General features: G+C 36.7%; 3 protein-coding genes and 1 long non-coding RNA gene across 8 annotated transcripts; all 4 read right to left on the bottom strand.

Moving 5' to 3' along the window:
• Positions 1-31083: 31083 nt before the first annotated feature.
• LOC133861035 (cyanidin 3-O-galactoside 2''-O-xylosyltransferase FGGT1-like) lies at positions 31084-32751 on the bottom strand. Its single transcript, XM_062296732.1, has one exon. It carries the CDS (start codon positions 32669-32671, stop codon positions 31292-31294), a length of 1380 nt encoding a protein of 459 aa, XP_062152716.1. The 5' UTR covers positions 32672-32751; the 3' UTR covers positions 31084-31291.
• A 1241-nt stretch (positions 32752-33992) lies between these two features.
• On the bottom strand, positions 33993-39380 carry LOC133861034 (transcription factor VOZ1-like). Of its 2 annotated transcripts, none has more exons than XM_062296730.1 (5): positions 39245-39380; positions 38338-38582; positions 38078-38236; positions 35533-36115; positions 33993-35244 (listed from the first exon to the last, which is right to left on the bottom strand). In XM_062296730.1, the coding sequence occupies exons 2-5, from the start codon at positions 38560-38562 to the stop codon at positions 34712-34714; spliced, it is 1500 nt and encodes a 499-aa protein (XP_062152714.1). In that variant the 5' UTR covers positions 38563-38582; positions 39245-39380; the 3' UTR covers positions 33993-34711. The 2 variants fall into 2 exon arrangements, with proteins under 2 accessions (XP_062152714.1, XP_062152715.1); XM_062296731.1 differs by having other exon boundaries at positions 35533-35977.
• Positions 39381-42857: 3477 nt separating this feature from the next.
• LOC133861359 (OPA3-like protein) lies at positions 42858-51885 on the bottom strand. Of its 4 annotated transcripts, XR_009899000.1 has the most exons (6): positions 51527-51885; positions 49612-49746; positions 46009-46095; positions 44518-44699; positions 43104-43198; positions 42858-42994 (listed from the first exon to the last, which is right to left on the bottom strand). XR_009899000.1 is itself a non-coding variant. In XM_062297134.1 (5 exons), the coding sequence occupies exons 1-4, from the start codon at positions 51653-51655 to the stop codon at positions 44541-44543; spliced, it is 510 nt and encodes a 169-aa protein (XP_062153118.1). In that variant the 5' UTR covers positions 51656-51885; the 3' UTR covers positions 43081-43198; positions 44518-44540. The 4 variants fall into 4 exon arrangements, 3 of the variants coding, with proteins under 3 accessions (XP_062153118.1, XP_062153117.1, XP_062153115.1); XM_062297134.1 differs by lacking the exon at positions 42858-42994 and having other exon boundaries at positions 43081-43198; XM_062297133.1 differs by lacking the exons at positions 42858-42994; positions 43104-43198 and adding an exon at positions 44047-44172.
• Positions 51886-60746: 8861 nt separating this feature from the next.
• Positions 60747-64045, bottom strand: LOC133859831 (uncharacterized). Its single transcript, XR_009898808.1, has 4 exons — positions 63837-64045; positions 63695-63758; positions 61888-61959; positions 60747-61003 (listed from the first exon to the last, which is right to left on the bottom strand). It is a non-coding gene; the product is annotated as an uncharacterized LOC133859831 (long non-coding RNA).
• Between the last annotated feature and the right edge of the window lie 8044 nt (positions 64046-72089).

Here is a 72089-nt window from a genome sequence, read left to right as displayed (position 1 = left end):
GCCTAATAGACAAATGGTAGATGCATCTTGTGGGGGAACATTTATGATGAAAAGTGAGGACGAAGCATGGACATTGTTTGAAAACTTGAGTAATAATTCCACTCAGCATGCATCCACTAGACGTAGAGCACCTGCACCTAAAGCACCAAAGACCGAAGGTCTTTTTGAAATAGGACATTCTTCAGATGTAGCTACCCAAGTAGTTGATGCTATCACTAGGAAATTAGATCAAATGATGGTTGCTGGTTTTGCTCCTAATTCTACTCACATGCACACACAGCACACACCATGCTCATTTTGTTCTAATCCTATGCATCATACAAATGATTGTCCTACTGCTGGAAAGTTTTATGATGATTCAACCGAGCAGGTCAATGCAGCTTTTTCACATCTGGGTAATGATCCATACTCCAATACTTATAACCCAGGGTGGAGAAATCATCCCAATTTCTCATGGAAGGCTCAAGCTTCAAGTAACTCAGTCCCAGGGGTGCATAATCAAGCTCAATCTAACAGGCAGCCCTACCAATCTTCTTCCACATACCGCCCTTCACAACAGCAATCTCAGGCCACACCATCTTCTCAGTCAGATTCTGGCATTCAGGCTCAGATGTTGAAACTTCTAGGCGAGATCAATCAGAAGGTGGACTCTCAGAATCAGATAGTGAACTCTCACTCTCAATCCATCGCCAAGTTAGAGGCTCAAATGGGACAGATGGCTAATACCCTCAACAAGAGAGAAGAGGGGACACTTCCAAGTCAGCCGGTGGCCAACCCGAAAGGACATTACATGGTAGAAGGCAATACTTCACATCACCAACAAGTTCAAGCCATCACCACATTGCGTAGTGGAAGAAGGGTCGACAATTATGTGCAAGAAAAGGTGGATGAGCAAACTGAGATCCCACAGAATCTGCAGAAGGACAAGGGTAAGCAAGTAAACATTGAGGCCTCTTCTTCATCAGCTCCCACTCTTGAGATACCATATGAGCCTCAAGTTCCATTCCCGGAACGTCTCAAGGCACCTTCTCACTTTGGGAAACAAGGAGAGAAAATACAAGATATGATGGAGGTATTCAAACAGGTAAAAATCAACCTTCCACTCCTTGATGCCATCAAGCAAGTACCTGCCTATGCAAAATTCCTCAAGGACTTGTGTACTCAGAAAAGGAAAAGTAGAAATCATATTCCCAAGAAAGTACTTCTTACTGAGCATGTGAGTTCCCTAATTCAACACAACACTCCTCCGAAGTTCAAGGATCCTGGATCCCCTACAATTTCATGTATCATCGGACAGAGTGAGGTTGATAAAGCACTCCTAGATCTAGGAGCTGGTGTGAATTTACTTCCCTATTCAGTGTATCAGCAACTTGGCCTAGGGGAACTGAAGCCCACCACAGTAATTCTACAGTTGGCTGATCGGTCTATTAAGAAACCAAGAGGGGTAATAGAAGATGTCATCATCAAAGTAGATAAGTTTTTCTTCCCAGTGGACTTCATCGTACTTGACACTGAGCCCGTTCCCAATCCTGAGAAGCTGATCCCGGTCATCCTTGGGCGCCCTTTCTTAGCCACGGCCAATGCATGCATCAACTGTCGTACAGGAGTCATGGAGATCTCCTTTGGTAATATGAAGGTCAGGTTAAATATCTTCACTGCATTCCAGCATGCACCTGATCAGAATGAGTGTTTCTTTGTGGACAACATTGAAGAATATGTAGAAGATTCACTCCCCATTATTTTGGCAAAGGATCCTTTGGAAGACTGCCTAACTCACTTTGGCTCTGAAGACTTCAACACCAATCAATACATTGATGAGGTAAATGCCTTGCTAGAGACAGCTGCCAGTGCAGATTTTTATCCATGGAGACTACCCAAGGAGCCCCTACCTCCAACTTCAAGCACTCCTCCCGTTCCTTCCCTTGAGTCTCCACCGAAGCTTGAATTGAAGCCACTGCCAGACAAGCTCAAGTATGCCTTCCTCGGCTCTAATGATACCTTGCCGGTCATCATTGCTTCAGATCTACAAAAGGACCAAGAAGACAGTTTATTAGCAGTATTGAAGAAGCATAAAGAGGCTATTGGATGGACTGTAGCTGATTTGAAGGGCATAGACCCCTCCATCTGTATGCACCGGATTCATTTAGAGGAAGATGCTCGACCGTCTCGTGAGGCACAGCGCCGGCTGAATCCCAATATGAAGGAAGTAGTGATGAAGGAGGTGGTCAAATTACTTGATGCAGGTATCATCTACCCTATCTCCGATAGCAAGTGGGTGAGCCCCACCCAAGTGGTTCCAAAAAAGTCTGGCATCACAGTGGTAGAGAACTCAGTTGGTGAATTGATTCCCCAGCGCACAACCACGGGATGGCGCGTCTGTATTGACTACCGCAAGCTCAACTCCCATACTCGGAAGGATCACTTTCCACTCCCATTCATTGATCAGATCCTGGAACGTCTTGCTGGCCAAAGCTACTACTGTTTCCTAGATGGGTACTCCGGGTATAATCAAGTGGCAGTTGATCCCCAAGACCAAGAGAAGACGACCTTTACCTGCCCTTTTGGTACTTTCGCTTATAGGCGCATGCCCTTTGGATTATGCAATGCACCTGCCACTTTTCAGCGATGCATGATGTCGATCTTCTCAGACATGGTAGAAAAATTTTTAGAGGTATTTATGGATGATTTCTCTGTTTTTGGTTCCTCCTTTGATACATGTCTCCACAATCTATCACTTGTGCTTCAACGTTGCAAAGAAACAGATCTAATCTTAAGCTGGGAGAAGAGCCACTTCATGGTGCAAGAGGGAATAGTTTTGGGCCATATAGTATCTAAAAGAGGAATTGAGGTGGACCGTGCCAAAGTTGAACTGATTGAAAATCTACCGCCACCTACTTCAGTGAAGCAGATTCGTTCCTTCCTCGGCCATGCCGGCTTCTATCGCCGCTTCATCAAGGATTTCAGTAAGATTTCAAGACCCTTGTGTAATTTACTTGCCAAGGATACTACTTTCCACTTTGATGATGCATGTCTAGAGGCATTCCATAAGCTCCGTTCTATGCTATCTTCTGCTCCCATCATGAAGCCCCCCGACTGGTCTTTGCCGTTTGAAATCATGTGTGATGCATCTGATTATGCTGTGGGTGCGGTCCTGGGACAACATGAAGGTAAGCTTCCTCATGTCATCTATTATGCTAGCAAGACTCTGATGGATGCTCAAGTCAATTACACAACAACAGAAAAAGAGTTGCTAGCCGTTGTCTTTGCCTTGGATAAATTCCGTTCATATCTTCTGGGATCCAAGGTAATCATCTACTCAGATCATGCGGCTCTGCGCCATTTGCTATCCAAGAAAGAAACTAAGCCCCGGTTGATTCGATGGATACTTCTTCTGCAAGAATTTGACATCGAAATACGGGACAAGAAGGGAACTGAGAATGTTGTCGCTGACCACCTGTCACGGATTATGTTTGAGAAACCTCAGCCTATTCCAGTTAATGATTCCTTCCTAGATGAGCAACTATTTGAGATTACTTCGAGGGAGCTGCCTTGGTATGCTGATACTGTTAACTATTTAGCCACAGGTCGGATCCCTTCTCATTGGTCCAAACAAGACAAGGACCGCTTCTTCAAGCAAGTTCGATCTTATTTTTGGGAAGATCCGGAGTTATTCAAGTATTGTGCTGATCAGATAATCCGCCGTTGTGTTCCCGAGAGTGAATTCCACAGTATTCTTACCTTCTGCCATTCATTAGCATGTGGAGGACACTTCAGTGCCAAGAAAACTGCAGCCAAGGTACTACAGAGCGGATTCACATGGCCTACCTTGTTCAAAGATGCCTATGGGTTTTGTCGAGCTTGTGAGAGGTGCCAACGCCTTGGAGCTATGTCTCGGAGGGACATGATGCCACTAAACCCTATCCTAATTGTTGAAATCTTTGACGTTTGGGGTATCGACTTCATGGGACCCTTCCCGCCATCTTTTGGGTTTGAGTATATTCTTGTAGGAGTGGATTATGTCTCTAAATGGGTTGAGGCTGTGGCCACCAAGACTAATGATCACAAGGTTGTGGTCAAATTCATCCAGACTAACATTTTCAGCCGATTCGGTACCCCACGGGCCATCATTAGTGACGGAGGTAAGCACTTTTGCAACCGGTTTCTCAAGACCTTGCTCCTTAAATATTCCGTCACACACAAAGTAGCCACTCCCTACCATCCTCAAACTAGTGGCCAAGAGGAAGTTTCCAACAGGGAGATGAAGCACATTCTAGAGAAGACAGTTAGGCCAGATCGTAAGGATTGGTCCTTGCGCCTCCATGATGCACTATGGGCCTATCGCACAGCTTACAAGACACCAATCGGTATGTCTCCATATCGGATTGTTTATGGTAAGGCATGCCACCTTCCTGTGGAGCTAGAGCACAAAGCTCTGTGGGCAATCAAGCAGTTCAATTTTGACATGAAAGAAGCTGGCTCTCACCGGAAACTTCAGTTGACAGAATTGGAGGAGCTGCGCAATGATGCATATGATAGTGCCCGCATTTACAAGGAAAAGACAAAGGCATTTCATGACCGACATATTCTGCCCTAATCCTTTGTGCCAGAACAAAAGGTATGGCTTTTCAATTCCAAACTCCGGCTCTTTCCTGGGAAGCTTCGCTCTAGATGGGATGGCCCTTTCATAGTCACGTCAGTGTCTCCACATGGCGCCATCGAATTACAGGACCCAAAAGATGGCACTTTGTTCAAAGTCAACGGCCAAAGATTGAAGCCCTACATAGAGGGCGTTGCACAGAATGAAAATGCTGCTTCCATCCACTTGACGGATCCCATCTACTTGGATTAGAGGAGTTTTTCTTACCCTTCCTCATTTTTATTTTTGATTTGTTTGTGGATCTAGTTTGTCTAGCTGAAGACGTTAAACTTAGCGCTAATGGGAGGCAACCCACTTTACTAACACTTCTCTTGTTGATTTTCTTGATTCTTATTATAAAGCTGGAGTAGTGCTTTGTTTTTTTTTTTAGGACAGGCATTCTTGCGTTGAAGATTGGGGGAGTACAACCAGTCCCATTTATTTTTTTCCTTCCACCCGGTATTGTATCTCTATCTATACATTGGGGACAATGTATCGTTTAAGTTTGGGGGTGAGAAAAACATTTTGTTGTCCTCTTGTAGATATTGTGACTGCCTGATCATGCTATTTCTAAGAATTTGGTTAAATTTTGAATTTTGATTCGTATTTCATTGGTGAGCTTAACATGATGAACACATGATCACTTGACTAGGGAATTAAGAAGTTTTGTTAATTTCTTTGGCAGCATGAGATATTACTTGTTTCAATTTGATTCTCACAAGCACACTAGCATGTAGTCTGTGGGGTATGAAATTTGAAATCAGTTATGTCTGTTATCAATATCTTAGATGCAGCTGGGTAACTTATTGGAGGAATAACCTTGGCATAAAAAAAATAAATAAATAAAAAAGAAAGAAAGAAAGAAAGAAATAAAAGAATAATAATATTGATTACTTTGAGCTTTTCACTGAGTAACCGGATCTCTTGCCTCATTAAGCATTGAGTATTCGCGTCAAAAGGTGGAAGTTTACCTTGATTGATAAATGGCTAAGTTTAGCTTCGTAGCCTTTTTGACTCGAGTTAGTAAGTCTTTAGGGTGTTTTACACCTAGTGCCCTAAAACCATCTGGTTTGGGAGTCATTGACCTAACACTCGTTACATGGGTCAATTAGAAAGCTTAAGGGAGCTAAGCATTGCACAACCTGCATATATAAAAATAATAAAATATATATATGCCTTGGTTGTTTTATCTAATGGGGAGTCCAACGAATTTTGAGTGTTGAACCATTCATGATTGAAATTAGTTTTGAAACCTCATGACTATGTGTTAAGTTCACTTTACACTAGTTGAATCTTGTGATATCTCATAATGCCATGTTAGTAGCTTAATTTTTTGTTCCCTGAAATTGTGAAGATGGAGTTTATTTTGTTAAGCTTGCTAATGAATGAGAACCATTATTTTTATGATGCTGCATTCTTGGGGATAACATGGTAGGAACAATGTTTGTGGGTATCATTTCTGGCAAACCCTCACGAGACTTCACTCGTCCACTAGGGAGTCCTAGAGGTTTAAAAGGCTTGTTGCATACGCTAAATGCAATCGTACATCCCACGAAAGAAGGATTTATTCCGTTGTTTTTCAGTTTTATTTCTTGTTTTGTATTGCTAAGGGACTAGCAATATGTAAGTTTGGGGGTGTGATAAGCGTTGAATGTTACACATTCAAGCCCCTTAACTTATATATGTTAATTCCTTAGCATTGTTATTTGTTTAATTTTGTGTTGTTTTAATGTTTTCAGGTTTTAAATAAAGATGCAATTAATTCCATGCTTTTTGGGCTTAAAGTACACTTTGAGAAGACCTAGAAGATATGTTTAAGCTTAACCAATCATAATAGAATACCTATATGATGTGGTTAAGTTTAATCAAATCAAGTGAAGGATTAAATCGGAATTTCTCTAATAAGAGTCAAAATCGGATTGGGTTCAAATTTGGATTCTGCACATGTCTCAGTGTTTTAATCATAACTTTTGCATCAGATATTGGATTGCAATGAAATTAGTGGCGTTGGAAAGCTAATAAAAATTCCAACAAATATGTCAGAAATAGATTTTCATAAATTCGGACGTTTACTATATCAAAATCGCCTCGCAATAAAGGACCACAATTCTGGCCGAATTTGGAATCCTTTTCCTACTTGGATTGAAGTTTCAATCTCCTACTTGGACAAGAAGACTCAAGAGATGATTTTTCTGGAATGGCAAGAGCTTCTAGGCCTTAAAAACATTGAGAAAAGACACTGCTACCGAGAGAAAAAATTCAGAGAAAAACTTCTTGAAGGCTTGAAGAGTTGAAGAGAAGTAATCATGGCAAGAGGCCATTGCAGCAACTTCATGAGCGGCTAAAAACCTTTGTAGGGTATTGATGTAGCCCTATCCAAGCACAATGGTTTGATTGTATTTTAATTTAGAGAATTTTAGTTTATGCATGTTGGTTGTATAATTATGAGAATTGCTACAATTTGATATTGTTCTTCATCTTTTAATGCAATTGTTCTTCAATTCATAATCAATATTGGTAGAATTCTTCTCTTGTCTTAGAAAGCTTTTTACCTTTATTGAACACAAATCATTCTTATTTTCTGTGATTATGAGAATGATGATTATACAACGGGTTTAATTGACATATGATCAAGAGAATTAGATAGGCCATGCCTAGGGAAGATGAATCGTACTACACCCTAGTTTAGTGTAATTTAGGTAGACGATTCGTGCCAACCGAAGATGGGTTATACTTTTTCATTGATTGTATGTATCCTATTAAAGACGTAGCTAATCCATGCCTAGGGAAGACGGGTCGTACCGCATCTTAGTGGTTAGGTGGACGGTCCGTGCCAACCGAAGATGGATTATACTTATGCTTTAATATGGTAATTTCTTGTTTATTTATAGCATGCATAGAATGAATTTCTCTAATTAAATATGATTAACCATTGATGTGCGGATAGCGGTGAAGTCAATACTCTACTCTTTTTCTCTCTCTTATATTTCAATTCTCTTTTACGTTTATTTTTATGCACTTTAGTTAATTACAAATTCAACAATCTTTTCATTAGTTATTTTTAATCTTCATAAACTTGATAGCAATACCCCTGTAGTCCTTGAGGTTCGACACCCTCTCTATAGCCTTATCCTACAAGGATTCGTCCTATTGCGAGTGGTTATTTATTATTGATTTCTCTTGTAGCGCCTTGATTTGTTATTCTTTGGTTTGCCACTCTAATTGGCAGGAACAAACTTATGTTGTCACTGCTGATGCCGTGGAACCTGATGTGCCATCGAAGGTAAAGTGTCTGATGTAGCTCTTATTGGTAACTCTCTCTAAACCTTTGACCTCTAAGCCTGAAGCTGTGGACATTTGAGTCGAATGTGACCAGTGATACCATAGTGATGATAGGTGGAGCCTGGAGCTGTGGACATTTGAGTCGAATGTGACCAGTGATGCCATAGTGATGATAGGTGGGCAGTCTTCTTTTGTTTGAATGCTTTTTGATAGTCTCTACAAGTTTTAGGTTAGCATTCTTACAAATAACATTGTCCTTACCTTTTATATGTCTCCTATGTGGAGGGACATATTTGGATGAGGAAGGTTTTTCAACTTTACCTTTTCTCGGAGCATCCTGCTTAATTCAAGATCTGTGGGTTTTTGACAGAAAACAATTTGGTCTAATATGACCAATCTTCCCCCAATTATGACAATTAAGGACGAACTTACCATGAGCTTGTATACCTGCATCTTTCGATTTAGGCTTCACACAATTATTTAAGCAAGAATTTTCAGAATTATCCAAACAAGCAATATCTACTATCATAAGCTTAATAACAATAGAATCTAATTCAGAATCAGAAGCCTGTGAAGTAGAAGCACTCAAATCATCAACAATTAAGTGAGGCTTGTTAGAAATATCTGAATAAATACAAAGCATGCTCTTTAAACTATCACTAGATAATTTTTTCAAGAGATCTTCAGATTCTTTTAATTTAATCTCAAGTGAATCAATAGTGTTAAACAGCATGGTATTCTTAGATTTCAAAGTGTCAATCAAAGCATGTGATTCAGACAATTGAATGATTAAAAACTCTTTTTCTTGCTTAACCTTTTTGAGCTCTTTATTGAAATTTTTTGAAATATTACTCAATTTAAGAAAATTTTCAACTTGATTAGTATAAGAATTTTCTTCAGATAACATAGAAGAATTCATGATAAAAGAAGTCAACAAAAAATATGGATCACACTTAAGAATTTAATCTAACAGAGTGTATCAAGCTCTGATACCAATTGAAAAATAAAGTGACTTCTAAATTACAGTGTGTGTGTGTGTGTGTGTGTGTGTGTGTGTGTGTGTGTGTGCAATGTTTAACAAAATATCAAAAGTGCAGTATTTAAATGAAACAGATATTTTGTTAACGAAGTGAAAACTAAATTAAGAGATAAACCACTCTGGGGCAGCCAAACCCAGGAATTCCACAATTCAAAAGACAAAGATAGTAACAAAACAGTAATACTCACATACTCTCATATGCAGCGATCGTATCTTGCACTCTGACACGTAACCCAACGTGAACGCCTCCCAACCAAGTCACATAATTTAAGGGGTCTTCAATGGATTCCTTTACCTTAGGACTCCTTCCTAAGATAGACTTCAACACAAGAAAAGTAACAGGACACTGGCAACCCTTAGCGAGCTAGCAGATCTTTACAGTTTTTACCTAAACACCCTCTCTAAGTACAAAAGAATTCAATACTAAATTCATGATTATTACATGCCTAGAAACCTCTATTTATAGGCTTTACAAGACCTTTTACAATTCTGATTTGGAGTTCTCTGGGCCGCATTCGGACGACTGTTAGCTATTTCCGTGTCTGAATAGGAATTCCAAAATTTCTTGAACTCTAGCGAGTGTTTGGACGCACTCACTTTCCGTCCATACGGTGGGCCGTCTGGATGTTTCTCTTGGCCTTCTGGACATTCAAGTTGTAGCATTTTTTGTTAGCTTTCCAACAACACCAATTTCATCTCAATCCGATACTTGAGTAGAAAGTTATGATAAAACCACTGAGACGTGTGCAGAATCTTCCTGGAAACCGGAAATTGCCTTCTTGATGCTTGTAACATTGAAACATGGCATTTAGGGAATCGGTCTGATTCTATCTCGTGTCATATTAAGGCCCTTTCCATATTGGAGAAATAATCTCTGAATATTATGAAGACTCTAAAGAATACGGCAACCCTGTAGAAAGCAGCAACCTTACATAACAATGATTTTGTTAACAAAATGCAACCAATAAAACTAACAATTGTGTTTGTTCATTCCTTCAAGATATTAAAGGGATGATAAGATTATCATTTAAAAAAGATTGAATAAACACTTTTCAATAGGTTTAATAATCTAGATGTTATAGCACTTGAAAATATTCTTTCGATTAATAATTCGGATAGGAAATATCCATGTAATTGTTGTTAGGTCCGAATAAATTGTGTTATCTTTATTTGGTTAACAAAATATCATGACTCCAAAAGATGCTACGTTATCACCGTCATAAGAACCAAGACGAACATCACCATGAAGATGGTAATGAAAGGATTCCACCTCCACCTCCACCTCCACCTCCACAATTCTATGAAGCCTTGATCCAATTCATGGCTGACACCTCTAGGCAATTCGCCAAAGTGATAGCACGTGTGCCGCAACCCAACAACCAAGTCGAACCTCTAGGTTGTTCACTCCGTGACTTTTCTAGTCACAACTTTTGATCATTCAAAAGTGTAGAAGGACCAAGCGCAATTGAAGCATGGCTCACTAACATCGAGGTACTGTTCGATATCCTCGGCTGCACCAACAAACAGAGGGTCCGATACATCGGACTAAAGCTGACAGGCTAAGCTGAAAGATGGTGGACCTCCAAGAAGGTATTGCTAATAGAACCCCCAAACAAAACGGTAATCACTTGGGATCTATTTAAAGTTGAATTCTTCCCCAGAGCTCAAAGGCAACTGAGAGCTATCGAATTCCAAAATCTAGTCCAGGGTGACATGACAGTGGAACAATACTCCGCCAAATTGATAGAACTCGTTAGGTTCGCCGCTAACCTAATCCCCGAAGAAGAATCAAAAGTAGAGCGCTTCGAAAACAGCCTCAACCCTCGAATCAAGGAAAGGGTGATATGACTCGAGATCAAGGACTACGCCAAGCTAGTTGAAGTAGCATCTCTTGCAGAGAGGGGAATTCACGAAACAGTAGCAGCCTACAATCTGAAAAGGCAACAGAAGCAACAGACGTCGCATTCGGAGAAGAGGCCAATGTTAGAGTACGATTCTAAACCAATTGTTGGCTAAAGTTTCCCGCCTATACCTGGAAAACAGATACCTACGTGTAACACGTGTGGGAAGCTGCATACACGAGAATGTAGGATGGCAGGGTCAAGCTGTTTCAAGTGTGTTAAGTTCAGTCATTACCAAAGAACATGCCCTTTGAATCTAGCTGGAGGATCAAGAGCACGTGAAGGCGAATTCTCACAACAAGCACGAACGTACGCTCTTATCCTTACTGATGAGGATAGAGAACGATTTGCGAATATGGAAATAGATACATAAAGGTTAGTACTCACCATAAGTCGGTAGATTGACTCATGTAATAGATAATGGTACTATATAAAAATCATGGTACTTTATAAAAATAAAAAAAATAAAAAAAAAAAAATAAAAAAAAAAAAATTCCTTGAAAGACATTATTTTCTTACACCCTTTTGATGAATAGGAACAACCCGTGTTAAAGTTGAAACGTCAGCCCATTGATAAGTTCTTTCCCTAGGATTGGGAGATGGAATTTTGATAACAAAGAATAAAATAGAATTTCAACATTATACTTAAGATGTATAAACATATATTGATTTGATCAGGTATTACAAAACAAACAAATCCAAGTAGGCGGAAGTTTATAATTAGAACAGACCTCTACATTGAAGCAGAAAAATGGAAATGATGTGTAGAGTGAAACACTAGATCACATGTGAATAAAAATTATATGTTTAGACAATGAGGAGATATATTTTTCCATCCTTAGTACATTTTTTAGTAACATTTAAAGTGACCAATGTCTAGTGATTAGATGTTAAACTTAAAATCTGTGTCACTAAACTTAAGGTTTAGTAATCTAAATCCTCCCTTAATGTAAACTTCATACAATATAACGTTTACGAATTTCGGGGATGAAATTCTGTTAAGGGGAAAGGGATGTAATACTCCGTCTTTTAAGATATTAAATAAAATATCTTAACATATGATTTAAAGCTTAATAATATGAACAATATATATATATATATATGAATATTTATGGAATAAATATTCATCTATTTAGGTATAAATATTTAAAAGATTATAAGTGTATGGGAGTTAAAGCGGATTAGAAATTAAACTAAGTCTAAATCGATCGATCGAGTGATTTAATTATATAGGTGCTGAATTGGATGGAATTTTGACCAAGTATAATTGATCGATCGATTATAAAATAGATTGAGCGAAATGCTATCGATCGATTATTCTACAGTGTAAAAATATCCTCGAATGCGATCGATCGATTTTCTGCAAAAAACATATTCATGCACCGAACACCTGTCCTCCAATTTTTATCAAATCATCATCACATGTGATGATTCATTGCACAACTCATGGAGTTCATCATTACAATAACACCTCACTTCCATGACTCATCAACTTGTTGCCCAAGAATTTCTTCCAACCGTTAGATCAAACTTAAGATAAAAGATATTTTTTTGAGAATGATGATTGTTTTTTTATGACTCATCAAACTTGCACTCTAAGGTGATTTCTCAAAATAGATTGATTTGGACTGTTTATTTCTGTATAAAAGGATGGTCACCCAACGTTTAATTCTCACACAATTCTCTCAAACTCTCTCTCTCTCTCTCTCTCTCTCTCTCTCTCTCTCTAGGATGCTATCTTTCCTTTGTTTTATTGTAGTAAGAATCCTCTTGTTGTTTCTCTTTGTTTAGTTGTGATTCCCGGAAGAAAAAACTCTACAGAAAAGCTCTCGAACACTCTTTTAGTCTTTGGTTTGTGTTTGGACAGTAAAGCCATTTCTTCCTTTTTTTTATCAAGAAAAACAGAGCATGAAGCTCACTGTTTTTCCCTCCTTGTCAGCAACGTTTTTCATGAGTTTCGTCACTGAAAATAGAAAGCTCTTAGTCCCTGGTTTGAGGTTACATCAGGAGCTTTCATTCTCTTCATTTGGTAAGTTAAATATCATCTTATCTCCCTCTCTACTTCACGATACAGCAGAAGGAAGAACTCTCTTCCTCTTCTTTTTCATATGTGTGTGTGTGTGTGTGTGTGTGTGTGTGTGTGTGTGTGTGTGTGTGTGTGTGTGTGTATGCATATATCTCTCATTAACTCTCTATCTCTCCTTTTGATCTCTGCCTTTTGGGCTGCATCAAAAGGGAAGGAAAATTCAGGATCCTCTCTATTCGGCCAGTATAAGGAAAAAGAAAGAATTTTCTCTCTCTTCCAAGCTCTCTCTTTCTCTCCCTTAACATCTCTCTGACTCCCTCTCCTTTTCTAATTTGGGTGTAGTAGAGAAACAGGAGTTTTCTCTCTCACGATAAGCTCTTTTTCCTTTGCTCTCTCCTTCTCAAATTCTCACTCTCTCGGCTAGTGTAAGAAAAGAAAAGATATAAAAAGAGAAAGGGGAAAAGAATAAAGAAAAGTCTCATCCCTTTTCAAATAAGTTCTCTTACAAAATATATCAACTTTGTAATATATTTTGGGTAAGTTTATAAACCTTTAAAGTTATAGTTTAATGTTCTTAAATGAGACTGTGTTGAAAGAAAAGGGATATTGTTTTAGTGTGTTATACAAAATATCTCAAAAAGATATTTTGAGATCTTTTACAAAATATCCTAAAAAGATATTTTAAGATCTTTAAAAAATATCCTAAAAATATTCTGGAAAGATTTCTATTAGTTTTAAATCTTATATTGTTATAAGGTTATTAGTATTCTAATGTTTTATAAAGGTTGTTTTAAGACAAGGCTTTTCATATGACGTAAAAGGTTTATAAATCATGCCATTGTAATGCCCGAATGAAAATGAAATATTTTATTAATAAGCAGTTATGCTGCTCGAATGATTTTAAAATTTTATATATATATATATATATATATATATATATATATGTAACAATTAGTTATACTAATTGTTATATCTACTATGATGTATTATGTTTTAAAAGTAAAAAGAAGCATTTTTATGGAAAAAGAATATTTTGGTAATTTAATAAACGCAGTTATAATGCCCACATGAAATATGTGGCATTATAATTAAAGGATTTTATACGTCGTTACTATGTTGAAATGATAAATAGGAAATTCAGTTAAGATCAAGATATCAGAAATAAGTATAGGGTTAAATTGTATGTTTAATGAATTATACTAATTCACTATTCGCTTGTATTATATCTGTATATATTGCATTAATTATATTTGTGAACGTTTTTCTAAATCCAGAAGAATTACTGTGAGTATTTCTTACTCATTGAGGATGATACATGTAGTTTAGTCTTTAGCAATGTAGTGATTGTTGTTTTATTTAATTGTATGCGTGAAGTTTGGCATTTAATATGTTTAACATATTTTAGTTGAAATTATGTATATGATGTTGTTTGCATGAATATATTGCGATATGATATGAGTCTGTTAATAAAAAGACTAGAGGTTTAGGTACCAAGGCATCAAAAGATTGAGTAGACCAACGGATGAACTGAGATTTATGTATCAAGACATCAAAAGGTTGGCTAGACCAATGGATAAACCAAAAGTTTAGGTACCAAGGCATCAATACACTGATAAGACCGACGGATAAACCAAATGTTGAAGGAGTAATAGTGAGATAAGGTAAGTAAGCAAGGGCGGAACCTGGATTTTTGGTAAGGGGGGACGAACTTTCATAAATACATAATTACGTACATAAGTATATAGACACATGTTGTTTTTTACTATGTGTGTGTTTGTACTTGTTTATGTAAAATAAAAAATAAAAAATCCTTAAATTTAATTCCATATTAAATTGTAAGTCATGCAAAAAAGTTATCTATCTATTTCAAAATCATCTTATAAAACATCAAGAGAACTTTCCTTTGGAATACACAAGTTTCTTATTTTTCTATAGACATGTACAAAAAAAAGATCCCAAAAAAGAACATAGCTTCTCCTTCAAATTATGCTCGACGACGATCGCTGATAGAATAAAATTCATCCATTATAGTCTCTAAAGTGAAATTCTTAGCAATTTCTTTCTCAATATAAACTACCATATGGTCTGCAAAAAATTCATCTTCCATTCTACTATGCAATCTAGTTTTTATAAGTTTCATCGTAGAAAAAACTCGTTCTGTAGTCGCAGTAGAAACAGGGAGAGTCAACACTAGATGAATCAACCTGCCAATCAAATGATAGATCTTTGACTTTCCCGAATTTGCCAATCCTATGCATAACTCAGATAATGTAGACATATTTTGAAAATCTAAATGCTTTTGGCACATCAAGCTTATAATGCTCCAATTGAAACTTCAAACATAATATTTCTTACATGTTGAAATCTTTTGGATAAACTTCTCAGCTAATTTGCATATATCATCAATCTCAAATGATTTGTATACATCTTTAGGGCTTAAAGCAACACTAAGAGTGAGGAGTTCTACAGCTTGCTCACCAAATCTACTTTTCAATTCTTGTAATTGAAAGTCTATTGCAGCAGTAAATATATCAACTCTAAAATGATGCTCAACTGTTGTTGGAGACCCTTCATCTTGACGACGAGATGTACCTCGAGTTCTATTGTAATGAGCATTCATATCAGGAATAACTGTTGGAGAAATAATTAGCTCCAAAGGCATGTGGGCCTAAGGTAGTATCGGGGGTCGAGCCCATCGGGTCAGCCCGGCCAGATCAGACCTAAGTACAAGACCATTCGTTATCTTCAAAAAGACGGATATTCCGAGTATATCAAGATAAGACTTTTATCCCATCAAATACGGGATAAGGTACCTAATAGTATGGCGTCAGACAAAGAGGTAATGTCCTACCCAGCTTGGACTCTACTCCCAATTCGAATTCTATGAAGATAAGATTAAAGACTATGTGATCTAGGACTCAGACTCCTAATCAGATTATGCTCCAAGTATTCTAGTAGTTCTATAACTGTGAACTGTGAGCCTATAAATAATACCACTACGCCAGGTATTTTGGGCAGGCAGATTCTCTAAGCTCTGAGATTATTGATACTCTCCAGAAAATAAATAGTTTGAACCGACTTAGGCATCGGAGTGGGGGTATGGTCGGCACCCCCATGAGCCGACGAGCCGTTTATTATTTTGCAGATTATGAGGAGAGTGAATATCAAGGAAGGCAACGAATCACAAGGCAACATGTCACCGTACCGGAAACTATACCAACAGTTTGGCACTGTCTGTGAGAACGACATTGTTCCCTAAAAAAAAATCTGCAACGGTTACTACGCGATCAAATCAAGTTTGAAATCTTAGATCGGAATCTGGTAACACCAAATCGGTGCTGAAAATATACAGATGTGTTACACGAGTGTACAGTCTCAAATTCATGTTCGCACAAATTCCGCAATTGGTGAGGTAATGAATTTACACGGGTGTACAGTCTCAAATTCGTGTTCGCACAAACTCATAATTTTTTCGGTGATGATGGGTCGATTCATTTCTGAAAAGTAAATCAAAGAGAAAGAAAAGACCAAGAGATGAAAGCATATGTTTCCCCCAAGTCAGATCTCCCACTTCCAGAAAAAGACAAAGGAAAAAAGATGGGTCAAGAGGCAGGGAGTCAGCCCAAAAAGAAAAAAAAAACATGGGTATGCCTAAATCCTAACCCGATCTAGTTCTCGGTTTTTTCTTCGAAGAACCCATAGGCTGTTCCTCTTCTGATGCCAGAGAAAGTTGCGATCTGGCCTCACTGTTGGTGATGCCAAGTCAGGCGATGAAGGATCTGGCCTACCTGCATGACGGCTCTCCTCGGGCAGGTCAATTGTAGACATGCGGCATGACCTAACTCAGATAGAGATGCAGGCCAGAATCCCCAGGGCCAGTAGAGACGACCATCCCCTGAGGCAACCCATGCTCGGAGATACCCACTAGTCGGGGGCCACGACGTTCCAGTTCATCGGGGACTATCGGCACATGGGGGCACGAGACTATCGGCATATGTTCTACGGATCCTAGATCCGCTTCTCTTGAATCCACCAATTGTGCCGGGTTGAGAACATGCACACCAAGCCCAGAGGATGAAGGATCCGCCACCGCGAGGGTCCAGCCCCAGTGACACGGTCCATAGAACGACAAAGGCAAACCTCCGATATTTTGGGTTTTGCCCAGTAGGAATTCGGAGCCCCCAAGGAGAGGCTATCTCTTTCAAGACCTGGACCACCGAGGTGCCACTGAAACTCCATTCCACCCAAAACCCACCGAGAATCTGTAAACAAGAAAAACAAACCGATAGGAATGTCCAACCCGGTCCAGTTATGATTTCTTCCCTGAAGAACGTATGGAAGAACCCTCGGCTAGTCGGCTCCAGAAGTGCTACCCGATCTAGATTCAACATGATGCACTGCGGATAAGAGGGCTTTGTAGAGGTCTTCATAGTGCGCATTGGGCAGTTTGATCCTCACTAAAATATGCAGACCCATTATCGTCTCGTGACCCGCCAAAGATCTGGAACCCGTGGCGGCTCTAGATCACAGTCCAGGCGTCCCTTATCTACCGAGTCATGGTTCTGGACTTCCAAGGTAGTGGCGACACAGTGTAATCTAAGACTCCACTCAGAATCCACCGAGTCGTGGTTTCCATGGGTGAATATCAGAGAAATTTATAGTGGACACAATCAAAGTCGCCCAAAGCTCACACCACCGAAGATCACGCCGCTGCCGGCCGGCGCCTGTAACCCACCCATCAGGCACGTGATGCTCCTCTGGATCGACCCAATTGCTTCCAGAGAGACACGGCCGCTCCTTGATATCAACACCATCTTACACGAGGTCCCGTTGCCGGATCGGATCATCCACCCACCCACCGCCAGATCGCGCTGGAGTCCGAGGACATCTCGGCAATGGACCAGATTGTCCAGGCCTCTAAACCATTGTTGTTATGACCACTAATATTTGGTAGCCATACCACGTGGTTAACAGCCACGTGCCATTCAAGTTAAGGAGAGATTGCTGGGTTTGGTATGGTGGCATTGGTGGGCCTTATGGTTAGTATGGCTTTGCTGAAGTGCTATGTTTAGGCAAATTTCTTGTGATGGGCCTGATGCTTCATGCAAATGCAAAACAATTAATCAAAAGGGAGAATTCCAGAGAGGCTTCATAGCTACAGCAAGAAAAGGAAGAAAGTAAACTCCGAGGTGTTTAATCCTGAGGTGGCCACTCTCCGAAAAGAATACTCCGAGGCATAATAACCCCCCAACAGAAGTTAGATCCGAGGGTGTTCTACCGAGGAGAAAAGATAGATCCGAGGGTGTTTTACCGAGGACAAAAGATAGATCCGAGGGTGATCTACCAAGAAGAAAGTATACTCCGAGAAGTTAGATCCGAGGGTGTTCTACCGAGGAGAAAAGCTAGACCTGAGGGTGTTCTACCAAGGCAAAAAGATAAATCCGAGGGTGTTCTGCTAAGGACAAAAGCTAGACCCGAGGGTGTTCTACCGAGGCAAAAAGTATGTACCGAGATGACACATACCGAGAGTATTATTCTTAGGATACTATCCCGAGCTTCTAGTTCCAAATGGCACACTCCGAGGACCCCTCCAGATTTGCCATCCTCCGAAGTATACAGTCACATGCCGAGTGACCAATCCGAACCAAGAGTCCAGCTTGAGGAATTCTCCCAAAGTGCCCCATATCGAGTGGCATGCAAGATAAGGAACTCCAGGTAAGACGGTTCATCTTCATCGAATTCACCAGATAAGTTCATACTCTTCTTTTACAAACATGATTTATGTTAAAGTAAGGATAAATGTTGATTCTTGTTTTATCAACCAGAAAAATATATGTACGCATGCACTTGAACGCTTTGCCGAAAATATATATATTTTGATAAAATAGAACTCTTGTGCTATTGCAATAATTCATGTTTGATGATTTCTGATGGAAAGCTCATAAAGTTTTTATTGGGAGTTAACCCATAGAAATTGCCTCTTTATCACGAATCTTTTGTCGAAAATTTGGATTGTTGTATTAAGCAAAATAGACTGTGTCGAGACCTCACTCCTGTTGTGAGTGCAAGGATCATAAAATCATCCCGACAGATGACAAAAGAATATAATGCCACTGTACATTCTGCTATTTGATTTTAGTATATGCAGTACTTTGTTAACCCTTTTCGCAGAAAAGATATGGGGAGACAACCCCTACAACAAATCATACAAGGAAAGTCTCTCGATTAGTCCAACACCAAGAGCTAGGGAGACAACCCTGCATAGAAAACAAGGAAAGTCTCCCAATTAGTCCAACACCGAGAGCAAGGAAGAAATGACAGTCCCCAGGTATTGATTGATCTCTGCTAAGAATAAAGCAGCAGTTCGTAACAGAGTAAAAGTACTTCTTCATCAAACTTCTCCAAAGATGATCAAGCTACATCAACATCCACCCGACTCCCCCCCTCGAACGACTTGAAAGAGTTATGGTGGGGATGCTCAGGGAAGAATCCGCCTGAATCCTTTCCTCGGACAACCCGAAAGGGTCATGGAAAGGATGCAAAGGGAAGAAACCCCTCCGTTGGGGGTTTCCGAAGGGATGAGGATTAGAATCCGTACGATTCCTTTCCTCGGACAACCCGAAAGGGTCATGGAAAGGATACAAAGGGAAGAAACCTCCCGGTTGGGGTTTCCGAAGGGAAAAGGTTAAGGATATCCCGATAAGAATCCGTCCGAATCCTTTCCTCGAACAACCCGAAGGGGTCATGGAAAGGATTCAATGGGAAGAAACCCCTCGGTTGGGGGTTTCCGAAGGGATAAGGTTAAGAATTGGCCCGAGTCCTTTCCTCGGACAACCCGAAAGGGTTATGGAAAAGGATACCAAGGCGAGATTGGAGGTTTCCGAAGGATAAGGATAAGGATAAGGATAATCTAAGGATTCATCACCACAAGATATGGCTCCTCAAAGACCGAGATAAAGGCAAAATTCACCAAAGCTGATTCAAGCTCACGGGCAAAAATCTCGCAAGAAGAGGCTCAAACTTAAAAGGGATACCCAGGTACCTGACTATCTGCCTGAAACGACTTAGCCCGCGGTCACAGACTAAAGTTATGGGGAGTAGCTCAGGGAAGATAAAGCTGCTGCAAAGGAAGGTAAAGCTCAGCGACCTGACTATCCACCTCGAACAACTTAGCCTGCGGTCACAGACTAAAGTTATGGGGGGTAGCTCAGGAAAGTAAAGCTTCAGGAAGAAAAAGCTTCAGTATGACAGAGTTTCAGAGAAGATTCAGGAAGATAAAGCTTCAGGATGACAAAGACTCAGGAAGATAAAGCTTCAAGATGACAAAGACTCAGGAAGATAAAGCTTCCAGAAGATAAAGCTTCAGAAAGATAAAGCTTCAGAAATGTAAAGCTTCAGAATGATAAAGCTTGAGGAAAGATCCAGGAAGATAAAGATTTAGGAAGATAAAGCTTCAGGATGACAAAGACTCAGGAAGGCAAAGATTCAGGAAGATAAAGCTTCAGGAAGATAAAGCTTCAGGAAGGTAAAGCTTCAGAAAGATAAAGCTTTAGAAAGGTAAAGCTTCAGAATGATAAAGCTTCAAAAAAGATCCAGGAAGATAAAGATTCAGAAAGATAAAGCTTCAGGAAGATAAAGCTTCAGAAAGGTAAAGCTTCAGAATGATAGAGCTTCAGGAAAGATCGAAGAAGATAAAGATCCTGGAAGATAAAGCTTCAGGATGACAAAGACTCAATAAGGCAAAGATTCAGGAAGGTAAAGCTTCAGGAAAGATTCAGGAAGATAAAGCTTCAGGAAGATAAAGCTTTAGGAACGTAAAGCTTCAGAAAGATAAAACCTTTAGAAAGGTAAAGCTTCAGAATGATAAAGCTTCAGGATGATAAAGATTCATGAAGGGAAAGATTCAGGAAAATAAAGCTTTAGGATGGTAAAGCTTCAGGAAGATAAAGCTTCAAAAAGGTAAAGCTTCAGAAAGATAAAGTTTCAGGAAAATAAAGTTTCCAAGAAGACAAAGCTTCAAGAAGATATAAGCTTCAGGATGACAAAGCTTCAAAGCTTCAGGAAGCATCGTCCAGGACACCAAGATGACCTGACTATCTGCCTCGAACGACTTGGCCCGCGGTCGCGAACTAAAGTTATGGGGAGTGGCTCAACAAAGTTAAAGCTTCTACAAAAGGGAAAAATCACTGAAGCTGCACCAAGCTCTCGAATTAAGATCTCTCAGGAGCAGCTCGGACAAAGATAATGGGAGACAACCCCTACAACAAACCTTACGGGAAGACAACCCCTATAACAAACCATACGGGGATACCACCCCTACAAAAAAAAAATAATCAAGTAAGTTCATCGATTATAAAAAGATTTTTTTCCTCCTAGTCCTGGAGGTCGAAACAAAAAGATTTTTGAAACAAAAGATTTTTCCTATCCTCCTCGGAGTTAACTTACGCAAACCGATTGTTTGTTCAAGTTATTAAAGGAAAAGTCAGAATTTATTTGTTATGGAAAGTTTTTCCATAACAAAGAATTCAAACATTACAAAGTTCAAAAATAAAGATATTCACAGGTGAGACCAAGCTACATGGTGTTCAAATTAGAAGATTCGGTACGCTAAGCACAAAACCTCGGGCCACTAGAAGCCCCTAGCCGTTGTAAGTCTCGGACAACCAAAGCCTCAGCGCCAGTCTGAGCCTCAAAAGCAACCAACAGAGATTTTTGTGGAAGCAGTCTGCGAAGCATTACCGGAGAAGAAGCTTTGAAGTGACATTTCACCATAATCTTGGAGAAATCGACTACATCGGTTCGATCCATCTCCTTCCGAGGGTAGGAGATCATCTTCACAATTTTGGCCCGACCGACAATATTATGTAGAGGCACTTATGAAGAAGATATTTATGGGGAGTTGCTATCAGTACTGTAACAAATCACAAGTGCCCAAGAATTTAATTGGCATCCATTAGGTCAGATGCCACTCCAATCCAGAGATTCGAGGCTCTATTCGTCATAATTACTTCAAAAGAGGCGACAATTTTCAGATACAGATTATGGAAGATCCAGATTCAGGAATTGAGGTACTTAATTCTCTTACATTCTAAATTCAAATAAGAGAATTGGGTGGTAACTGTTGGAGAAATAATTAGCTCCAAAGGCATGTGGGCCTAAGGTAGTATCGGGAGCCAAGCTCATCGAGTCGGCCCGGCCAGATCAGACCTAAGTACAAGACCATTCGTTATCTTCAAAAAGACGGATATTCTGAGTATATCAAGATAAGACTTTTATCCCATCAAATACGGGATAAGGTACCTAATAGTATGACGTCAGACAAAAAGGTAATGTCCTACCCAGCTTGGACTCTACTACTCAATTCGAATTCTATAAAGATAAGATTAAAGACTATGTGATCTAGGACTCGGACTCCTAATTAGATTATGCTCCAAGTATTATAGTAGTTTTATAACTGTGAACTGTGAGCCTATAAATAAGACCACTACGCCAGGTATTTTGGGCAGGCAGATTCTCTAAGCTCTGAGATTATTGATACTCTCCAGAAAATAAATAGTTTGAACCGACTTAGGCATCGGAGTGGGGGTATGGTCAGCACCCCCATGAGCCAACGAGCCATTTATTATTTTGCAGATTACGAGGAGAGCGAATATCAAGGAAGGCAACGAATCACAAGGCAACATGTCACCGTACCATAAACTATACCAACAAATATCAATATCATTTTCTTCACAAAATGATTTAACAGTAGCAAGCAAAGGCTCCCACCCATCTTTTCTCCTCCCTTAAATGAGTGATTGTGTAGTTGAAACTTGAGTCATGGCATTTAAATGTCTATATATTTTTGTTGCAAAGTTTGACACAACATATTAGTGAGTCTCATAAGATCTTTCATCAAATGCAATATCAAAATAAATTCAAATGATGTTAATACCATGTAAGCCGCTTCAGCATCACCACGTTGAGAATAATTAGCTCCCTCCTTGGGGATATTGTTGAGAGCTGAACAAGTTGAACCAAACATTTTTATTAAGCCGCAAATAGATTGATAATGAGATGACCATCGAGTTTCTCCAAGTCGTTGCAAAGAACCAGTTTGGTTTGCCCCCTTTCCAGTCTCAATTTTATTAGAAACAATCAAACTTTCAATTTGAGGAGCTTGTAATTCATCATGGCGTTTTGAAGAACCACCAATAATATTGGTAATAGAAGCCAACTGAATAAAGAACCGATGAATATGCTTGGCTTCTCTAGATGCTGTAACTAAAGCTAATTGTAGTTTATGAGCCATGCAATGCACATAATATGCATAGGGACCATCCCTCAGAAATAAAGCTTGTAATCCATTCCATTCACCACGCATATTACTACCTCCATCATATTCCTGACCTCGAATATTCTCAATTTGAAGGTTGTAACGAGAAAGAACAACACATATATTCTTTTTCAAAGTTGCTGGAATAGTATCATTGACATGCACAACATGAAAGAAACGCTCTCTTTTAAAACCATTTGCTCCCTTTTTGACTCATCCCGAGCTTCATCAACAAGAATGCAAAATTTGGCATCCCCAATTTCTTTTCGAATAATATCCCGCACTTTATTTGCAATGATATGTATAATTTCCTTTTCAATTTTGGGTTATGTATATTTCGCATTCTTTGGAGCATTTTCCAAGACAAGTCTAGAAACATCATCATTATAAGTTGCTAGGAGCTTTATCAATTCAATGAAGTTACCTTGATTTTTTGAGTCAGGCCTTTCATCATGACTTCTAAAGGCACATGCTTGGAATGCTAGCCATTGAACACTATCTACTGAAGCTTTGAGCCGCAACCAATTATTCTCTGTTTCTTGTGATGTTTGTTTTTCAACTAACTTGTCAATATACCGTGACTGATTCATCAGATCCTCACAACATTTCACAGCATTTTTATGTGGTGAATTTGGATTTTCCCCACGTGTCCCATTAAAGAACTATTCATTTTGTCACTTGCCTTTTTCCAATTGTTAAAGCCTTTCACAACAAATGCATCTGATCTTGGACGACCTGTTGATTTCTTAGCAAAAACATAGCATTTAAGACAAAATATGGCATTCTTTGATTCCGAGTATTCCAACCAAGTTGAGTATGTGTTGAACCAAGAAGCTTGATATTGGCGACGATTATTACCCTCTCCTGAAAATGGATATTCTGAAAGCATGGGTTGACATGGACCAACGTTAATATAAGCACGTCGCATTTCATCTTGTAAGTTTACGAGAAATTCTCATATTTGCGGACGTAATCCGGGATCACGTTGGAAAGTGGTAGCATCCATTTCTTCAGGCTGAATTAATCTTGGACATTTGGAAGGGCGCTCACCAGTCACTAAAGCTTCAATTTCCGTTGCTAAAGGCGTATCAGTATTAACTTCTGAGTGACTCTCATCTTTTTTCTTAAAGAACGAATCAAGTTTTTTTGGCTTATCCATATTTTTCTTAACTTTAAGAAAAATTTATGGATCAAGAATTAACCTGAAAAATTTCTAGACATTAAGATTTTTGTTAGAATTTTGTTATAGTTCTTATTACTACTATCAAATGATATTTATTATAGTTTTTATTACCACTAACAATAAAAAACATACAAACACACAATAGTATAAAATACTAGTAAAATAAACTAAGTACAATTTATAGGGTCCAAGAAAAATTGTACCTTTGAGCGTAGACTCTTTCTCTTTACAAGATCTCCCAAAACCTCCAAGAACAATAATGATGAGAGTCAAGTCATAACAATATTGCAGCATCCAAAACCTAAAAAATAAACCCTTTAAAAGTCAAACATATTTGACCAAATATATAAAAGAGAAACTGAGAATTTGGAGTAGCATAGTTGTGTCTGTACATACAGGCTACAGGTCTACAACTGACTACCAGGTGAGCATGCCCTGCATTCTTGATGACTACCAGGTGTCCAGGTGAGCATTATCTCCCAAGTGCCTGCATTTCGATATATAATACCCGATTCAAGAAAAAAAAAAAGTACCTAAAGTTCATAATGAATCAAGCTTTGAAATCAAAATATAAGGGGTCAAACTTAGGGTGAACCTTTTATATATAGGTAGAGAAGTATGAAATTAGGAGAGGTGTTTGTTGCTTTTGAAATCTTTAATTTTGATTGGTAGCTTTTGATTTCATTGATTTTTCAGAGATAAGCATGCATGTCGACTGTTGTAATATCAATTGGAGACAAAAATTTGGACCATTGCTTAATGTGTAATGTCTACCGAGACTTAAAAGAAGCCAAGCAGCAAATGGACAACTTGAGCATCAAACAATACACGCCACCATTCCACATTGCACAACAGTGAGATCAATAATTCAGTATATATAGATACAAAGGTGAAAGGCCCACATTCTACATACAGAAAACTCAAGAGTAAAGAGCCCTAAAATTATAACTCAGAACATAACATACAATATATACAGATAATTTTAATTTTTAACTGAAAGCCAATACCATCCATGATCCATCGACTTCTTTTTTTTCTTTTTTCTTTTTTTCTATTTTTTTTTTTTTAAAAAAAAAAAAAAAAAAAAAAAAAAAAAAAAGGGTAAAGAAAGAAAAGCTTTTCTCTGCTTCTCTCTGTTTTTTTCTCTTTTCTGGGTGACTGGGTTCAAACTTCAAACCAAGAAAATAAAAACGAAAAAGAAAAGTTGAGTATTGAAAAAAATGAAGAAAAATGAAGAAGAATGATTCTTACAGAGTTTAACAAGGGCGGAAGTGCGGAATGACATTTGCTTGCTACTGTTAGTCCATTATCATTAGTGATTAGTCCAACAAACAACAAACAGAGTCATAGAGAGTCAGAGAGAGAGAGGGATGAAGGAATTTGGAAGAGTGACATTTCACCTTTGCATGAAATGCAAACATGCCGCAACCTAGCTTGTGATATGACTTGGTTCAAGTATCAAGGAAAAAAAAAGGTTAATTTTGGGTATTTGTTTAAAAAATAATAGTAGAAACAAGAATATTTTTGGTCTTTCAAAATGAATGAGGGGTTAAATATATAAATTAGGGGGGACAAAAAAATTATTTAGGGGGGAAAAATTTATAAATTTCCACATTTTTAAGGTAAATTTCAAAACTTTTGGAGGGACATTCGTCCCCTTAGTGATGAACAACGTTCCGCCCCCGTAAGAAAGTACAAAAAAATTATTTAGGGGGGGACAAATTTATAAATTCCCACATTTTTAAGGTAAATTTCAAAACTTTTAGAGGGACATTCGTCCCCCTAGTGATGAACATCATTCCGCCCCTATAAGTAAGTAGAGTTATAGCTCTGGCATTGGAAGTATGGTTTCGGTAATGAAGTTATGGCTCCAGCAATGGAGGTATGGCTCTAGTACGGGAAGTATGGTTCCAATAAAGAAGGTATGACTCTAGTAAAGGAGGTATGGCTCAGTAATTAGTGGTAACATATAGCACAAATAATGTGATAAGTACAGATATGGCTTTGAGTAGTAAAGAGTTAAAGTAAAAAAACGAGCATGATTGTATGTGGATATGATTTTATGTATGTGGATATAATTGTCATCATTTGGATGCATTGTATATTGTTAGATAAATCAGTATTTCACTATGTGGCTGATGACCATTGACTCACTCGACCACAGCATAAAATTGTGGTGTGAAGCACAATCACATGCAAATTTTTGAAGGAATGAAGAGAGCAACTGCTAAGTTGATTAAGGAATAGACATTTAGTTTGTATTAGAATAAGATATGGTTGTGTAATATTAGTGCCGTCTGTGACACATATGTTATCATTTTTTAATGTAATTATCGTATCAGAACGAAAGGTTATTATATTATATATTGAGGGTATTCAGTCAGCTCAAATGTGTCATTGTAAAAAAATATATATATTTCCGCTACCAATTATTTAACTCTGATGACGTCATAAGAATACGTGAAAATCAAAATTTTTACTTACACTTTTTGTAAAAAGCGGGATATTACAACTGTCGGGCCTCTTCCTTGAGCCGCATGTCGTACAACCCAACCCCTGCCACAGATCGATTTATCTCAGCTTTGCCAATGCCAGATTTTGCTTCGGATTGAGAGTATTGTGCTCCTTGAAGGTCTCCTCTAGAACTAGACTACTCCTTTAACAGCCGGAGCTTCTTCCCACGTGTTGCTGCCGGCCCCGACTTCGTCGTCACTGCTGCAAGAGCATGACGCACTCTCGGCTTACTTCTCGTCGCCATCTGGACCTCTCTCGTTCACCCAATTTTCAGTTCTTTCTCCTTCTCGCAGTTCCTGCAGGCTCTCCAAGTTCTCTTTAATCCTCTGGTTCCTGCAATGCTCTTTTTTGTTTTGTTCTACTGTGTATAGAAGATGCTAGACTTTTCTTTTGTTTTTGTTTTGGTCCAGAAGCATAGAAGATGCTAGAAGTTTAATAAAAAATAAAAAAGGGTAAATTCGGTTGACAGAGAGAAAGAAAAAAAAAATCACCACATGATATATCCTTTGGCTCAATCTCTTGCTTTTGGTATTGTTTAAAGATCCAAGCACCTCACATGAGGTATCCTTTGGCCCGTTGTTGGCCCAATGTCTAGCTTGTGGTATTGTTTAAAAACTCAAGCTCATTTTAACCCATTTGTTGGCCCAATTTTTGGTTTTGTGGTAATGTTCTAAGACCCAAGCCTAATTTAAAGTTATTTGGTTCTTTTCTTTTGGCCCATAGTTGGCATAATCTTGGCCTTGTGGTACAGTTAAAATGCTCAGGCTTTTCTTTTTAGCCTTTTAGTGGCTCTTTTCTTAGCCCATAGTGATCCTAATTTTTTGGCTTTTGAGGTACAGTTTAAAGAGCTGGGCCAATCTAAAAAAAAAAAAATGATGATGAGAATCAAAAGTCAAACTAATGGGACCTCCTAGGAATCAGCAGGGAGGATCTCTTTCATGTTGATAAGCCGTCCTCACAATAGCATGCAAGTTAAACCAGTAACTCTACAATTTTTGTTGATCGACCACCTTATAGCAGCAGCTACAGGCTAAGCTCACAATCTCTCCTGAATTCCTGCTGATTCTTGTGCTCTATGTTTTCCAGATGCTTTCTCTACACCTCAAACTTAGCACTCGTCTTTTTCCTCTTTTGTATCTTATTATGTTTTCTATGTTTTCCTAGGATGTAAACCTTGTACCAACATGCCTTAAAACTCTTGTAAACACTTCTATAGTTTACTCTATAAATAGAATCCCTTTCCTCTAGTTTCGGTTATGCAACCAAACCAGTTCTTTTCCTAAATCTTTCATCTTCGTCTTTGGTCGAATAAAATTAGCTGCTAGCGTAACCCGCATCTCGTCTATGTCGACGGCTGGGTTTCGCATTTTGCGTCAAAAGGAAGACAGAGGCAAGACAACGAGAGAGAAGGAAAGAAATGAATAAAAAAGCAAAAGAAAAAAAATTAAAAATAATATTTTAATGTTACAGGGAAAGATAAAGAGAAGTTATTGTGGGGTGTTTTTTGATAGAGAACTTAAATAAAAAAAATAAAAAATAAAAAAAGAAAGAAGCTAAGGCAGTGGGCCACAAACAGTCCAACTACAAAAATTTATTGAAACGGTGTGTTTAAAGGGACATCGTGCTTCTCATCATCTTCTTTTCTATTTTCATCTAACCTAAACTTAAAATCCTAAAATGTTGAAATTGTGGTAGACAAATTTTCAAACATCTCAACTGCTTGAATTGTTACCCCCTAAATTTTGGTGACTGGTTTCAATTGTCTTTGATTTACAATTGAAAGTGAGCAAACAGGCATCTAAAGAATTTTCTACCATGGATAACAAACATTTTTTTTTGAAGTTAAGGGGAGCCATGTGCCCCCCTGACCCTCCCCCCGCTCCCCGGCTTCACCGTACCATGTGGCATGTGACAGTAATAACGTTTTCCATATGAGAAATGATACTTTATCAACCCCTCCCACCCAACTCTTACACAACCCTCTAACATTGTGTGGGTCTCACATGTGGGACTCACACAATGTGAGAGGAGGATTGTGTGGGAGTTAGGTGAGGATTGTAAGGAAAACATTACTCTTTCCATCTACCCATCATCCTCGGCACTAAATGGCCCGTCTTAGCTTGCACTCACTGATGCATCATGACAACCATCAGGTAAGCACACAGCCCAATGCCTCCCCCCACCCATGTGGTAGTAATCACGTTTTCCATCTACCCATTATCCTCAACACTAAATGCCCCTTCTTAAGGCTTAAAAGGTCACTGACACACAGAAGAACATTCCTTTCCTCTTTCTTTTCTGTCTTGCATACTTCTTACTCCAACAACAAACCTTTTAGCGCTTCAGAGACATGACAGTGCATTTAGTCACTGGCAAGTGCATTTGGCTCTTTCGTTAATCCATTTTAAGGGTGTGCTCGATCCGCGTTTAGTTTGAAAAAAGTGTTATATGGCTCTTTTGTTAAGGGGAGTGATTGTTGTACACCAAGTGTACAACAATCATACAACACCCCTTCACAAGGGGTGGGCCCCATACACTGTGGGACCCACTCCTTGTGAAGGGATGTTGTATGATTGTTGTACACTTGGTGTACAACAATCATTATTCTTTTGTTAATCCATTTTAAGGGTGTGCTCGATCCGCGTTTATCTTGAAAAAAGTGAAAACTTATTTTTATGTTTTTAAAAGATTTTTTTTGTATTTGTGTTATTTGTTAATATTTTTTATTTTCATATTAAACGGCATCGATTTTGTAATTTGTGCAGCTTGTAAATAGATGGCATAAATTTATGCTGCTTCCACAATAAACGACATTAAATTTAATGCCCCTTAATATTCAAAGGGCAGCAATTTATGCCATTTTCATATTAAACGGCACCGCTTATAAATAAACAGTATAAATTTATGCCGTTTATATAGTAAATGGCATAAAAACTACGGTTTGGTGTCGTTTAAGCGCAACGACATTAAAAAAAGGGGTATTAATTGTAGGTTTTTTTTTTTTTTTTTGGTAGCGAAAGTACACTTTTATCCTACTGTTATTTCACCTTGTTAATGTTGCAGTGTCAATCAGTAGTTGATTTTTTTTTTTAGACAAAATCTAATCTAACGACTGATTAACATTGATATATTTAGGGTTGGGCAAATTATCCGTTTACCGCCTACCGACTCTACCGACTAATTTTCGATTCAGTAGTCGGTATAAAATTTTATTCCGAAAGTCGGTTCGGTAACCGAGTCGAGCCGAACCGCCTTTGATTCCGAACCGATTAACCAAACCTACATAAAACGAAACAACATCGTTTTAGTAAGAACGAAACATTTGACCCTATTTTTTTTCTTTAAAAAAATCAAAACGACGTCGTTTCATTACCCATGTTAACCGAATATTAACCGACTTAACCGACCACCTATTAACCGATTTGTAATATCCGTAACCGCATCCGCAACCGCAAAATGAGGATATTACTTTTAGATATCCGCATATGCATGCGCATGCACATCATGTTTTTATTAACCCTATCCGCGCAGTTATTATCCGCTATTCGCATATTATATATTGGGTCTATTTTACTCTTTTGGGTTTTCTTTTGGTCTCTATTAGAGCATATTTTAAATAATTTTAAAAATAATTTGGGCCAGTTTTTAATGTTTAGGAATTGTTGTAATTTTTTTTTTAAGCATTAATGTTTTGAAAATATATTGATTTCACATAACCTTCGTTTTTTTGCTTAGTATAACGCGAAAAAGCAATACAACTAACCAAAACATTTACAGTACTTGCTGCACAACAAGACCAACAACGAATAACACAAAAACATAGTTGTGTAACTAAAAGAACAAAATCAGAGATGTTCTAAACATTGGTAAATCTCTTATCAGACATGCTCATACACAATTACACAATTTGATCATAAGTGTAGACTTCCCACTCCCATTTACAATGACACAATTTGGTCATAAGTGTAGACTTCCCACTCCAAGTGAAAAGTTTCTTCCAAGTAAAGAATGGTGGCTTTGAGTTCTGGCGGCATTGATCATGGTGAACTGGTGAAGTAAATGAGTGAACTGTGAAGAATAAAAATTAAAACAATGTCATTTTGGTATTAAACACCAAAACAAAGTTCAAATTTGTTTTGGTGAATTTATAAAATATAATCTATATATCATATATAAAGAGCCTTAAAACCGCTATCATGTCTGCACAAATTTCTTCATGCTAAATACATTTGTTAACAATGAGGGGTAGTGGGGTTGAGTGAAGATGAAGGTTCATTGCAATTACAATAAGAGTACATTAAACAAGGCTAAGGACACCAATTAGAGGCGCTTATTGCATGCAAGATATAATTGATGTTTACCTTTACATAGCCATACATACGCACTGATCAGAAATTATTCAACCAAATCTTTAAGCTTTTGGCAGAAACTGTTAATATATGATGACTGTAAATCTTCACTAAGCAAGAGGTCTCTTAGTTTAGCGTGATTGGCTCTGACCAGCCTACCAATCTCACTATCAACTTCCATCACGGTCCTCACAGCCTTGCAGACGCTTCCCTTGGTGAACAAGCCGTCTTCTTCGCCTTTCTCAACTTCTACCCCGACCTTTAAACTGTTGCCCATCATCCTTGCATTGACAATTTGATCAGCTATCTGCGGTAACATTACCAACTGACACTGACTTCTCAGTGCTTCCAACAAAGAACCTGAGCCACAGTGTGTAACAAAGCACCCAATTGATGGGTGGCCTAAAATCAATCGCTGTTGAACCCATTCACCATGCACGATTCCTTTTCCTTTAATCCGTTCTTCCAACCCTTCCGGCAGCGCCGCTTCAACAGACTCAGCCCCGAAGGGTGGTTTAAGTGCTGCAAGAAATGGCCAACCGCTAAGCTCAAGACCCAATATCAATTCCTGGAATTGGTCTTTCGTTAACTTGCATTCACTTCCCAGTGCACAGTAAATTACTGAGCCGGCCTTGAAAGATCCTAGCCATTGAACCCATTTTTCTTCGAAGTTTAATGTAGAGGCTGGTGGCTCTACTAGAATTGGTCCTGAAATAAGCACAGGCTTCTCAAACTGGCTCACAAGATAGTCAATATAAGGCCCCTCAATTTCTCTACATGCCCAGAATCCTAGGGCATCAGACTGATCTAAGCTTGTAAATTGGCGATCAAGAAAAAGGACATCGCTGCCAAACTTCATGGTTGACACTGCAGCAAAGAGTCGAGCTTCGTGGACATGGAGCACAATGGAGGAGGATACTGGGAAACCAGGGGGGGACTGCATAAGGTCAGCTTCTGAATGGTAACCACTGCGTTGCCTTGCAGGGACCATAGTGTAAGCTACTGTAGGTGTACTGATAACGCAGTAATGAATTGACTTGATACCTAAGTTTCGTGTCAATTTTGGCACCCAATAAGCAAAATCATAGAAGACAATGTCTGGTTTAAGGTCACGTAGAAGAAGTTCAATATGACTCTCAGTCCGGTCCATGGCAGTCATAAGGTGTGGATATAAAGTGAATGGCACATCTGAAGTTGTCTCAGCGTCGGAAGGGAGGCCATCAACACGAGGAACAATGATGGGGACAAAGGTTATGTGATCCGGGTAGAGATTGAAACGCTCCAGCTTTGGTAGAGTCTTGGTAGTGATGAAGAAGGAGATTCTATGGCCTTTCTGGGCTAGTTTGTTGGAAAGGTAGAGGAATGGGGTAAGGTGGCCAATAGCAAACCAAGGGTACATTGCGAGGTGTAGCGATGATGAACCCATATTCGCTGAGGAAAGTTATTGTTGAACGATCCAGGCAGGATCGAGCTGAAGCCGCCAGCAACAGATAGAAAAACTGTAGAGAAGTTTTCCTGAGTGGAACTATTTGTATATATAGTTATATATATATATATATATATATATATATATAGGAGTTTTGATTTGAGCATCGATTTGTTACGGGACTTTCAATGCATCCTCGATCGACTAAATAGTATTGTTACAGGTCCCGTACGACTCAGTCAAGAGAGACTCAGTCAATAGATGCCGTTGCTAGCATTACTCCGAGGTGCTGATGTGCTATTCAAATGTTCAAAGCATTTCCTCTGTATCTCTAACTGACGTTTGTATTTCAAATATTTAGTTTTGTCTACACCAAATTCCTCTTCCGCCTTTGTTCCAGTACTGAACATCATTCTTTTTGTATCTACCAAACTTGAGAGACCCAACTACCTCAGTTGGATTACCCAATTTGTTCTGATTCTCAAAGTTGACAAGCTGTGTCTGAAAGTCATCAACACTCTCATACCTTAAGATATAGGATTTAGGACCTTCGTACCTTAAGATCATAGGCTAATAATAGACCATTACACAGATTTCGGTGTTGGAGATTACAAAGACGGTTACTGAGGAGAAATTAAGCAATCAGGGTAATCCTTTCACCCGTTCGAGTCCACCCTCGACACTCTCAACCAATGCAACGCAATCTCCGATGATGAGCTTGTGTGGGGTCACTTCAATACCTTCTTATTTGGCTACTAGGTTTTCGTTATTATTGTGTATAGTCTTCTGTACTCCATGCGTCGGGTCTATTCCAGTGGTGTTAGCTTTATGAGAATAACTCATGAGCCTCCCTTTTGTATCAATTTTTTCTCTACCTCACGTTCTGCTCTCTGCTTTCAAAATGCAAGGGGATAAATGAACAAGAAATCCCAAAACTACTTTCCTGTAAAATTGCAGCGGCAGAAGGAAGGGGGTTATTGTTTGCGGTGACTTCCAGCAGAGGAACTGGGCAACTTTCGATTGTCTTGAATAGGGAATAGGGATTTTGTCAATGTTTGGTGCTTTTATCTTTATCATGTTTGGTGTTCCACAGTAATGTGTCATTCTCTCATTGGATGGCAAAAAAGACCTGGTTTATGCCAAATCCTGTATAAGTTATTATCTTCTTATTTAACTCCTAGAACAAGGCCAGAGGCATTTACCCCTGGTATGCATAATACCAATGGAACTCTCAATGCGTCCTAAAAGCAAATAATGTAATCAAGCAAGTGAGAAATGAACAGCCACAACTCAAACACACAATTTATACCCACAACAAAACGATATCCGAAAAGATCAGACATAAACATGTTGGATTCGGGAGATCGTTCAACAAGAAAGATGGTATACATGTATTACCCCCACATAGATGAACTCTAGTTAAGCAGACTGTACAACCAGCATCAAATCAACCGGACATGACCTTAAATAGGTTGTGCCCGGCCCATCACCAATCAAATGAACCAGCAAGACGTTGGGAGGAAACAAATTGCCTTGCCTTTTACACTTCTACCAATTAGAATTAGCACCCTAAATCCATTGTTCAGAAACTTCAGAAAGTACAGGAAGCCTATAGAAATATATGTCAACTGTCAAACAGGAATTTGAGCATACCCTGATAGGGATGAAATTAACACACACCTAGTAGGACTTGAACCCACGACCTCATTCTCCACCTTATTACAAATGGAGGAAATGCCATTTGAGCTAACCAGAATTTCTTATCGGAAGGGCCAAATTATGAATGAAAGGCCAAACCTTAATTTTGATATGGCCTACCCGCCCCTGGTTCCGTCCCTGCCGTCCAACTTACAGAAGGGAAAGCAAACACAACCTCCATATATAGACAAAAGTGGGGTTCACACCATCAATGATCAGAAACAATATATTGATTATATACCAGCGTACTTCAGCAACTCGACCAGTTGCTACAGTGAAAAGCTGCTGTCAACCTATTCCATGTTATGTACTAGTTTCCATATGCAGGCAAGACTTCTTCAGTCAAGTACTAGCATGATAACCGTATGGAGCACTTAAACCATAACTCGGGGATTCATAGGTAGAGGTGATCTGATTTTGAGCAGAATTGGTATTTTCAGCATCCGCCTTTTTATTAGCCCTCATCCTGTCCTTAATGAGGTGTCCATTATCTGCAGAAACCTCAGCAGTGAGCCTTCCCATCTTCTTCTGTAGATCAGCAAGCGAATCATTTGTCAATTTTCCTTTAGGACTCTTCTTTTCATCAACAAGCTTGAGTTCCAACCGATATAATGCACAAGCATCATAGTTGCTGATCTCATATTCATACAAATGCCACTCGAGACAGCTAAGAGGTTGTGGGTCCATGTAGTAGGACCTCTTCCGCCCCCCAAATTCCTTCATCACCAGCTTCCTTGATTCATGCCAACCACGTCCGCTGTAGTCGGGCAATGACCTCTGCTTTCTATTTCCACTCTCAAACGCCCTTCTAGGCTTGTCAAAAAAGAGCCACTCCCTAATTGTTTCACCCTCAAGGAAAACAAGATCAAATAGCTCTGCATTATTGAAGAGAGTAAATTAGTTAAAGCCAAAAGAATACAAACAACTTGGTACGTGATTCTAAATCACTAATTGATCAGTAATTACGTACGCAAAGACTAACTTCTTAAAATAAATCAGAACCACATCACAGTATATCTACCATATCTAGAGCAAGCATAGTGCAAAATGGATATGCAAGATAATGGGCAACTGACGGGCAACTGACATGCAAATTAGATAAATGAAGCGGAAGACAAAAAATGAATGAAGAAGAAGAAGAAGAAGACACCATGTAGGCCTACCAGGATTATTCCATGGAGATTTTCTACTAGCAGCACCTTCACATTGAGGGATGCCCACTTTCTTTCCCTGTGCCTTAGCATTAAGAGCAGCAAATAATGGACCATCCTTCAAACTAATGCCCCCAGGTCGTAAAATTGGAGTCATGTCAGGGAGACCCTCATTTAATGCTAGAACAGAATGAACAGTACTGCAGTAGTCCTCACACCATTTAGATCCTTGAGCAGGCCTGAAACAATCCCACAGAGCACATTTTGGCCCCAAAAAAGCAGAAGGTGGAGGGCAGATATTTGGCAGAACGTCCGGCATAGCATCCTGTTCACATTGTTCGGTGTCATTAGCTCCAATGAGAAGCCCATAGTCGAAGTCTTGATGTGAATCTAACTGATGAAAATCCAGTTTTATACTTGAATCTGAGTTACTAGCAGCTGTGTTCTGTTTGACGTCCTGTTGAATATCAAGACGATGAGAATTTGTAAAATCTGTATTATTAACCACCTTGTTCTGCATACTTGAAACAGAGCCTCTACATTGATCAAACCCATGAAAACCATGTTCCTGGGGCTGTTTGTTAACAAAAATATCCTGGAAAAGACCGATTGTTGAGCTCATCAGTCATCCCACATAATTTATAGCCTAAATGATTAACAAATAGATAAAAAGAAAACCAAAAAAGAGCTCTCAAACACAAATAAAAAACATTGAAGTATAGCAAACCTTTTGCTTATGGTTCAAATTGTGGATAAAGATTTCCAATTTTATGTTCTAGCCACCTTAATTTTTTTTAGGGTTAAATAAGTTTTTGCCCCCTGAGGTTTAAAAACTTTATTTTTTACTCCTTGTGATTCATTTTGTATCGTAGATGGTGCCTCCGTCCAAAAATTGACGGAAGTCCATGTCAACACCTCTAAAAAGCTGGCACATGTCCTATGCCGAATTAAAATTTAAAAAAAAAAATTAAAAAATTAAAACTGAAAATAATAAAAACTTCAAAAGAAAAGAGCCTTAAAAAAAAACAAAAATAAAAATAAAAATAAAAAGAAGAAGAAAAAAGAAGAAGAAGAAGAAGCTGGCACATGTCCATGGCCAGAGCCTAAACCACCCCCAAGAGCCCTGGGCGTGACTTGGCCACCCCCGTTTCGCCTCGGGGTGGATTCGGCCAAACCCACCCCCATTTTGCTCTTTAGCGGTGGCCGAACCACCCCTAAGGGCCATGGGGGTGGCTCGAGCACCCCCAAACAGGCCAGGGAGGTGGCTCGAGCCACCCTTCCTTTTTTTTCAAATTTTTTTAAAAAAAAATTAAAAGCTTTTATTTTTTTTAAGTTTTTATTCTTTTCAGTTTTTTAATTTTTAATTAGACATAGAACACGTTTCAGCTTCTTAGAGGTGTTAATGTGGACTTTAGTCAATTTTTAGACTGAAGTTGGATGGAAGTACCATCTCCATCTGTAACCATAAATGAGATATCATCTACGAGATGAAATGAATTACATAGGGCAAAAAATAAAGTCTTTAAATCACAAGGGGGTCGAACGCATTTAACCCTTTTTTTTATTAGCAAATGTTGTTTGTAATTAGTGTATGTAGGCCATTAATGTGAATAGCAAATTCAGACCGGGCTGCACAGTTTCCACAACATTTGGCAAGCGGCTGCATAAAGGGGGATGACCTATTCTTGAACTTCTAAAGCCTGGACTAGTATTGAAATTCAAGGGATTGCTGCCAAAGGAAGGATTACCCGCATAGATGGACCAAGGAAATGCTGACTAGGGCAGAAAACAAAAGAAGAAAAGGGAAAGTAAGACATGATTGGCTAAGAGACATTATGACTAAACATAGGTAAGGAAAAGCTCTTCAAGAGTTGTTTCCAAACAAAGAGAGTAGTGATAGCACCCAATTTTTTGGATTCAGCAGTTTGATCTATGATTTATCATTCATGGATGTAGAAAAGATCCACCCATTTAGCAGCACCTAAGGTTCGCATAGCCTTAAAGTTAAGTACAAGGCTTGACAGAGTTTTCACAAATCCAGCTTTGGCTGATGTTCTTGGAATCCCGATCAAAAGGGCTGTGCTTGAATAAGCTATATGACTCAGCACCAGAGAGGTTGTAATAGTCATCAGCTTTAAAACACTTGTAAACTGTAGAATTCTTCAAGAGTCTCAGTTGCGTGCTTATGGCCCAGCAAAACGCAAATAGTTAAAGCGCAATGCATAATACAAAAACCAATTATCACGATGAAGCAATGTGTATATAAGAAAAATGGAGACAGAAAACCAATGATGCTTCACTAGGTTGTTGAGAAAGTGCATATGAAAAGAAGTTGAACTTTAGACCTGGTCTAAGTGAGGATCTTATTTTGAACATCAGAAGGACAAAATATGATAATCAAAATGCAACTTTCTTCTATTTCCTGCAATTTCCTCAACAAAAGGGTGCATATTGTCCTGTAAATTGAAAGGGAGTCATATAAAGAATTTGCTAATATAGCATAATCACATAACTATCCCTCTGAGTTCAAAATTCACACCAAACAATAAAGACCAACCTCCTGAATTGCAGTTAAATTTCTGTTATAAAGGTTTTGAAGATCAGCTTCATGCTTCAATGGTGTCAGTTCCTTTAATGGACTTGTTGCATCATCTTCTTCGTCACAGTTTTGCAAAAAACGTGCTAATTCCTCTGAAAATGATCCAAGACTAGCACCCTAGACAATACCCAAACAAAATCTTATCTAGCAATCAAAACTTACTTCATTCCAATAACATAAAACACATTTATATATATATAATGAACAAAACTACATACAACTAAAGAAGAAGCTGGGGACGGCTCATTGAGCTCGGATTTCCACTCTCGCAACATCTGATGTACTTGCTGCTCCAAAACTGCAATGTCATTAGCTCGACTTTCCTTCCTTGCAGATTGGAGATCACTGAACGCCCCTTCAAGGTCATTTACCCGGTTCTTGGCCTTCTCCTTCAAGAGCTGGTGTGACGCAGACCCGCACTTGCTCTTCAAACCTTTCGGCATTGATTCCGTCCTCAAAAACCCTAACAAATGCAAATTAATTTTTTTCAATGTGCGTGTTACAATATCAAAATCACCCAATTGCAGCATAAAAGAAATACCAAGGCAATAAAAATATCAAACAAGGCTCTGTTTGGCTACGGAGAGTATTTAGGCTCTTCGCTTATAGTACTATTCTTTGACCCTAACCAAGACTATTTAGGTTTTTCCAATCCTAACCAAAACCCCAACATTACCAGATTGGCAGATTTCACTGTCCCCAAATTAACAACAAACCGAAGCAAATACAACCAAGTCAAAATTCATTGTTTGGTTAGAAATTTCGGGAAAACAAAAGAAAATACCAAACGTTTGGGACTAAGCAAAATCACGAACTTCAAATAAAAAAAATAATTAATTAATTAAAAAAAGGCTAATTCAACCATTTGATTTACTCAAGTCAATACTTTTTTTAAAAAAAATTGATTTCAAGGAATAGAGGAGAAGAAACAGCCGAAAATAAAGATCCAAAACAGTGAAATTTCGTTATGGGTTCTGTGTTTTTTTAACTGAGCCGTTATAGGTTCTGTTAGTTATAAAGGATTCGATTCCCAACCCTAAAACCCAGAAGCAACTTTGCCCAAATTTCAGCAACAAAACAACAAAAAACACATGGAAAACACAGCAAACAGCATGAATTGTTTACCTCAAAGTATTGCACAAATTTTTGCAGCCAAAATCTGAAAGAGTTTTGAGGAAAGACAGCGTTCCAAGGAAACTAGGAAAGAACGAGTTCTGCGTTTTGAATATTTTGGTATTAATATTCTTGCTTTCCCCTTCTTCTTCTTTTTTTTTCTTTTTTTAATCTAATTAATACTTATTGAGTTATTTCTGTGTTTTTGGGCTCGATTTCAACTTTTGTACTATTTGAAGAAAGCCCAACGGGAGTGGTCTATCTGGGTTTATCGAACTCGCTATATAATTATTAATTTAGTATTATTTTTAAGCTTTAGCTTAGGCACCCTAAAAAAAACAGCAGGAGAATTTCACTTGACCTCCTGAATTTTTATTGCTTTTATAATTACCCTCTAAGGTTTATAAACTCTTAATTTAGTATATCGAACTTTAAAAAATTTTCAATATCATCCCTCTATTTGAATTTTCTATTAAATCATAATGGAGGCGGTTGAAATTCTTAAAATACTCTTATTAAAAAAAAATTAATTTTTAAACAAAAATTAAATATAATTTAAGGATAATTTTGTAATTTTACAACGTTTATAGGAGTATAGGGGTTATTTTATTCTTTGACCGTCTGATTTAATTATAAACTCTAACGGGGGAATGAGATTGCAAAAAATTGATGCTCCGTTTGTTTCGGCGTAAAATGATTTCTAGAAAATGATTTCGGCATTTTTCGGTGTTTGGTAGGGGCGAAAATAATAGTCAACCGGAAAATGATTTCTGTTTGACCAAAAATGCTTAGTAAATTTCGGAAAATGATTTACGCTTTTTAAAAGCGTAAATCATTTTTCGAAGACGCCAGACTCAGTCGATCTATTTTAAACGGCACAGTCGACCTTCACGTTCAAGCAACCGACCACCATCGAAATATTGCCGGTATCGGAATCCAACATCCGTTAATGTCACCGGAATCTGGCGACGGAATCCGGCCACCTTCGCCGGAATCCGGTCAGCCAGATTCCGGCGACCAATCTGACCGGAATCCGGCCATCTGGCCGGATCTGGCCAGACCGGCCGGATTCCGGCCATCTGACCGGATCTGGCCAGAAAAGCCGGATTCCGGCCATCTGGCCGGATCTGGCCAGAGAGCCGGATTCCGGCCGGCCCTGGCCAGGGAGGCCGGATCCCGGCCGGCCCTGGCCAGGGAGGCCGGATCACGGCCGGCCCTGGCCAGGGAGGCCGGTTCCCGGCCGGCTCTGGCCAGAACGGCCGGCTGGCCGGACGGATCTGGCCAGATCCGGCCAGCCTGCCGGGATCCGGCCTCTCTGGCCAGATCCGGCCAGATGGCCGGAATCCGGCCTTTTGTGCCGGAATCCGGCGAAACTGCCGGAATCCGGCCACTTTCGCCGGAATCCGGCTATCCCATATTTCGACGAAACTGTCCGGATTCCGGCCTTTATCTCGAACTCTAGTTATATTAGCCGGAATCAAGTGAAAATAGTCAGAATCTAGTCGGTCAGTGACGAAATCTCGTCATCGATAATTTTTATATTATTTTACATTAATATTTTTATGTTGTAAATAAAAATTGATTTTTATAACTTAATATGATTGAATAAAAATATAAAAAAATATTTGCGATTTTCCGTACGCGCCAAACACCGGAAAATGCTTTCGACGGAAAATGGTTTCCTGAAAAATGACTTCCCTGAAACCATTTTATGACGGAAACCATTTTACGTCGAAACAAACGGAGCATGAATGTTTGATACACTAAATTGAAAAAAAAAAATTAACTTTAGAAGCTAATTATAAAAGTAATGGAAGTTCAAAGGAATTAAGTGAAAATTTTCCAAAAAACCACAACATATGTGATATAGTTTTTTTAACGGTTAAGATTTAATTTTACTACATTTCTCTCACGACAAATTTGAAATTAAATCTTGACTGTTGAAAAAATTATAGTACATACGTGAATTCCTTATTCTTACACTTACATGGTAATTTATATTTTATGAAAGTAAGCATCACCTGAAGTGTCATGTAACAGTCTATATTTTAGTGATTGATATGATAATTATCACGTATATTATCATATCAATTTGTAAATATGATAAATATTTTGTAAATTATCATGTGATTGTCCATATTTTAATTGCAGGTGTGATAAGTGAATTTGAAGCAAGAAAAAAAATTTGGGTGTCAAGAAAAAAATTAAAAAAGAATAATTTTTTTGAGGAAATGATTTTTAGAGTTGAGGTATTTTAATAAATTTGATTAAATTATAGCAAGAAAAGTTAGTCATTTCTATGTTGTCATCAAACAAATGAATAAATATGATTATTCCATTTTAACTTCTTGTATCTAGTAATACTCATTTTTATTCCTAATTAATCATTGTTTTTTAATATTTTTTTTTTTTTTTAAAAAAAAAAGGGTAAACATTAAAACTAACATTAAAATCATGAAATATCATCTTTCTCGATAACAACAATATCACATATAAAATCAGGATAATCTTCTATCCAAATTTACTCCAAATGTTGTTTAACTGCCGCATTCACTAGACGATGAGCTGTCATGTTTGCCTCCTTTTTTATATGCCTCACGTGCCATAATTGAAGGCTTTTAAACATCATCTTTGCATTGTCAAGTAACTGCTCATATGAATAGAAAATAATAATAATAATAATAATAATAATAATTAATTAACTCCCCATACCAACTCTAACATCCTTCTTCCTTCCTCAATGCTTAAACTACTTCCATTGCATCTCCCTCAATTATGATCCAAATCTATACAAAGTTAGACTACTTTCCATCCGCTAAAGCTTTAGTTACCATTAGGTTAATTATATAAGGTTTAGAAGAACACATAGATGCCAACACCTAACCCTTATGGTCTCTAACAATTACGCCTAGGGATGGAGTCAGAAACCCTTATGGGCAAGAGCCAGTGGCAAAAAAAAAAAATTGGTAGGGGTCAATAAGCCTGGCCCCTCCCCGGTCCCCCCCTCCCTCTGTCCCTAATTACACCCGCTCCCATCTTTTTTGTTGATGTGTCTATCGTCATATTCCGATTGGGATTTGATTCATACACAACACCATCATAACAACCCCTCACATGAGTGTGGGCCCCAGTGTGTGAGGCTCACCCTCATGAGAAAGATTGTTATGTAGTTGTTGTATTAGTGTTGTAAATTTAATCCTATCTTTATTACCCCAAAAGGGGGTCCAGTTCATTTCGGAGTCACCATAGCGTGTTCTTGCTCAATATTCCTTATATTTTCTGCAACTTTGCAAAAGTCCTCCATCGACTCCTTTAGCACTTCATACTAATTGGGAATGGTGAATGAGGTCTCCTCCAAATACTCTTATATTTCTTCGATTTCATATTCTTCTAGCTATTACTGCCACCAATTCAACTTCCTCCTCGTCAAATTTCTCCAATACCCCATTAAATATGAGTAGGAACTCGTCTTTTTTGAATTTTTCGAAAACAATCAACCCATACATCATCGGATGATCAAACATCTCTACAGCATATGATTAGGAGTCTCTACCTCCAACCCACAGGTAGGACAAAGTTGGGCCTTTCAAAATGATTTTTATTTATTTGTAGTTGGCAACAAATAATTGCAGGCCTTCCATGAGAACATATTCGTCACCCTCGGAACCTTAATATGTCGTATCCTCTTCCACACATTATTGAACATAGGGGATGTTTGGCTACCTCCTTCAACCTGCGTCTTCCTTTCTTTTTTCAAATGATCTGCAGTTTTTATTGAAAATTACCCAGTCCATATTAGTTGATTAGATTGTCTATTGGGGCTTATTGCCAATCTACAAATGCTTTCAACTTCCTCTTCATTACAAATCACCTTGATTAGGGGCCCATTAATTCCACGACTGACTATCTTCATCTAATGCTCCTTAACTTTTGTATCCTGGGCAAGAATCCTCACCGGTGTTTGTACTGCATAGAACAAAAGAGTAAGCAGTCAATTCATCTTTCCAAATTTTGATGATAAATCCATCCACCACTCTCCAAACTAACCCCTGCCTTCAGAAGATTCTGAGCATTCTAAATACTTCTCTAATCATAAGAAGGTCGATAGCCCAATTGAGACTCCAAAATAGTTCCATTTGGATAACACACTTCTCCTTAAAAATTAGCGCCACCATGTCGGATTTAATTTGGAGTAATCCCCACCCTTGTTTTGCCAACAAGGCTCTATTAACCCTTGTTTTTGTATATTTTGATGTAAGACAAAACGATTAGTATCAAATTGGAAGTCCAAAAGCTGCTTTTTGTTGCCTAACTAAACTCAAACTTCTTGTAAGCACTCATTGGATGGGGCTCTATTGTATTCTCTAATTCCACAAGGAAGGGGTAAATAGTGACCTATACAGAATGTAACACAGACATGACTTGGTTATATCCAAGATACAAGACCTAGAAAAAACCAATGAAAGCAAAGTTTCAGGCTCAACCAGATGTGAGCATTCACAATAGGCTCTTCAAATTTTCTCTAAATTTAACTTTAAAAAACTAATAAGCTAGCCACTTTTCAAATCTAATAATTATCAAACTCTTTAAATATTTCTCTACTTTAACTAAATATCATTTTTTATTAGTGAAACTAAGTACCCAAATTTATTTTTTTAGTCCAACTACAACTTTAATTCAAACCGGAGATTTGCGTAGGAAGGAAATAATATTGAAAAAAGTTAACTTTTGCTTTTTGGACTCTTTACATTTAAAGAGGAATTTTGACGACTCTTAAATATAACATTGGCTAAAAAACTTGTTATATGATTTTTTTTTTGGTCAAATTTTAGAGTATAGCCAAATGTAGAGAGCCCACTAGGAATGCTCTGAATATGCTGAAAACACCAACTGGAGAAGCTTTCTATACCATGGAGAGCAACGCTTTGTTAACGATTTTCCTAAAAAAATAAAAAATAAAAAGGGTATCAAGCAAAATTACATTTACAACATCTATCTAGGGCTTTTAACCCTGGCTATTCAAGGAAAGTTCAGCAACAGCAAAGATGCAAGACTATACAGATTTGATCAATTATTTTCAAGAAAGGATTCAAAACCTTGAGTTACTGTCGGCTTTCTAACAGAAAAGTCATAACCGAAATTTATCCAGAAATGAGTTTTCGACTTCAATGCCCAAAGAGGCAGCTCTTTGAATCAGCCAATAGAAATCAAAGACAAAACAGTACTAATAAAGTTCCTGAGCCGTGAGCAAACTGTAGAAACATACTTAGGCAAGAATACTCAACTCTGTACTTGGTTTTTGCATTTATCATGTACTTTTTGGTTTTCCATCTTCAATAGCGTGCGCATGCCTGAAGTTAAAAATGCCAGTAAGTCGTCGCCCTTTGGCAAGTTGTTCCAGCTCTTCAATCTTGTGTCTAAGAAGCTCAATTTCTTTAGCCAAATCTTCATCTCTTTGCTTCATTGCCTAAGACAGTGGATCAAAGATGACCAAAGGATGAATTAACAACTAACAACAGCTTGGACACATCTTTTTAAAGTTGATAAGGACAAACATGGACCCATGACCCATAACCTGCTGTTATAATTAAAAAAACCAAGACTTCATATCTTCAGGGGGAAAAAGAAACAAATTATTGATCACTTGAAAATATTGCCAAAAACCCATCAAACGAGCTTTATTTGTAACCAATCAGTGCAGGGTAACCAGCAAGAAGAAATAATTTACACCAATAAAATTGAAAAGAAATTACATGGTGAGCACAAGTACTGATTTTCAGTCTCCACGTTCCTTTGATTCTAATACAAAGAAGTTAATGTTTTCAGGAGGCATCCATTGATAAGTTCAGATTTTCAAGGCTTATGTGGCAGCATACGTGGCAATCTTAAAGCCCGAGTCAGCAGAGAATAAGGAGTATAATCTCCATATATTATTTCCCTAAGTGTTTAGCTAATAAGGAATGTATTTTCCATTAGTTTATTTCCTCCCTAGTTATTTTCCTGCATGATGTAATAACAGCTAGACCTAATGGTTATGTCTTATGACCTAACCGTCTTCTATATAAGTGTAACCATAATCAATAAAATATCATGCTGAATATTATGAAAACCTAAAACCTTTGTTGGTATCATGGAGGTCACAACTCCCTCGAAGTAGCCATTGGAGATCACGGCTCTTTCGAAGTAGCCCATATCCATTTTCTTTTGTTCTTTTTATTATTTGATTGCATCATCCATTGCCTTGTATCTTCCCTTGTGATGTTCTGCCAATTAGCCCTTACTCTATATAACCACCGCTAACAAGTCAGGCAAGATTCGAGTTGAAATCTTTTAAAAACTCTGATGCTGGTAACCCATGTGAGCGAATGGTGTTAATTATGTGAATGGGTGTGATGTGTGCACAAAATAGTGTTCCTACAATGCCACATATTCTTGCACCTCTGAATAATATTTTCCTTACGTGTCCGACTTGTCATAACTTGGTGAATGCTAGTAATTTAATTAAAAATAGAACTAAGGCCATCCAATACTTTGAACAAATTGGGTAAAACGGGACCTAGCGTTGTGCTGCCTTCAAAAATTCATCCTTTCTCAAAATACCAACACATTCTTCTGACGATAAATTAATGCATTACCAAGAAAATAATTGAATTAAAAAATGACAAAGAATGACTAAACTGAGCATCATCTGAAGGATAGATGAGTAGCAATAAAACAAAGAATTTTTCAGGTCCAGAATGTAGTATCCTCTACCAGAAGAAAATAACAATATATACCTGTAATTCTTGCTTCCGCAGTTCCTCCTTTCTTGCTTCTGATCTAGAACTTCTTTGCACCTCAAAAATAACCGCAGCACCAGCAACCTATAGAGAAAATGGAGATTACATAAGTATGTCTAGTGTAAACATCAAATTAAAGCATCATGAAAGAAGTAAGAAAAAGATAAACAGTGTAATTTGGAGGCATTCTACCCAAACTTGGCATTACATGCAGAATTAACTTATTGCAGGTCAAATATATAATCACCGACCAGAAAATAACTAAGGAAGATTAATCATACAAGCCACGGACATCTTTCTGAATTGCATTTTTCTTTTTATATATATATTATTATTATGAAAGAAAAATGGGCAATATTTCGTTAAATCAGACTTGTAGTTAACCAGTGTATCATGTTGGCTTCCCTGAGTTGAACTTGATTTATTTCAAGACTTACATGCCAGCAAATCTTGCATTATTTTCTGTCATACTCTGTCATCCATATATAAGCATTTCCTAGCAATAACAGACACTAGACAATCCTTCAAAAATTGATAAAAATACAATAGAGTTTTATTATCACGGTACGCAAGGAGAAAAAATTGAACATAGAGACTGTAACGAGAACACATGCCATAAATTAGCAGAACCAGCAGAAATCCTTCAACAGACACCACAACAACAGCCTCCATTGACCCATTGGAGTTCATTAGTACAGAATGAGGCAATTGCATGCAGTGGCAGTGCCTCATTATGCTGAGTGTGGGCAATGCCCTTGCTGGAATTTGTAAAAACATTTAAGTTCTATATCAAATATTTTAGATATTTGAAAATTTAGTACAATTGCACACTGAAAAATTTTGTGGGTTCAATGATGAGAGCTTTTCAAAAAAAAAAATTGAGGCTCCTTGCAATCGTAGAAATTCACAGGCAGATTAAGTAGAAAGAAAGAAGAAAAAAAAAATGCTTCTGATATGGTGGTAGACCCGTTCAAAAAATCCAAACACCTGAACCGCCTGACGGAAACCCACCAAATCAACCAAAATCGGCCAGTTTTGGTCCAAGGTGATTGGTTAGTCGGAAGAGATTTGCAGTTCCAACTGTGTTGGGCTGGAGGTTAGATTAAGAGTGTTGGTTTTCTGACCAAAACCGACCAAACTGCCCCTTAATTGAAAGGGATAATTGCATCGTTGGTCCTTATGGTATGCCATAATTATTTTTCACTCCCTATGATTTAAGAAGTTCATGGGAGATCCTTGTGGTAAGCAAAAATTACAAATCGATCCCTGGCGTCATATTCCATTAAAATTTTTAACAGATTCCGTCAAATGGCACGTCAGCGCCATGTGTCGCCAATCTTATTGGCGACACGTGTCCATTTTAATAAAAAATATAAATTTATTAAAAAATAAATAAATAAACTTATTTTTTTAAAAAAAATTCAAATTCAAATTCAAATTCAAAAAAAAAAAAAAAAAAAAAAGAAAGCAGCAAGGGGTGGCTGGCCGCACGCCACCCCCAGTGGCATGGGGATGGCCTTCGGGCCACCCCTTTAAGATCTAGGGGTGGCCGCGTGCAACCCCCATTGGCTGGGGGCGGCCAAGCCACCCCTTACTTCCCGTTTTTCTTTTTCCTTTTTTTTTGTTTTAAAAAAAAATAAGTATTTTTATTTATTTTTTAATAAATTTATATTTTTTTATGGACATGTGTCGCCATCTTATTGGCGACAAGTGGCGCTGACGTGGCAGAATCTGTTAAAAATTTTAACGGAATTTGACACTAGAGATCGATTTGTAATTATTACTTACCACAGGGACCTCCCATGAACTTTTTAAACCATAGAGAATGAAAAATAATTATGGCATACTACAGGGACCAATGGTGCAATTATCCCTAATTTAAATACACTAACAATCAGTGGCTCAGTGCACTTTAGCCGAGGAAGGGGGAATAAGATTCTCTCTATTTCAAGTGAAATGACGAGGAACCATTTTATGATTCACCATGTGGCAACATATATATACCATTGATCAAAGAAATCTAATCTAAACTATGAAATGGTCCCTCTCCATTCCACCTAAAATGGAGAGATCCTGCTCCGAGGAAGGGGCCCACGTGAACGTTAAATGAACAACAATACATCATGGCTTGGGAAGCACGCACATGAAAACCAAATAGCATGGCTTAATAGCTTGTATTATCACATTAGTTTACTTCTTCCAAGCAAAAATTAATGCCTCTATAAAGAGAGAGAGAGAGAGAGAGAGAGAGAGAGAGAGAGAGAGAAAGCAAAGAGGGCCTCTCCTCCCACGATTCCACCCCCTCTGTGCCACGATGCCACTTTCATCCCCCTTGGTCCATCGTCTCCTGTGAGCCGATGAACCGTTGGTGACCTTATATATATATATATATATATATATATATATATATATATATAGAGAGAGAGAGAGAGAGAGAGAGAGAGAGAGAGAGAGAGAGAGAGAGAGAGAAAAAAAAACTCTTAGTCCCACCGAACTACATGATCAATTACCAACCGACATCTCTCAATGTGGGTGAAATTCAATATGAACCGCCTCCATGGTTGTTCAGGTTATAATTTTCACTTCTTACCCCCCATCAGGTCGGAAGTAGAAGAACTCCTCTTCTGACCCAAGGGGGTCGATTTACACCCCTATATGGTGGTCTTTGTTTGTTTGCTAACAAAATAAACGAACCCCTGTGGTCCTAAGTCTGCTTTAAGTTGCAGTTGCTGGAATAAGAGAGAAAAAAAAGAAGAAAGGTAGATTTCTTTTTTTTTTTTTTAAAAAAAAAGTTAAGAGATTAAGTGATCTAGAAAAAAGATTATGTTTATTTCTACAATTGCAAAGGAGGTAAAAAAAAATGCAAATCTAAATTTCTAAATTGGGTTCCATTTATTTGATTGTTCAAGTGCTTGACAAAAAAAACTACATGGTTAATAACGTTATTAACTTGCTTATTTGCAATGACTATTATAGTAGTCTAGGGATTGTCCACCCATGAGTTATTTAGTTTAATTACAATTAATAATATATCGTAGAGAATTGAAATTCTTTGAAATGTTAAATATTTAGGTTTGGAATGATGAATATCTTAATTAGATATCATAGTGGTTTTAAGTGTTGAAAACTTTAGTCAAACTTCCTATTAGTTAGTACAAAATTCATGTTAGGTTGCCCCTTAGAAATACATATTTATGAATTTATATTTCATAAAAGTGTCCAAGTTGATTAAATCATTATTTTCATTCAATATGGATAGGTTTCTCAGGAGAAAACCAATATTGGAGCAAACATTACTTGTCCAAGAAACTTGTAGTCATGGTATTCAACAAAAATGGTCAAATCAAGGCCTAGTAAAAGTTGAATTGGAAATTTTCTCATGGATCCTGGGCTACAGATTAAAAGAGTTATGGTCAACCTTTTAAACATAACTTTTCACGAAGAAAAACTACAAAAAAAAAATATCAACTACCGTATATAATTTCATTTTGGGAATTATAAATAAGAGAAAATCCTAACTCCACCACTACTTGCATGCACACATGATATATAGAAGCATCAATAGTTATACAGAAACAATGAACTGGAAATTAGTAGTACCGTGAAGACAAAAAGCTCCCCGAGAAGATCTGCAGCAGCTTGAACAGCTTTCTCCTCATTAAGTGGGCGTATTGCAGCATCAGTTGCATGACCATAAATGCGTCTTTGCACTTTTGTTGAAAATCGATGATTTGTCTGATTCAGCATCATAATTGTTTTTTTGATAAGTAAAATAATTCATTAAAAGCACAAGAGACACAACCCAAGTACAAACAAAGTATACAAGAAAGACACCCATCAAGTCAAGAAAGAGAAAAGAGAGCAACAAATTCTACAAAACTAGAGATATTGAGAAGAGCGTTAGCAGAGATACACTCAAAGAAAGATTTAAGAAAATAAAAGTGTAGATCTGAACTCGTCTTCTCACAGTCATCAAAACTTCAAGCATTCATTTCTCTTAAAATGCACCACATTAAAAGGGAAGGGATAGCATTCCAAAGAATGTTATTATCATACCGATTGACCCTTCCTTTCCAACAAGCCAGAAGATCCACCACCCGTCTAGGCATAACCCACTCTACTCCAAACATCCGGAAGACCATAACGAAAATAAAGTGGAAACCATGAAATTTATACTTATCTCAAAAAAAAAAAAAACAAAAACAAAATCAAACATCTAAATTGTGACAAATCATTAACATACAAATGAGTTAAAAAGCGGCAATAGTATGCGATTTTTTCTTCCTTTCCTTCTATAGAAAATATGATTCCCTTATAGCATCTTTTAATCCATGAAATTGTTTCTTTTGTTTTTGGTTTAGAACCATGGATTAGACTACAAAACATATTTGGAGGCCATGATATCTATTTTTGAATCGTTTCCATTAAAATGTGAACAACCTGAGTACATATTGAGCATAAACAGAGTCAAAATGAACTAATACACAAAAGAACAACAACAGAATGTCCAACCCATGAAATCCAAAGGAATAACCAGAAAGAAAGGCAATAAATCACATATATACGCATCAAGCAATGGTACGTATGGACTATAATTTACAATATGTATTTCAAATGGCTTACATGAACTCATGATGCCTAATAATCATTGATTCAATATAATATATTTTATATTCAATAAGTGAATATTAAAATTTTGCTCTAAATCCAACATTCAGTAACAATCTGCCTGAGTTACAAAAGACTGTTTTCCAGTCCATTCAGCTTGGACAAGGACTGGAAAAATAATTTAAGTATAAGTACACAAGTATTGGAAATGCATGAAAATGGCAGATGGATATAACCAGACTAGGTATGAGGCACAAATTCTACCAATCACACCAAGTTATCAAAAATGGAATCTAGATTTCAAGGCCAAGCCACCAAATAGGCGAGATGTCCAAGACGAAAATAAGAAGAAGAAATTCTCCATACAGCGGAAACACCAAGATAGAAAATAATACTCCAGACAGTAATATACTTTAAAAATATATAGAAAGACGAAAAGGTTCTAAGGTTCTACCATCCATAGACATGAAAAAACGAAGTCTACTGACATAATAAAGTTCATGATACCCATTTCTGATTAAAAACATAAAACATTAAGCTAAAAGTAAATATCAAATGCAAACATTATCAATCCGCGATCAAATAGACAAATAGGCCTCCAAATTGAATCAAACAAAAAAGAAACATCAGTGTGCACCGAGACCGAGTTTAGGTTGAAACCCATAGTTGAAAAATGTAAGATGTCTACAACCCATATATAAACTAGTGACCACACATCTGTTACTACAGAACAGATGCAAAACACAGAACCCAAATCAGCACACGGAACTAAAACCCGAAATCAACCAAGGAAAAGAGAAAATGAAAAGAACCCATATGTGAAAGCCAATTTCACGTTTAAACCCATACGTAAATTAATAAAAAAGATCAAAAAAAAAAAAAAAAAGTGAAAGAAAAGAAAGAGAACCTGGGCAATGCTGATAATTAACTGCCTGAATTTGGGGTGCAAGCCAGCCTCCTTCTTAAGCCGATTGGCAATGGGTTTGCAGATGGTTTTGAGAGCGAGGGTTCCCAACTTTACGACCGGTAGGATCATTTCTCTGTGCTCGTCTTTGTGAAAGGCTATGTGGAGATTGAATTGGACCTTGTGTGAGTGATAGTGATTGGAATTGTAGAGCAACAGAAGAGAAGATGAAAAAGTCGACCGTTGAGGGAGGTCTCTGCCTCTCTGGGGTTTGGGTTTCTTCTTGCATTGGACAAACAAAGCCGTGACAATGCGTGCGCAACAAGACTTCAGGTGTGGCGCTGAGGCTGAAATTGCGGCTTGTTTTGGAAAGGCATGCCATAAACAGAGTAGTGCTTCACTTCTATTCATGTACTTTTTTTTCACTTTTTTATATTTTTCAATAAAAATTAATATTAAAATATTTTTACATTCTTTACTTTTTATATTACATTAATAATTTTTTATTATTATTCAAATAAAAAAAATTCACTACAATACAAATTTTTTTCTATTTTCTATACAAATTCTTTTTACTTTATATCACTTTATCACTTTTTATTAATTCTAAAATTAACAACACACTACTTTATTCTGTACAAGAATTTGTCAAACAAGGCCGCAATTTAGAGTACGGAGGCAAAGTAATCAAAATAAAATAAATCAAAATTAAAAAATTAAAGGGACACACATTTTTTTTTTATTATTTTAATGAAAGGGACACTTTTGTTTCCAACCATATTCTCTCTTTTATCTTTCATTTCCCACACTTTTTTTTTTTAACCATATTCTCTCTTTTATTTTCCTTTTTAAAATCACATGCTTCTCTTTTTTAGAGTGAGTTTGATAGGTAGATGAAAAACTCGATTTTAAGCTAAATTTCAAAAAATATATTGTTTAAACGATTTTAAAGATGAAATTACGATCTAAAATAAGTTGGTTTATTGGGAAAATGTAGTCTTTTCTATCCGTTTAAAATATGTTGAATCCCATTTGGACCATTTCAATTTTCAAAGGCTCTTCTAGCATGAAAATTACTTACAAAAAGAAAAAGAAAAAGAAAAAAGGGCTCTTCTAGCTTGAGCTACAAAATAGCACTACAATAAAACCTAGTTTTGAGTCATTTTTGGGCAAAAAAAGGAACTCCAATCATAGGGTTTGGACTCCGGGTTAGAGTCATTTTACCGTTCAAACGAGTCCAATTAGAGTCGTTTTGGTAAAACCAACTCTAATTGTTTGGAGTCGTTTGAACAGCAAAATGACTCCAAATGGTTGGAGTTGTTTTATACTGAAAAAAGACTCCAAATGATTGGAGTCGTTTTAGCTGCAAAACGACTCCAATGTAAATTAAATAATTTAAAAAAAAAAAAAATCAAGAATTTGACTGGAGAGCAGGAGTAACCAATGTAGGAGTCTCCTGTGCTGGGTACACAGGAATTATGTGAGTGGGCTAAAAAAAAGTTTAAAATCCGTGAAACAAAAAAGCAATAAAAACCCAGAACATTAATTATGTGAGAAAGCTAATTTCAAGCATAACATTAATTATGTGAGAAAGCTAATTTCAAGCATAATGAATTTAAACATTCAGATTTTAACCTAAAACCCAAACTAATCACATGATTTTTGTGCTCTATCAACAATGGCTGTTAAGAAAATGCAAAGGGAAGCTATTCTTCTTCTTCTTCTTCAAATTTAGGTTTTGAGTCTTTTACTATTCAAGCGACTTTAATTTTAAATTTAGAGTCGTTTGAACAATAAACGACTCAAAATCTAAATTTATAGTTGTTTTTGTAAAAACGACTCTAATCCAAACGACACTAAATCCAATATTTTTTGTAGTGTAGGCGGGATTAGCTTTGAGGCCTTGGCCAATTATAGTTTTGAACTATTTTGCACTCCTTCCCAAAAATAAGAAAATGAACAAAAATAAAAAAGTTATCATACAACACTTAGACTTCAATTACAGTAGAAAAAGATCAAATGAAAATAAAATTTGTCTTAAATTTGAATCTTATTGTTATAGTCCTATTGGATTAAAGAGTTAATTGTGCATTAAGAGTATTTGGGTTGGTAGTAGAATGGAAATAAAAGCCTTTAGCTAATTGAGTTTAAATAAATTAGGGTATTTAAATTCGTGTAACATTTGATAACCCTAGTTGTGTAACGGTTGCATAAAGTCATTAGTAGTTGAGAGCTATTTATCTTTCGTAAGGGTTATCTATAAAACCCTAATGTTGCTTAATAAAAATCATGGTGAACTTATTATCTACATAGTCCGTTGGTCACAAAAAATTATTCGATCCAAGGCCATACATAAAAAGTAAATTTCTTTGATCATAAGCTCAAGCCCGTATAATAGTAAGCTCATAGCCATTATACGGCATGTATCGGCGTACCATGTCATACGATGCAAATATTGTCCATTTACTTTAATAAAATCATATATAAATATTTATCCATTTGAAGTGGTCTAAACATGTTATAAATTAATAGGCTCAAGACATATTATTTTGAAAAGTAAAACATGCTCAATCCTCTGACATATTGTACGTTATAGTAAATTAGTTCCGTAAGCATTTACTTGCCTCAATCATTCATCCACAAACTCGAACATATTGAACTCTCGCTACTGCAAAACATACCATGATATTAAACATAATACATCGAGAGTTCTAACACATGCACTTAGAAACCCTAATAACAATCTAGGTACTCTAATTTATCAATAAAACCCTAATAATTTATTTCTGATCACTGTCAAACATTCGGTTTTGAGGTAGGGCATTCGACCAATAAGGGTCAAACGTTCGGTCAAAATAGTTTGATGGGTATCAAAATGCATAAAAAAAAAAAAAAAAAAAAAAAAAAAAAAAAAAAAACTCAAAACTTCTACCCATACCATATTCTAGCCTAACCAAAGTTCATAACAACTCTATAAAAACATAATAAGCCATATCAACATGATAAAACATGAAAATCAAGAACAAGTTCTAATTTCTTGGAAAATCTAATTATCCCATGAGATAAATCACAAACTCAACATGGCATGTTAGGCTTTTCAAAATTCTTGATAAGCAACAAGGTCGGTGTATAATCATTGTAAAAAACGGACTTGAGCTTCAAGGATTATGGAGGGTACCGCTCCAAAGGCCACATTTTCTCTCTAGAAACTCTCTCTTACGAGGTCTAGGGTTTGCCAGGGTGCAAGGATGAATGATGAGATTCATGTGTACTATTTATAGACGTGAGGAAAGGATAAGGTTGGCTAAGATAACTGAAAAAGTTAAAGTGCTTTTCAAACATGATTGAACGTTCTTGGTATATTTCGAACATTCGAGAAAATGACATATCGGACGTTCCAAAAGGGCATCGAACGTTCAACTATAGTATGAAAGTGTGAATTATTTTGGGTTTGCAAAATAAATTGTTTCAAGGTGTTCATTGAATTTATTTTAAATGATAATCTTAAGTGTTATTTTTATAAAACGTGTTTAAAGCGGATATTTATTTTATTTGTTGTAGTTTATTTTTTCGGGGTAATACAATTACGATTTAGAATATTACAAGCAAAGACTAATGGTACTAAAACATTAAACAAGTTCAACTAGACCAAAAGTTAACCTCATCAAGGTATTCATAAGTCAAATCACAATCTTGAATAACCTTAACAATAGGTTCATAGTCAATATGAAGACTCTAAATCCAAACAAACTAAATTAAATAAACATAAAGCGATACACTAAGAAAAGATCAATTCCTCTTCCCTGTAGTTGCTTTGGCATCAAAAGATCAGGCAATTCAGGATCCAACTCCTCAAAAAAGAGCTGGGCCAAGTCGTCCAGAACTTTAGGGGAAAAGGGTTTCATCACCGCCATAACCGTCATCCTCAGGCAAACCGACTATAAAGCAACTCATGTTTCATAAGTGGAAAAGATACAAGTGTAAGTCCACGACTTAGTGAGTAAGATTACATATGAATTCAACGTTATTTATGTAGATAACTCAACTGGTTATCAAAAGGTTTATAAAACACAAGCAATAATAAAGCAAGGTTCACAGTTTGAAGATCATATGACATGATGATGCAATATAGATATAATGCACAATAATTAAGAGAAACATGTTATAGTTTAGCTTCATATTGTCGAAGACTGTCATATACTAGCAGCCCGACCGAGTCCGACCGAGAGTGGTCCACACTACTAGGAAAGCCGTAATTGTGACCCATTTGTACTTGGTGCACTTGTCACAAACAACCATTGAATTTAAAACTAAACATAAAAGTAAATCTCTTTGACTATATGGCCAACCTGTATAATAGTAAGCCATGGTTGTTATCCTGCATAATAAGATGTACCATGTCATACGATAGAATTTAGTTCACAATCTTTTACATGCATGCATTTATAAACTCACCATTTTCATTATCCTATTAGTCATCAATAATTTTCACAAGAACAGAGTTCAAACTATGCTATAATATATTTCATGTGAGTTGTAAATGTTAGTTTATTGTGTAAAGACCAAGAATAATAAATAACTAATTTTATGGATAGAATGTATTTAATTTAAATATGGGGTTACATATTAATTGTCAAATGATATGATTTTATTAAAGTGGGGGTCCTGATATAATTTAAATAAGTTAGGGGTTTTAAAAATAAGAAAATTTTATCCTGCCAGATGTAACCACCGAATTGGCTAGGAGAAGATTACCCCATCTTTTCCCAACCACTCACAATGGGACAAATGTCCCACTCATCTTCTCTCTCTTCATTTTCTCTTCTTCCTTCTCTCTTATCTGGATCCCTCTCCCCCTCACCTGCACACTTTCTTCCTTCTTTTCTCTTCTTTTATTTTCTTTCTCTCTTCTCCCCTGTCACCCGCACGACCACTTCCCCTCTTCTTTTCTTTCTTTCTTCCTTCTCTTTCCCCTTTCTCTCACGCCGCACGCCCCTCTCTTCCTCTCCTTGTTCTACACGCTCAACCCGACCCCCTCTCCATTTCTCCTTCCTTCTTCCGACACACAACACCCCTTCCCATTTACGTCCGGTCAGTAGAAGAAAATGTGAATTAATGGTAAATCCCTAACTTTTCCTTGTATTTTCGAAATTATGCATTGCTTAAATAGCATGAAAATCACGTTACACTGTTAGAGTTTTGCTTGAGTTTGATTTGGGTTTGGATTGATGAGTTTTGGGTTAGGTTTCCATGGGGAAACCGAATAGGTCCTTTCTCTATGGGTATGATTGTTGAATGATCTTCTAGTTGTTGTGGACTCTGAAATTTGGGGTTGTTGTGGCGATGATTCCCTGTTTTGGGTTGGGGATGGCCGAATGCTTGGGTGTTCTTGAAGTTAGATTTTGATGGGTGTAATTTTGTGGGTTAATATAGTTAGTAATTTCTGGAATTTCCATGGCCCTTGAATGGAGTTTATGTGGTGAAGTTGAGTTTTGAATGGTTTGTAATGGTTGTGGTTAGTGATTGCATTTCTGATGTTGGAAATTGTGGGTTTTGCTTGGGATGAAAATATAGGGTTTCAAGGGGATTTTGAGGTGTTGGCCAAATGGTAATGTTCTCTTGGGGTTTCGGTCTTAGTGATGTTATATATGTGTTTTTATGATTGTAATATAGGTTTTGAATTTGTAAAGTTGATGTGGATTTCCTGTTTAGGAAATATTGGGCTATTGTTGGAATTTATATTTTACAATCAATGTTGATGAGTTCCTTAAGGTTTGATTTTTGTCTATGTTAGAGATAACGGGATAGGTAATATCTGTTGTGGAGGATTTACTTGTATTGGTTGTGATTTAATTCTAAGGATGTGCTTTTAAGATATGTTGCTTGGTTATATTTGGTGGATGATTTTGGTATATGATTTTGGAATGTTGTAAGTGGGTTGTAATTTATTGATGAAGGTTATAATTGATTTCAAGTTGTTTATTTAAGAGATTAACCCTATGAGTTGGATTTATTGATACACTTTGGGTTAAGACTTTATTGTGAATTTAGAGAATGTAATTGTCAATTGTTGAAGATAGTTGTTGTGGAATTTTGGTATAAGGTAATTCCAATGAGGAGATTGGTCTTGTTATGTAAATAAGGATTTTGAGGACATGTAGGATAAGGTTGACTCAATTGAGTTAGATTCTTTATTATGGTTTATTTGGATGCTTAAAGAAGTTATTAAATTAGTAGGTTAAATAAGTTAAGGCTCCATAATCTAAATTACCTAGATGATTAGTAACTAATATGAGTAAAGTGTTGAATACATTAGTAATTGTGTCTAATGGATAAGAAACGAAATAAGTTATAAACCTAAAGCCTATGGTTAATATCAAAAGAGGACAACGATTCTAATTGAATGTTAAAGAGCTACACATTATTTAAATAATCCTAAGTTTGTAAATATAAGCTAGCAAGTATATAGAAAAACATAAATGTGGTATAAATATATTAGGTAACAACATAGTACCTAATCCACCTATCTATGTACACTAAATATTTTAGTATATCATCGGATTAGGTTTAAGCGTGTATATATATATATATATATATATATATATATATATATATATATATATATATATATATATATATATATATATATATATATATATGAGTCAAATATACATTGTTAAGTTAGTAAATAATCAACAAACCACTAAAATGATTATCAATGATAATATGATGTAATAACAAAGAGTAGGCAAATAAATAGTAAAGGCCTCTTAAAGATAATAAGCGAGATATAATATGAACCTAAACCTAAATGTTAACCTAATAATAGTTTAGGGTACCTAGTTAGCGCTAGAAGCGGGTAACGCAACGTGTGAGCACGCGGATAGTTTGTATGTCATAGAGTATAGACTATAGAGTTCCATAGCTAGTCTGACACCATAAATGTTTGCAGGCGTGTCATGATTGGAGACTTCAACGTGTTTTCTAATGTTGAGTCCAAGTAATTAGAACACGGGAGAAATGTTGGAGTCATGAGTCCAATGCAGCCAAGGTGAGTATTCTACTCACTGAGAAACTATTATTTTTATGTATTATGGATTTGCATAATATATATTGCTTTATAAATCCGAACCAACTGTAAGTTGAATTATATGTTTTGGATGATTTGAGTAGTTTCGATTATATTCAACTATATAAATGATGTTTATGAAATGATACATGAATGAAGGATGTTGAATTGATTTTAAGTGTTTGAATGTGTGCTGTGGTTGGTATTTAAATTATGTAAAGTAGAATAATAACAATGCATGTTGATTGATTTATTGTTTGAAGAAAGCATAATTTGCAAAGAGTAGGTTATAGAGTTTGAATTGTAAGGCATAAAGCATGAACATAATAACGAATAGAGGGTAACCTCATAATAACGAATAGAGGGTAAGCCTTATAATAATGAAAGAGAGGGTAAGCCTCATAATAGTGAAAAAGAGGACAAGCCTTATAATAATGAAGAGAGGGTAAGCCTCACAAAGAATAATAAAACTATCATGAGCATACATAGCATAGTTTACATGTCTGTGCTATTTTTATGATATGTATATTTCTATTTGCATGATTTAAAGGAATTGAGCTTTAATATACTTAGATTATTACTCTACTGGATTTGAGTAATGTAAGTGTCTTGCGATAAGTAGGTGTAATGTCATTTGTTCATCAGTAAAGATGTGCTTGCATATTAGAGTTTCACTCTAGTGCTCGCATGATCAACTATTGTTCAAAGGCACAAAGTTGTAATGCACTCGACACGAAATTACTTACATTTGGCAACGATGTATCTTTGTATTGCTGAGTAATATGCCATTGATTTGTGCTTGTTGTAATTAGATTATTACGCTAGTGGATTTGGGTCATATAAGTGTCTTGCGGTAGGTAGGTGTAATGTCATTTGTTTTTCAGTAAAGACGTGCTTGCATATTAGAGTTCCACTCTAGTGCTTTCATGATCAAATGTTGTTCAAAGGCACGAAGTTGTAATGCACTCGACACGAAGTTACTCACATTTGGCAACGCTGTGTCTTTGTACCATTGAGCTATCAATCATAAAAGTATTATAATAGGTGGGAATGTATGTAGTTGCTTCCAAGGTAAGATGATTTGAACTTCTATATACGTTCACAGCTACATAGTATGCTTTAAATGTTTTCTATTAGTCAGTGTTTGCTATATCAGCTATAGGGATTTTCAAACAAAAGTTTATAAATTGGTAACTATTATAGTGTACGCGAGACTAAAAAAAAAAAATTTGGTTCTTCTCGAAAACTCATTTAGTTTAATATCATTGAGGTCTCGGTATTATGTACTGAGACGGTGAACTCATCCTTTCATCTATACGGATGTGGCAAACCCTCACAACCGTATAGATGATGTTCCTTTGGCTCTAAGTACCCTGGTCGTAGTTATTGGTGTTGTAGATGGGTACTTGGGATGTTATGACTGAAGCTTGCCGTAACGGTTGTAATTGGTGGACCATGGGTTGTCCACCTGTTTATAGCTTTGGTTTATGGCTTGTGACGCTTATGTCACTTATTCTTGTAAAGCCATTTCTGTTATGTATTTATATTGAGGAAAGACTTAAACAAATAGATATTAAATGGCTCTTGCTGTTGTTAATTTGTGAGAGATGTATAAGATGTGATTTCCGCTAAGAGGAGTCAGAACAACAAACTGGAGGCTGGGAACAGTGAAGAAACATGCAACCGTACTGACACTAGGGCTATGCTGTCTGGACGCCCTACTGAAGACTTTTGAGGAAAAGCGTGTATTTTTAAGTAGGTTGCTGCTTGACGTCCGGATGCTGCCTAGGGAAATCCGAGTCAGTGTTGATTTAGGGTTTCAGAAGCCTATATAATGAGGCCTGTAGGCAGTATTTTGGTAAGAATTCAGTATTGAATTCTAGTGTGCTAAGAGAGGGTGTTTAGGCAGAGATTGTGTGACGACCCGTTTTTTTTTTTTTTTTTTTTTTTTTTTTATATATACAAAACATTCACCTAAACATTAATCTCTTAAATTATAAACGGATCTTCACAATGGCACAACGATGTGTCGCAAAGCCAAAATATGGTACATATCCCATAATATGTACCCGGTAAATCAGAGTATAACTTCTATCTACAATGCAACGGAAAACATAAACCTAATAGCGAAAATCATATCTTAAACATCTATCATAAATTAATTATAATCAAGAGCCAATATTACATCTATCTATTTAAGTATTTCCTCAAATTAATTACATAACATAAATGGCTCTATACAATAACAAGCGACACCGGTGTCACAAGCCATAAACAAAACCCATCAAGTAGAGGACGCCCATGGTCCCACAATTACAACCGTCGCGGCGAGCTTCGATCATAATATCTCAAGTACACTTTTACTACGTCATCAACTACGACCGGAGTACCTGCAGCCAAAGAAACATCATCTATACGGTTGTGGGGGTTTGCCACATCCATATAGGTGGAATTATGAGCCCACCGCCTTAGCATAAATAATTACACTAAGACCTCAGATGTATACTATTCACTGAGTTTTCGCAAAGAACCAACTTTTCTTTTTTAGTCATGCGTACACTATAACAGCTACCAATTTTATAAATTTTTGTATGAAAATCCTCATAGCTGATATAGCATACACTGACAAATAGAAAGCATTTTAACATACTACGCATCTAATATTATTCGTAGGAGATTCATTATAGAAAACAATGGCATATAAATCATGCAACCATCCGATACCAATATACATAAGTTCTTTTTCTATCAAGACTCTTATGTATACTAATACGTCTAGCAAAACTACAATATACTTATCATGAAAACATCACACAATTTAAAAAATGCTATGCATGCTCATGATAGTCTTCTTATTCATTGTGAGCCTTACGCTCTCTTTCATTATTATGAGCCTTACGCTCTCTTTCATTATTATATGTTCATGCTTTATGCTTTACAATTCAAACTCTATACTCTTATTCTTTGCAAATCATGCTTTCTGACTCTATATTCCTATTCTTTGCAAATCATGCTTTCTTCAAATACCATGAACCAATCAACATGAAATTTCATCATTCTTCTTTGCATAATTAAATCCCAACTGCAACACACTTTCAGATACTTCAAATCAATTCAAAACCTTTCATTCATGCATCATTTCGTAACATCATTGATATTCCAACATAATTGAAACTACTTAAAACATCCAAAACATTCATGTTAACATATCGTTGGTTCAGTAAGAAAATCATATATCATTTGCATTTCTATAAAATACATAAAAATATCTTTTCTCAGTGAGTAGAATACTCACTTGGCTTCATTGGACTTAAGACTCGAACTCTACATTGGAGAACCAATTGAAGTCTCCAATCCAGACTCTATCCTGCAAGTAATTATGACGTCAGACTAGCCATTGAATCCCATACCCTTATAACACCTACACTACCCGCGTACTCACACGTCGCGTTACCCGCTTTGAAGTCTAGTTAAGGATCCTAAACTATTATTAGGTTATCATTTAGACTAGGTTCTTATTTTTTTCCACTTATCATCTCTAGGACACGTTTACTCTCTTATTTGACTACTTATTATTATTATTATTATTATTATTATTATTAAGTCACACTATCATTGTTAATGCTTTTATAGCTTGTTACTCACCTACATATATATATATACATATACATGAATGTATACGATGCTTAAACCCCATCCAATGATACACTAAAATGCTTAGTGTACATGAATAGGTGGATTAGTTACTTAGTTACCTACTTATCATTATTAACAATTAAGTCTTGTAGTTGGTTTATCCATTTAAGCAAATTAAGTGTATTCGGTCCATACACCCATATATATACACATATATGTATAGGATGCTTATCAAGCTAAGCATTATACTTGGAATCAATTTGTTATTAGTTCACAACTCATATCAATTTTATTACATCCATTTCGATATCTAAATTGTTATCTATGTTTACTTGACTTACTCATTGATTCTTGTATTTCTTTTATAGATATCTATTCATATATTTCACTTTATCTTTTTATTCTTTTCTTTGACTATTTCCTTTTTATTTTATTCTATTAAGCATTACAACGTATTTTCCATCTCGACCATATTTGTTATTTGCACAAAGGATCTAAATACATTAGATTCACACTCTTCAATTCCTCTCTACAAACAAAACCTAACCAAGCAACCACCAAGTAAAGTAAACTATCCCCATTAATAACTAATTAGGCATAGCCATCAAAAGCTATCAAAATCATAACAATAATAATCATTAAACCACCATTTACTCTCAATATTCCATATACCTCTTAATCCAATTTTCACTAAAGCCTAATATCTATTCATCAATTTCCATTAAAATCAATCCCCAACCAATATTCACTAACCATTTATTATTAAACTACCATTCCAAACTAAATTTAAATTCCATAAAACACTCATCAAAGTTAGCCCATCTAAACTACTCTAAATCAGAATCTCAACTAATCCTAAGCTTCCACGAAACAAAGCCCCAAATTCCTTTCCAAAATTGAACCCAATCCAACCAAGCATTCAACAATCAATAATAGAGCATTAATCATGAACTAACACAATTATCCTCAATTTACAAACATAAACCAGATTTAGATTTCCATCAAAAATACCCATCAAAATCACCCTCTATTCGGCTACCACAAAACAATACCAAGGAAGCCTAACTAAAAATCCAACATCTCATAGAAACTAATCCACAACAGAAAACCCATTCGGTTCTTCTGGTACAATGAAACCTCAATTCCACTTCAAGCTCTTTTCCAACCAACCATTAACAATCTATTCTCAAATATCAAAGTCAACTCCCTCTTTCTTAAGTGTGGACACACATGGGTTCTCTAAAATCACATTACAACATATACCCCTAATATAAAACACTTCCCACAATTTATTTTCACTACATAATAACATTAACTCCCAAATCATATTCACTAACATAATCACAATAAATATTAACCATTAACACTTTTTAAAATAACATTAACCCATAAGAAAATCTTAGGGTTAAATCCACAAATTATCGATTAAACTAAATACCCACAAATTAAGAATTAAAGGAACTTACCCAAAAATTTCCAAACAATATTTGGTGTTTGTGGAATCTTTGCAAACTCCAAATAATACCAAGCCTAAAGAATAATTAAGATTAGACTCATATTTTACAAGATTTAACCAAAAACCTCAAAAATACAAGTTTAGCGATTTACCTCAAAACGTTTGGTCAAAACGTAGATCGGGCTTCAAGGATTACGTTACCGAAGTCGGATCTAAGATTGGACCGTTGGATCTTTGTATATCGCAGTTCTTCTACGAAAATCCAAAAGAGGAAAAATGAAGGGGAGGCTCTCTGTGGTTCTAAAAAATGAAACAAGAGGCACTGGCCTCTTATTGCATAGGCCATTTGGCCATTTAATGAAAAATGCCCAGGTGGCCATGATGAGTGAAGGGCTTGCCCTTCACTTAATGGAATGACTTGCGCCCCACGTTCTTCTTTTATATATATATATATATTATTTTAATTTCTTAATTTAATTTTATTTAATTTTGCTTTCCTTTTCTAATTTCTTTTTCCATTCTTTTTCTTTTAATTCCTTTTCTTAAATATTTATTTTATTTCTCTAAATCATAAAATATTCTTTGCACGTCCTATTGTATTTTTCAGTCTTTAAATTAGTCTTAGTCATTTATCCCATTAAATTTATTCTAAAAATGACAAATAATATTCGGGACATCACAGATTGTGAGATCAACTAGCTCTCTTAGAGTTTTTATATATGTGATTTGATCAACCCATTGATCTCTAACTTAGGGAAAAACCCTAAGCTAAAGGAGTCCATTGAAGAATCCTTCATACAGGAGGTATGGTTGGGAGGCACTCACGTATAGATACGCATTAGAGTTCAAGGTACAACTACTGCATTAGGGGTATATGAGTACGACTGCTTTGTAACTAGCTATTTCTTTTGTTAGTAAATTTTTTGGATTTGACTACCCCAGAGTGGTTTTTCTCTTGGATAAGAGTTTTAACTTCGTTACCAAAATGTCTCATTTACTTTTTCGCATTTATATTTTGGTGAATTGTTGATCACACACACACACATACTTAAATTAGGAGTCACTTTATATTTTTCAATTGGTATTAGAGCGGGTACACTCTTTTTAGATTAAATTTTTGAGTGTGATTCATGACTCCTATTTTTTTTTTTATATATATATATGATGTCTCAATCTCTTAATTTTGTTCCGCCTTTCATGGCACGAATTATGGCTATTGGAAAGCGATGATGTGCTTATTTTTAAAATCTATAGACATTTGGCAAATTGTTGAGACTGGGTGGTCCCCACCAAGTACAACAACTGTCGAATGGACTATTGTTCAAACCGGTGCTCGTCTTTCCAATGACAAAGCCTTACATGCTCTTTGTCAAGATCTTTCACTGTCGGAATTCTCACGAATTTCACACTGTGAATATACTCAAAGAAGCATGGCAAATTCTAGAAACAACATATGAAGGCACTAAAATTATTAAATTTGCCAAACTTCAAATGTTGATTTATAGATTTAAGGAAATTAAGATGCTTGAAGTTAAAACTTTTAATGAGTTTTACACCAAAATCAGCGACATGAGAAATTCCATGGTAAGTCTCGGGAAGAAGTTTTCAGATGCAAAACACATTAAATTCTAAGATCTTTGCTTGAGCGTTTCAGAATTAAGGTGACTACTATTGAAGAAAGCAAGGATCAGAATTCTATGAAGATTGAAGAGCTCGTGGGATCTCTTCAAACTTACGAGTTTTTTGTGCCCCCCGTCAAGAAGGCGAAGACAGTTGCACTCAAGGCTGCTAAAAAGAAAAAGCAGAGTCTCTTCAAAAGAAGACACTGATGAAGAAGAAGACGCAGTCGCCCTGCTTGCCAAAAACTTCAGCAAACTTATGAACAACGATAGATTCAAGAAAAAGTTTACTGAAAGGCTAAAGAAAGACCCAAAGGAAGCCGAGCCAGACGAAGCTAAGAAGAAGGATCCGAGAAGTCCTAAATGTTTTAAATGCTCAGGCTATAGGCACATGAGGGTAGATTGTGGAATGCGTCTTTATGTTGTGATTAGTACCTTAACTACGTAAGAATTTCTTATGTTTTATAAAATAATGGTGATCGTTTGATAAGCGATGTTTTATTGTATATGTCATTTTCTACATCCCGCCAACTATAAGCAATGTTATCTTAAATCGAAGGTCAACCGAATGGATTAGACACATAGAACTGAGCTAGGGGATTAGCTTGTATGGCATTTTAAAGGGCCAGTTGAAACAACTATCGAATATAACTAATATGTGGTTAACGGCAAATTGTTTCGCACTGTGACTTAAGATAAAAGAAAAACAACCCAAAACAATGACGTGTGTGTCGATAGTTGATGGCAATACTTATTATGGGAAGCTAATTCGAATCATCGAGGTAGAGTACTATGATACGACTAGGTATGTGCTATTCAAGTGTAGTTAAGCGGACATTAGAAAGAATAGGGGATGGTCGGAGGATGAGTATGGTATAATACTTGTGAATTTCAAAAACTTAATACATACAGGAGATAAAATTTCAAATGATCCGTATGTATTATCTTCACAGGTATCACAAGTATACTACGTCCATGACGACAAGAACCTAGACTGGTGTTGCGTAGTAAGGACAAAACCAAGAAACGTGTATGATGTTGGTGAGGGGAAAGGGAATAACAATGAAGATATCAACTACCATGAGAGTGAGCCATTGAACTTGAACGTTAATCAGAATCCAAATAATGTTGACTACGGTGAAGACCTTTATTATTCCGTGGCGACATACCTGCAAATGAAGTAGTAAAACCACAATAAAAGTAGCATGCATGTATGACTATTTGTTTTTTCAACAATCTTAAACTGATATCATGTTTAATGTACATTAAACATGTTGAGTGATTTCTATATTTACATTTGATCTGGCACTTTATTTATTTGGTATTTTGTAGACTGATATAGCAGACAAGCCAAGTCCGAAGAAGAAACTTTTTTCACAGATCCCAACACAACTCTTTTCAAAGTCTACACCTGAGGCAAAGACATCTCAGCGTGTAGATGAGATGGAACATGACGACCGCCCACCTTCTCCGAGTGCATTCATGGTTGAGGAGCCCTTTACAGGACAGCATACGTACACCGTCGGATACGGCTGGTGGGTTTGTAAAGTTTTTTGATGATGATCTTGATTCTACGATATTGGCACATGAGTCTGAGAGGGGTGTACAGCCATCAATTAATAACTGCTAATTAGATAATCGAGAAATTGGAAATCGTCACATTAAATAACCGATAGGGTTTTAAGAAACTGATTAAAAATAAAAATAATTATATATATTACAAATAAAAATAAAAAATCGCAACCGGTTGTACACCCCCTTAAGCTGGGAGAGTAGTGTGACATAGAACTTCTAAGACTCTAAGTTGAATCATTTTAGGGTTAGACCGACTTCAATTTGAGTTAACAAAAACGACTCCAAGTGGAGTCATTTCTTTTTAAAATGACTCTAAGCGAAGTCCTTTTTTTTTTAAAACGACTCTACTTGGAGTCGTTTTAGTTAAAAACAATATTAGTTGTTTAAATGACACTAACCAAAAAGACTAAAAACCTCAATTTATTGTAGTGTTTGCAAAGTACTTTACCCAATAGTAAAATAGAAATTAGTAATGCTAGACAAATTTACACACCATATATTTTCCCAAAATCGCCCCTTCCTGGATTGAATGTATTTTCATGACCCCTAGAGCAAAAGACGAACTGCAGATAAATAAAAGAAAATCCAGTTGGTTAACTCGAACCTAAACCATGTTATGAGAAAACAGTGAAGACAATAAAAAAAAAAGGCCAAATCCTGTTACCCAGAGAAAGCTCCGCGTGTATTTCTTGATAGAAGACGGAGAAATGCTAGAAATGCACCCCTCGTCCCCCTTTATCTCCCCCTTTTCCTTAAAACCTATTTTTTTTATTATAAAGGGAGGATGAGGGGTGCATGTGTAGCAAAGCTCCAGAAGACGAGCTTCTCCCAGCGCTCCGATTCCATTTATACTGTAGGCTAGTAGTAATCAAACTGAATACAAACATCGAAAGTTTTCAAAGATGTCAATTTCAATTAAAATATAATCCAATATCGAACATTCGAAAGGCCAGGGGATGTACCCAAGAAAGCATCAAACAAGAAAATCAAGACCTTTTTTCTTCAAAAAAATACGAATTCCAACCCTAAACGTTTTTTGTTAAGAAAATAAACTGATAAAGAGTCTTAAAAAACAAGTTGTAGTCCTTCAAGTGAATCGATATTAGATTCTTCTTGTGATAGGCACGCAACAGGTGAGAGATAAAACAAGGCAAATCATCAACAAAATATGGGAAAATCAGAGTAAATAAGTCCTAGACATTCTTTATTGGAAATCCAGATCGTAACTTCTTTCGCAGGTTAAAAATTGAAAACGATTTAGATAATTTTCAGAAGTAAAGAAGCAGAACAAGACAGAGAAATAATAAAAAAAAAAAATAAATAAATAAAAAAATGAAAGAAAATAGTTTGAATCCTAGCTAAAAGAAAAAGTAAGGTAGGAATTTATAGCGGGTATAGGATCATGACCTTAAGGTTGCAGCGGCGAGACATCAGACATGCAAGTTATGCAACACAGGAAAATGTTAAAAAGTAAAGCCAGAGGAAGTGAGGGAATTGATAGGAGATTGATAAGCGAAGGATGAGCCAAATTTATAAGCAGGACGATGGTATTAATTAGGTAGAATTGCTTTCGTTCAAACATTAATTAGGTTGAAAGCAATTAAGTTTGATTATTATTATTTTTTTTTGATCAAGAAATTAAGTTTGATTAGAGTAAATTGAGTGATGGTTTAAAAGAATATATGTATTTTGTTTTTTAGAACAGTTAAGCCACGTAAATGATGGAAGGAGGGAAAATATTGAAGTGTTTAATTTAGCTTGTGCGTCAGATATAGGCCCCCCCGTTTAATATCACCCTTCCTCCTCCTTTTCCCGCGACAAGTTTTACTTGCCGTGTTTGAATGTCAGACTTTTGGCAGAAAACTTTTATTGGTTTGAAGCATGAAGCTTCACTCTTCTCTTGAAATTTCAATTTTACCCGCATGCATTTTAGAAGCAATTTTTTCAAGGAATGATTTTGTTTTTATGCCATGCGGGATAAAATTGGAATTTCATGGGAGGGTGAAGCTTCACTCTTCAAAACGAGCCAAAGTCTTCCACCAAAAGGATACCGGCATGGATATTTTTTTGGGGGAAGGGGAGGGAGAGGGGTGATACTAAACAGGGCCAATGAATGTTAGAATATCTTTTGGTGTTCTTTTGGAATGGCATATATGTAATTTTTTTAATTAAAAAATTACATTTATACTATCCAAAAGAATATATTACATCTATACTATTACAGGAGAATACTAAAAGAATACCGAAAATTATTTTAGCATTTTTCAAACAGGCCATAAGGCAGGTACTGCAATTTTGAAAGGTACTGCAATTTTGAAAGATGGAGAAGTGTACGGAAGATTCACACGTGAATATGTGTATTAGGCATGCACACTGTAGCAACTGATAAAAGTGAGATTCGTATCCTTGTTTTGCTGCCCGAGGAGGACTGTTACTTGTTTTTGACAATGACGCCACCTTCTGTCTTCTACTACTCTGCCCAACATAAATGTGGATCCGTTTTCTTTTCCTCTTTTCAGAGCATTATGTTTGATTTTCTCGTAAGACTCACCGATGCTAGCGGAATTACTTTTTTTTTTTTTTTTTTTTTTTTTTTTTTTTTTTTTTTTTTTCCTTTTCCTTTTCTTTTACCTTTCTATTTAAAAATTAACTATTACCGGCTATTAGATTTTTTTTTTTTTTTTTTTTTTTTTTTTAACATGATAGCATTTGCTATCATATATTACTGAAGGCCCCAAGGGCGAGTACAAGGATAGAGGTACAAGACTCCCCTAAACCTTAAGTCAGAAACAAGTCTGACTTGAAACAGTTGCCTAAATACAATTCACAAATATTACAAGGACCCCAAATAAATCACCTCTTTACAAATAAAGCCCAAACAATCAACATAAGAGGATTGGCCTAGTCTAGCATACACCAAATAAGCCCATGAACATTTGTGCATTACATATAGACAAACTGTGATCAACAGTAGACACATAGGAATATACACAGAAAAACCCAAAGCAGCTGTCGGCAGAAGACAGTGGCGGAATCCGCCGGAGACGGCGGCGCGTGGAGGACACGCGCCGTCCCCGGTACCACCCAGCAGAGGATCGACCACCGTAGACCCCATCCAACGCCGTGCACAGCCAGAAAAAGTGGACCGTGGCCAACACGCGCGCCGAAAAGCGATAGGCTTTCAGGCGCGTGCCGTCCACGCGCCGGGAACCGAGAACCGCCGTGGCCTGAGCTTCCGGCAGCTGGAGCGGACGACGACGGTGAACTCCGCTGGGGGCGCGTGTCTTGGAAAAAACACCGAAGGAGTGTAGATCTGGCACCAAAGATGAAGAATTAATTTTGAACACAGCCAGCCAAAACCTCCGAAAAAGACACAAAACCCGCCACAATTCCAAGCTAGAACGCCAACATTTGAGCCTTCCTGCTAGAGCAAGAGAAAGAGAAAAGGAAAAAAACACAAACAAACCACCATAGCCTTGAAAGGCTAGGGGAACAAACTCCACAGTCTTAATGGCTGGGAGAAAGCAAGCCTCAATTGAGAAAACTCAGGAGGAACCAAAACCTTAGTCCAAGAGGACTAAGGAACAAAACCAAAGCCGGGGGGAAGGAGGCTGGCCTCCCTCCCCCAGCACCGACGAGTTTTCTCTTGTCTGCAAGATAAGAGGGAGAGAGAGAAAACCCTGAAAAAAAAAAAAAAAAAAATGTGGAAGGACCAAGCGTTCTAGATAGAATGTCTCAATATTTTTGGAACTTTTATAAAATCCTTTTTTTTTTTTTTAATTAAATAGTTAGTTTTATTCTCTTGTTCATATGTATATAAGAGATATATAAATTAATCATTGAATTTGTGGGATCACATGCAAGTTTCATAGATTCAATGTTGAATTTTGCATGTGGTTTGATAAATTTAATGGTAAATTATTATTTTTTTTTTTAAAAAAAAAATGTATAAGAGATGTATAAAATAAAGACATTAAAAACTTTTTTTTTTTTGTTATTTGAATAAGTGGAAAAATGTTACGGATCTAGAAAATATTTTAGGATTAAAATACCTTAGAGATAATAAGTAATTTTTATTGATAACATTAGGATGATCATTATAATTTAAATATTAGAGATAATTATTATCATTAGAATGACTTATTCTATTTATAGGTCTTTTACTTCTACCATGCATTCATTGCATTGTAAATGTCTATTTAATTAAAAACACCAAAAGTTCATTAATAAAATTAAGAAAAAATTAATAATATTCAGTTTTTGAGTTGATCGATTTAGAAAGTATTAAGATTTTTTAAACTACTCTAATTTATTCGTTACGTGTTTAAATAATTAGGCAAGTAACATTTGATATCAGAGCAATGTATCGCATTGTTTCCACCATGGACAGCCGCAGTTGAGAACTTAATTCTAAGGACGCAGTTAGATTCCATGCAACAAGAGATGCTGACGAAAATGAGTGTGGAACTGAAGTAAATGAATGAGATGTTTTTTTGCTAGTAATAAGCGTTTTGAACACATGCTATCAGGTGGCCATCACCCTGTTACACCACAGCCAACCACCACATAGCCGGCTTCGCAGACCGCCCCCTGCCAACACCATCAGATCGCTCTTAGTCGACGTCACAATTCCGCCCAACAACCACTGCCTCAAATTACCCTACATTTATCATTTTATTTATGTTTGGTTACAATCATAGGCAAGCCTCAAAAAACTAATACTGCAACCTTGTCTGCTCACAGGCCAAATACACGTTTCCAGTCTCAATCACATAACAACTTGGTATCATACTAACTAGAATAAATCATTCTAATGATAATAATTGTCTCTAATATTTAAATTCTAATCATAATCCTAATGTTAGTGGAAAAAATTCCCTGTCCCCTGCCTCTCGGTTATTCTTGTTTAGACTGTTTAGTTTATCTTTAATGGACTTATATAGATATATCTATAAAAGATATGTAATGTGTTGCTACTCAATGACACAACTATTGACATAACCACTGATTTTTTTAAGAAAAAAAAAAATCACAAAACCATGTAAATGGGTTCTGGTATGGTTTTTTGTTTTCTTTTTTAATAATAATAAAAAATATGCACATCCATTAGTATTTACTATTTAGTATCGAATATTTTTTTTCCTAATTCTTTAGCATTGAATATTGGATTAAAAAAAATGAACTATGTACATAAACTGGTTACCCAGTGAA

This window comes from Alnus glutinosa, chromosome 2 (assembly GCF_958979055.1).
Source record: "Alnus glutinosa chromosome 2, dhAlnGlut1.1, whole genome shotgun sequence".
NCBI classification, from domain to species: domain Eukaryota; kingdom Viridiplantae; phylum Streptophyta; class Magnoliopsida; order Fagales; family Betulaceae; genus Alnus; species Alnus glutinosa.
This window is presented reverse-complemented; position numbering and strand designations above follow the sequence as displayed.

Bases quoted from the DNA above. Each gene is read 5' to 3' on its own strand.
- LOC133861035 (XM_062296732.1), bottom strand. From the start codon at position 32,671: ATGGGTTCATCATCGCTACACCTCGCAATGTACCCTTGGTTTGCTATT.
- LOC133861034 (XM_062296730.1), bottom strand. From the start codon at position 38,562: ATGCCGAAAGGTTTGAAGAGCAAGTGCGGGTCTGCGTCACACCAGCTC. The intron at 38,237-38,337 runs GTATGTAGTTTT...GGTATTGTCTAG, and splicing joins CCCCAGCTTCTTCTTTAGTT to GGTGCTAGTCTTGGATCATT. The intron at 36,116-38,077 runs GTTGGTCTTTAT...GGTCTTTTCCAG, and splicing joins ATTTAACTGCAATTCAGGAG to GATATTTTTGTTAACAAACA.
- LOC133861359 (XM_062297134.1), bottom strand. From the start codon at position 51,655: ATGATCCTACCGGTCGTAAAGTTGGGAACCCTCGCTCTCAAAACCATC. The intron at 46,096-49,611 runs GTACTACTAATT...TTTTCTCTATAG, and splicing joins GGGAGCTTTTTGTCTTCACG to GTTGCTGGTGCTGCGGTTAT. The intron at 44,700-46,008 runs GTATATATTGTT...CCACTGTCTTAG, and splicing joins TGCGGAAGCAAGAATTACAG to GCAATGAAGCAAAGAGATGA.